Below are 57433 nucleotides of genomic sequence, written 5' to 3' on the forward strand. Positions count from 1 at the left end.
TCCACGAATAATAAGGTCAGCTTACCTTTGCATGGTTTGATCCATATTGATGTATGGTTTACCTGCTTGGCATCCCACAGCAGTAGAGAGCATGACCAAGCTGCAGAAAGTACAAAGAAACATGGAAAGGGTAATTAACCATCACTCCCTCTCCCACCCAATAAAGTTACCTTACACTGAGACAATAGCCAAACATAAAGAAAAATGTCATTTAAAGGAACTGCTGCATGTGTCTATGACTGTCTGTGAAAGAATGCATGAATGGCAGAGTGGTAGAGTGAAAATAAGTATGTGAGCACAGGAATGAGTGAATGAATGGGTGATAATATTCACTGGTAGAAAAAAAATATCCAAACACCAAGACGGGGTTGTGCTAGATTAACGAATGTTAGTAGGTGTGTTTATACATCTGAAAAATGATGTTGAATCAAAGTTCCTGCAAATCACATTAGTTTGGTGCTAGTAGCGGCCTGATGAGGTTGCACATCAGGTTTGCCATATGCCATTTCATTTTTTTTTACCGTAAACATACTTCTTTCTTAATCTGTTTACACTCCAGGGTTGGATTTTCCCTTGGACTCAGCGAGGGATCCCACCTCTACCACCTCAAGGGCAGTGTCCTGGAGCGTGAGACATTGGGTAGGGGGATACAACTGGGAAAAATGACCAGTCTGTAAACATACTACCGAAATATAATGTGGAGCTACCAATTTTTACGCCTTCTGGAAGCGCATTGAATTGTGCCGAATTTTACTGTGCGAGAGGGGTAGTTACCTGTGAGATTGGACAGAGTGACTGTGAGTGGGTCAAGAATGCCTTTACGACGACAAAGAGGCCAGTATCAACAGCTCACTGCGGTTGAACAAGGCCGTATAACAGGGTTATGTGAAGGTAGATTTTCCTTCCACGCTATTGCAGAACGACTTGGCAGGAATGTCTCCACTACGCATGCGTGCTGGCAGCAGTGATCATGAGAAGGTACGCTCGCAAAAAGCCCAGGTTCCGGATGTCCCCATGGCACCACCGAGAGGGAGGACTGCTGTATTCGGCGTATGGCTGTGCCGCAGTGGACTGCGACTGCAGCAACAACTCGAGCAGCAGTTGGTACAGTGACGCAACGAACTGTTCAAAATCAGTTACTTGAAGGACAGCTACGAGCCAGACGCCCTGAGGCGTGCATTCCACTGACCCCAAACCACCACTGTCTGCGACTTCAGTGGTGTCAAGCGAGAGCTCATCAGAGGATGGAGTGGAGGTCTGTTGTCTTTTCCAATGAAAGGCGGTTCCTCCTTGGTGACAGTGATGGCCGTGTGTTGGTTAGAAGGAGGCCAGGTGAGCGCCTGCATTCGACCTGTCTGCGGCGTTGACACACTGGAGCTACACCGCGAGTTCTGGTCTATAACAGCAGGAACACTTTCGTGGTTAACTTACACGTCCTGACTGCAGATGTGCACATCCATCTGGTGATTCGACCTGTTGTGCTGCCATTCATGAATGGCAATCCCGGAGGCGTTTTCCAACAGGATAATGCACGCCCCCATGCCGCTGTTGTAACCCAACGTGGTCTACAGAGTGTCAATATGTTGCCTTGGCCTGCTCGATCTTCCAATCTGTCCCCAATCGAGCACATACAAAGTGTGTTCAAAAAAAGACCGAACTTTGTAAATTGCGCGCAAACCGCAACATTGAGCGAGTTGTGACTGTGGCGGCGCTTAGCGGCAACTTCTGACAACAGACCGCTGCTTTCCACATTCCATTGCCTGCATTATCAGTTGAGTTAGAGCCTCTGAAGTGATTGCGTGTGTCACATGTTCGTCGAATTCTATAATGAAACAGGTTCTGCTTCAAAGTTGGGAAAACATTTGTGGAAACATTCGAAATGTTGAAGCTAGCATACGGGGAGGAATGCATGAGTCGTACACAATGCTACGAGTGGTTTAAACGTTTCAAAGACGGTAGAACATCTGTCACTGAAGACCCTAGGCCTGGGCGACTTTCCACATCAACAGACGACCGCCATGTCGAGAGAGTTCGTGAAGTGATTCGTGGAAATCGTCGTTTGACAGTCCGAGAGGTTGCTGATCAGGTGTGCATCAGCGTAGGATCATGTCATGCAATTTTAACCAAAAAACTTCAGATGCGGCGCGTCAGTGCTAAATTTGTCCCTCGTTTGCTGACTGACGATCAAAAAGAGAACCGAGTCAACATCAGTCAGGAAATGCTTGCTAACGCAGATGCTGATGACAACTTCCTGAAGAACATCATCACTGGAGATGAGACGTGGGTGTACGGTTACGATGTTGAAACCAAAAGGCAATCATCACAGTGGGTGGGGAAAGGTTCTCCTCGACCGAAAAAAGCACGAATGAGTCGTTCAAACATCAAGGTGATGCTGATTGTGTTTTTTGATTGGAAAGGCATTGTCCATCACGAGTTTGTACCCTGAGGCCATACTGTGAACAAAGAACTGTACCAGAATGTTTTAACGCATTTGAGAGATGCTGTGCACAGGAAGAGGCCTGAACTGTGGGAAAACAAATCCTGGATGTTGCACCATGACAATGCGCCAGCACATGCCTCTCTCTCGGTCCGCAGTTATCTGGCAAAACACCAAATTCCTGTTGTGCCCCATCCGCCCTATTCTCCCGACTTGGTTCCAGCAGACTTTTTCTTATTCCCCAAATTGAAAACCACCTTGAAAGGACATCGTTTCCAAGACATTGAAGAGATCAAGGAGAATGCGACGAGGCAACTTCGTGCCATCAAAGAAAGTGCATTCCAGGAAGCATTCCAAAAGTGGAAGAAACGTTGGCAACACGCTGTTGATAGTGCAGGGGACTATTTTGAAGGGGACAGTCTGTGAAATGATGTAAGCTATATAATAAAGTTTTTCTAGCCACAGTTCGGTCTTTTTTTGAACACACCTCGTATGAGACATCATTGAACAACTCCAGAGTCATCCACAACCGGCATTAACCGTCCCTGTATTGACCGACCAAGTGGAACAGGCATGGAACTCCACCCCACAAGCTGACATCTGGCACCTATCTGGCATCTATCTGTTCGCCAACATGGATTTCAGAGAGGACACTCGACGCTAGATGCAGTGTGGGAGGTGGTGAATACAGCAGAAAGGGCACAAATGGGCAACCATCATTCCTGTAAATTGACACTTCTTGTGACTCTGGATGTGAAGAATACCTTCAATTCGGCAAGATGGAGCGAGATGTTGGTAGCTCTTGAAGAAACTTTCAAACTACCACAATATCTTATGCGCATAATGAGAGATTACTTCAAAGATCGCACTCTGTTGTATTATACGGAAGATGGACAAAAGACAAAATGTCTGACGGTTGGTGCAGCGCAGGGATCGATCCTTGGTCCAGATCTTTGGAACATAATGTATGATGGCTTGTTACGTTTGGAGATGCCAGAGAACACGAAGCTTGTGGGCTACGCTGATGATGTGGCCGCCTTGATAGTAGCTCGTAATGTTGAAATGGCTCAAATCAAACTGAACCAGGTGATGCGGCGCATAAAAGAATGGATGATGAGCCACTGTCTAACATTAGCCGAACACAAAACGGAGATAGTTCTTCTGATGAGGAAAAGGATCGAAACTCTTGTACCAATGACTGTTGGAGAGTTAGTGATTGAAACATCTGCGAGCATAAAATATCTTTTGAGTTTTTGTCCTCTGCTGTTCGGATTTGTGATTGAGACCTTCAATTCTTGATTAAGATTTTCTAATTCTCGTCTTACAGCCTCCTCTACGTCGGAAATAGTGGTGGCACTGTTCATATCCCGAATTTCCAATGTAGTTCTAGGCGTCAAAACCTTCACTTCGCCATCATGTCCAAGAGCACCTTTAAGTGATTTATTAAAATTTTCTCTATTCTCCTTTTCCGTGGCCTTATTATATTCAAGAAGAACCGCTCCAGATATAGTTTTCCTGATCGATCTAATACCAGCGCCACTGTCTTCCGGGTTCACCTTGCTGCAGATAATAATAATAATAATAATAATAATAATAATAATAATAATAATAATAATAATAATAATAATAATAATAATATACCGGGCGAGTTGGCTGTGCGCGTAGAGGCGCGTGGCTGTGAGCTTGCATCCGGAAGATAGTAGGTTCGAATCCCACTATCGGCAGCCTGAACATGGTTTTCTGTGGTTTCCCATTTTCACACCAGGCGAATGCTGAGGCTGTACCTTAATTAAGGCCATGGCCGCTTCCTTCCAACTCCTAGGCCTTTCCTATCCCATCGTCGCCATAAGACCTATCTGTGTCGGTGCGACGTAAAGCCCCTAGCAAAAAAAATAAAATAAAAATAATAATACAGTGTACACACAGAATTATTCTATACAAGAATGTAGGCTTAAAGAGCGTAAGTAACAGAATCAATACTTTGAAAAGTGAGAAATTAAAGGCTGGAATAGTTTACAGAATAATGATCCTATTGAGAAGAAGTAATGAAAACTTAACTTTCCATTACAGTATTGCAAAAAATGAATAGAAAATATACCATGAATAAAGTATAATAGGCAGGATTCAAATATAATTTGCAGGGTCAATTTTAAAGGATTCATGTATGAGATGAAAAAGGACCTGAGAAAAAATGTATTTATACAGAATAGTGTGTTAAATGGGAGCATATTATTGAGGTTTCACTGTGATTAATATATTAGCCACATCTAAAAAAGAACAGCTAGATAAAGTTTTACAAAACATACATTTAATTTATTAACAAAATTCATATACACTTCTGGTAAATAGTAAATGCAATAAAATTACTTTATATGACAATAACAATTAACACTTTAAGTCAGTGGTGGAGACAAAGTCATAATTTGGTGGTTCCTTTGGAATTGGTGGTGCAGTATGTGGGATGTCAATTCCCTCCAAGTCAAGAAGTTGAAGACGAACTTCCATGTCCAAAAGAGTTTCCAGCTCATTTTCCATAGTTTTACTCTTCATCTTGTGTCCTGGAAAGAAATGACCTGTTTTATTTTGTTTAAAATGAATCCCTGGGTGATTCCTTAATGATAGAAACCACAAGGAGGGCAAATGAAACTCTTGGCTCTGAAGTGATCAAAGTCCATTTCAGTAACTTACAGAAATGAGAGGTTTTGCATTTGCTGTTATTAAAATGCATCATTGTATTTATTTATGGCTGTTAAATGTGATATCTGTTGGGCAATGACAAAAAGGGATCTTTTCTTGATATCAGAAATATGGTTCTCATTTGTAGAATCTTTATAGGAAATTTTAAAACTTGATTATAAAGAAGAGTCTCCACTTCAATCAACTATATATACACACTTTACTTTTTGTAAATGGGTAGTTTTTCACTTCCTTATACATGCCAGTTTATAATAATGGAAAGGACTTCTTTTGAGTTCCTTTCAGACACTCTCCCTCTATTGGTGCAGTAATATGCTAGTCTTGCGTTGGTAGATTTAATGCCAAAGGAAAGAAATCCTGTGGAACAAATTTTCTGGTGCTTCAACATCTCCAAAAAATCAAAAGAGTAGTTAGAGAGATGTAAAACCAATAACATTATATTTATCACGTTTCTTTTGGTGATGTCTTCATTCATTAAAGGGTAAATACTCCTCCTCTTAATGTTAAAAGGGCCTGACAATTCTGTTGTTATTTGGATTTTTGTAAATATAAACAAAATTTAATTATGGGAAGAGACAAGAGGAATGCGTCCAGCTGGGTAACCAGGACCGAGACGGGCCTGCAGCCGGAAGCGGTAGTGAAGCTACCCTGGCGGACAGCATTGTTCAGCAGGTAAGGGGAGCTGTACAGTAGAAAGACATTCTCTCGGCTATCATTATTTATTTTATTATTTAGCTTATGGCTAGTACATAACTCTACATACAAATATTCAAAAATATAACAAACAATATAACACCTTAAACAATCAACCAATCTCTAAAACAGTTCATAAACTTAAATCCAAGCTGTCCAACCATTGTACAACCCCGTCAGAAGCACACACAAACTCCTTCAGCTGACCGGAGTATGACCTCCTAGGACATTCGGTGACAATATGACGGATGGTCTGTTTCTTCTCACCACAGTCGCACTCAGGGGAGGAGCGCATACCCCACATATGCAACAATGACCCACATCGTCCATGATTGGTACGGACTCTGTTGAGAAGAACCCAAGTTCTTCTGGGGAGATTAAAACCAGGTGGTGGGTGTTGGCGAGTAAAGAGGGTCTGCCATTCATCTGGAGCTGAGTTGGTCCACTCCAATTGCCATTCATCAGAACCGTTAAAGTTCCTATTGATGAGTTCCCTTGCAGTCTGAATGGGCGGAGATCTTGACTTCAGACGTCCATACCTAACAACCATGTCTTCATGAATGGGAAGACTTGGGTTCATTGTTATCTTCCTGAACTCGCGAATTAGGTTATTTTGTCTGCGAATCCTTGGAGGTGTTATGTGACTCAAGACTGGCAACCAGAAAAGAGGAGTAGATCTGACTGCGTCGCTGACAATGCGCATCGTCTGATTCAGAACAACATCAATATTCTTAACATAAGGGCTATTCAGCCAAACAGAAGAACAATACTCGGCTGTAGAGTATACCAGTCCTAGTGCTGACGACCTAAGAGTGGATGCCGATGCTCCCCATGTAGAACCTGCAAGTTTCTGAATGATATTGTTCCTGGTCTTCAGTTTAGCAACGGTATTCATTAAATGTTTCCTGAAGGATAGTGTCTGATCAAGAGTTACTCCAAGGTACTTGGGGTTAGAATTGTGCGGTAGGGGAGAGTTGTCGAGGGAAACATTCAAAGTAATGTTTGCCTGCCTGTTATTAAGGTGAAAGAGACAGGTTTCCGTTTTGCTGGTGCTAGGTATCAAACACCACTTATCAAAGTACTTGCTCAAAATGACAAGGTCTCTGTTCAAAATTGCTTCTATTTCATTCACATTGGATTGCTGAGTAACTATTGCTAGGTCATCCGCGTAAGCGAATTGGCGTGATGTAGTACGGGGTATATCGGCAATGTACATATTAAACAGCAATGGAGAGAGCACAGATCCTTGAGGGAGACCACTGTTGAGCTTTTTAACTTTACTATGTTTGTTATCCATAACTACCTGGATCAATCTATCTGATAGCATGTTGTTTATGAGTTGTGACATTACTCTGCATCCGACAAGTTTAAAAAACTTATACACAACTCCCTCTCTCCAAACCGTATCATAAGCGGCTGTAAGGTCTATGAACACTGCACCACTCTTTAGTCGTTTTTCAAAACCTGCTTCAATGTGGGTTGTTAATGCAAGAACTTGGTCTTCACAACTACGGTTAGGTCGAAAACCGGCTTGTTCTGCTGGGAGAGATCGTAAAATTAAAGGGCTTATTCTATTGTAGATGAGCCGTTCCAGAAGTTTGTAATACACACTCATTACAGCAATTGGACGATAACTTTCAGGACAACCGGAAGGTTTACCTGGTTTCAGAATAGCCAGAATCTTGGTTCGTTTGAACTCTGGAGGAAGTTTGCCTGTAATCAGAATATTTGAGAAAAACCGTAACAACCATTTCCTTGTGTTCTTCCCACAATGCTTGAGGAATTCAGGGTGAATGCCATCAAAACCAGGTGCTTTGCGGTTTTTTGTTGTCTTCAGAGCAGACAAGAGCTCTTGTTCGGTGAAAGGGGCAGAAATATTTGATGAACCAATATTATGTCTTTTCATGAAAGTTAGTTCTTTTCTTATTAACCGATTGAGTTCTTTCTTGGGTTTCACTTTAGACAATCCAGCAATCCGTTTGACATCTTGATCAGGTGATACAGCAGATTTGGGCTGTGGAATGTGAGGTGATCTCCCCAACTTCTTTAAGAGGCTCCAAGCCTTTGTGCTAGAATGTTTGAAATCCATAGTCTCCACAGTTTCTGTCCACTTGTTCTGTCTGGCTTCATCTAAGTTGTTCATGAGTTCATCAGCAACATCTGTTTCTCCATTCTCTTGAAAATCACTGTAGAGTTTTTCACATGTTTCATTCCATCCAGGTATGTACTCCTTTCTGACCCCTCTAGGAATGTGTCTTTTTGCAGCGGCAAGTATTGCTTTAACAAATCTACAGTAGTTGTTGACAACAGGAGGAATCCATCTTATGCTGCTATCAAGATCAGCAGAGAAACTGTCCCAGTTAGCTTTGACAAAATTCCACCTTGGAAGAGGAGACGATCTAATAATGGGGATTTGAGCGCCTATTTCCAAAAGAACAGGACGGTGCTGACTGTGTGGGAAGTTTGTGAGCACTCTACGAATAGCAGGTAAACTGTATCCCTGGTGATCAGTAGACACAAAACATAAGTCAGGATTGGTTTCTGTATTCCACCTTGCTGATTTAGCCTTTTTCCTTTGGGTTGAAGATGTGCTGAATATTGGACAAGTCTGACCATTCAGTAAGTTTTTCTCCACAAAGGTCATTTGATCTGTATCCCCATTGGGTGTGATGGCTGTTAGAGTCACCCACATAGACAGCAGGATGTGCAAAGTTTGGAAGAACATTATCAGGCCATGGGATACCTGGAGTTTTATAAGGGTTCACAACTGTCAAGCTGTTAACCTGAGTCACAATGTTAGAAATGTTGTTCTCATGGTGTGTAGAGACTAGATGAGCATCCATGATGGAGTTGCAAACATAGGTCGCAGAACCGTATGATTGATGATAAGTAACTCCCAATAATCTGTAACCATGGATCTTTCCTCTTGAGTGCATTTGTGACTCATCAGAGATATGAGTTCCTTGAACACAGATTAAATCAATGTTATTTTCTAATGACAGTTTGGACAAATAGTCGGCCTTAGATTTACTCATGCCTTCTATGTTAATTTGAAGGACTCTTAATACAGGTTTTAGTTGATTGGCTCTGAAAAGAGCTTCTGTGAGCTGTCATTTGTTTGTGTACCATTATTTTTTTTAATTTCGTGTGGCTATTTCTAGCCGAGTGCAGCCCTTGTAAGGCAGACCCTCCGATGAGGGTGGGCGGCATCTGCCATGTGTAGGGAACTGCGTGTTATTGTGGTGGAGGATAGTGTTATATGTGGTGTGTGAGTTGCAGGGATGTTGGGGACAGCACAAACACCCAGCCCCCGAGCCACTGGAATTAACCAATGAAGGTTAAAATCCCCGACCCGGCCGGGAATCGAACCCGGGACCCTCTGAACCGAAGGCCAGTATGCTGACCATTCAGCCAACGAGTTGGACTGTGTACCATTGGTCAGGAGATCTCGAGAGACAGTCTGACCGCCAAGTGCTGATGTTCAGTTCAGTAATGGAAATTTAATTCCAACTACCTTAGCAGGGGCACCACGGGCAGGAATCAGCTGAAAGTGTCACAAAGGCTGTGGCTGAACAACTCAAGGCCACCCTGGACTTCAACACTGAGATTATCAATTAACTTAAAATTGATGTTAAAAATAGGGAAACTGAACTGAATGCAGTGCAGGATGTACTCTGGAGCAATATCAACGTAGAGGAAGTGTGCGTGTGTTCGGAATTCCCGAATCACCAAATGAGAATACGGACGAACTTTCAGTCAGGGTGTTTAAAGATAAACTTGGCCTTGACATTGCCGTGCAGGATATTGATAGGTCTCACCGTGTTGGCAGGCCGGGGCCGGGAGTGAAGCGGCCTGTAATAGTGAAAATTGTAAGCTATAGGAAAAGGGAGGAAGTCTTTCGTAACAAGCGCAGGTTAACAGGCACTGGAATTACTATCAGGGAGGACCTGATTGTGGCTCGCACACTAATATTAAAGGTGGCTGTAGATAAATTTTGAGTGAGATATATCTGGACCACACAGGGACGCATTGTTGTAAAAAGAGGGGAAACCAGACACAACATAACAACAATGGATGAATTGAACTCTCTCAAATAAATGAACAATACCATAGTGTAGTATCTCACCCCGTGTCTGTAGATTCTACTGTGAAATAGCTTTCTAGTTCCGTAACTGTTTCTTCCAATGTGATTTCTTCATTTGTAACAAATTCATAAAATAGTTGTTTAGCATTCTAATTATTCCTGAAATGCTTGCCGGCAGGTGCATTTAAAGCCTGGAAGTGCAGCACCTTAGCAAAACCCTACTCCAGACTAACTCTTCAACTGTATATTAGTGTAATTTTATTATTATTATTATTATTATTATTATTATTATTATTATTATTATTATTATTATTATTATTATTATTATTATTATTATTTCACATTTTTCATTTGTTAATTTATGCACTTAGTTATATATTACATCATTTCTGTGTTTTTGTATTTTTTTTTTTTTTTTTTTCTATATTGCACATATCTCTCTCAATTTCTACATTGTGTTTTATCTTGACTTTTTATATTTATTCTATTTTGTAAATTATTCATTGTTTTTCATAACATTATTCTTACTCAATTTGTGCGCAGTGTAACTTCTACCATTAGCTAAAGAAAGAGAGTGGATGCAAATAGGACCCAAAGTGCACACATTGAAAAGACAGACAGAGGCAAATGACCTGCAGGAAGACCTCCTGATATTAGAAAGAAACAAATTTTTCAAGACACTGAAAAGTGATGTGTGAATTGTCATGATTTAATGGAGCAAAAACTGTCGATGAACAGAGCAAACTGAAAGAGGCTTGTAAATGGCCGCACCTGGCTTGCTAGAGTGAAGGACCGATGATGTTGATTGACATATGCTTTAGCAACATGGACCTTGACTGAGAGAAACAACAGCAGGGTTGTTCTTCTTCTTCTTCTTATTCTTCACTCCTCCCTTCTACATCGTGTTGTTGGGCCTTCCAACCAACTTTGGTACTTTGTTCTGTCCCCTGCCAGTTACCTTACTTCATTTGGTTCTTAACCTTGGTTGTTCGCAATTTTCTCCCCTGTGGGGGCAGTAGAATAACATCCACGGTATCCTGTGCCTGTTGTAAGAGACAACTAAACGGGGCCCCACGGGCTCTCAACTTGGGAATGTGGGTTGGCGACCACAGGGCCCTAAGCTGAGTCCTGGTATTGCTGCTACTTGTGGCAGGCTCTTCACTTTCATCTATGCTATTCGACCTCCCTTGGTCAACTCTTGCTCTTTTCTGACCCTGACTGTATTAGGTTTCCTTGGCCTAGGGAGAGTTATATTTTCACGCCCTTTGTGGCCCTTGTCTTTCTTTGGCCAATACCTTCATTTTTCCAAGTGTTGGACCCCTTCCATTTGTTTACTCTGATTAGTATTAATAGAGGCTGACTGCCTAGTTGTATTTCCTCTTAAAACAATAATCACCACCACCACCACCACTCTGCAATTTCACTGACCATTTGATTCCAATCAATGTGTTTCTCTGATCAATCAATCAATCAATCAATCAATCAATCAATCAATCAATCAATCAATCAATCAATCAATCAATCAATCAATCAATCAATCAATCAATCTGCAGTTAAGGCTATCTCCCAGGGGTATGGATTTTGTATCAATTGTTTACCTAGCTTTTTGTTACACGTTTTTAAAAAACTTGGATAGTTATCAAACATTTCCCTTAATAATGTCTTCCAATCCCTTACTCCTCATCATAATAAATTAATATGTGCTCCAATATGTCCTCGTCAGGAAGTCGTAAAATTTAAAAAATTTAAGAAACGAGATTTCCACTTCCGGAGGCCCTGGGGGCGAAGGCGGCCGGGCGTAGAGATAACCACTCTACCCCATCATGCGCCGAGGTTAACAATGGTGGAAGCCTTTACCTTCCACTCCTCCAAGGGCCTTCATGTCCTGTACGGAGGTGACTTTGCTTTTTTTTGCCAATATGTCCTCTTGAATGCCAACTTTATCTTCATAGTATGATCTTTTCTACCTTTAAAAGCTCTGCTCAAGCTTATTCATCTACTAATGTCATTCCACACCATCTCTCCACTGACAGCTCGAAACTAGTCCTGAATAAAAGATAATTCTTTTACGTGTATTTTGTGTTGATTAGGAGAAGCAATTTTTTTGATTTTCACATATCACATAGTTGAGAAAGTATTTCTGTTTTATTCTTACAAGCTAACAGAAATTAAAACTGCTCTTAAATGCTGGATGATCAAAGGTGCAAGAATAAATTACACCAGAACTATGAATAAGTTATCGGAATAAGGGAATCAGCTGATTTTTATTTTTGTCATTTCCCTTCACATTTAGCCTCAAACATTTGCTTAGATTTCCTCTCAGCATCCAAAATTCATTTGGGTCTTTTCCTTGGTGACTTAACCATTTGACTGACTTCTTCCTAATGTCATCAACTACTGTTGTCACCCCAAGCCCTTACAGCTTTGTTCCATATTCTCAGCAGGATCCAAGCAGTAGAAATGAGGTTCCTAATGAGCATAGAGGAAAGGACCAAACATGACAGAATACAAAATTAGGAATAGATGTACATAAACTTGAAGGCAGACTTGACAGAGCAATACTACAGTAATTTAGAGATATGATGTTGATGAAAAATGAGAGGATTCAGATGAATGCCTTTGAGAAAATAATCAGAGCTAGAGGACTACCTCAAATGAGATAGAGGGACTCTGTAATGGAAAGCGTTGAAGCAAAGTGTGTAAACAGCAGCACAGTGATTGAAGAAGATTGGTGGAAAGACGGAATTAAGTGGAGGGCTTTGGTACATTCCAGTATATGTCTGGAAATGGGAATGGATAAAGAAGTATAAAAAAAACTCCTCTTGTCAATAGTAAGGTCAGATAATTTTTTTAAACACATTAGCAGATCATAAATTTTAATAAATAATAATTACTGTTATTTGTTAATGTTATTTGCTTTACATCCCACTAACTACTTTTAAGCTTTTCAGAGATGCTGAGGTGCCAGAATTTTGTCCTGCAGGAGTTCTTTTATGTGCCAGTAAATCTACCAACATGGGGCTGACATATTTGAAAACCTTCAAATACCACTGGACTGAGCCATGATCGGACCTGCCAAGTTGGGGTCAGAAGGCTAGCGCCTCATCCGTCTGAGCCACTCAGCCCGGCGATCATAAATTTTGTCTGCCTGTGTGTATGTATGTACTGCAACCAAAATGGGTCTTAGTTGTTGTTTTTGTTTCATGTATATCTTCTGCAATATTATTTGAGTAATTGTTGAATATTTTTACTTGGGTAGTAAAATAACTAACAATGGCAGAAGTAAGGAGGACATAAAATGCAGACTAGCACATGCATGGAAGAGCTTTCTTAAGAAAAGAAATTTGCTCACTTCAAACATTGATATAGGAATTAGAAAGATATTTCTGAAGACTTTCATCTGGAGCGTGGCATTGTATGGAAGTGAAACATGGGCGATAACTAGCTCGGAATGAAAGAGAATAGAAGCTTTTGAAATGTGGTGTTACAGAAGAATGCGGAAGGTGAGATGGATAGATCGAAACACGAATGAAGAGATACTGAATCGAATTGGTGAGAGGAGATCGATTTGGCTAAATTTTATGAGACGAAGAGATAGGACACATCTTAAGACACCCGGGATTTGTTCAGTTGGTTTTTGAAGGAAGTGTGGGCGGTAAGAATGGCAGGGATAGACCAAGATATGAATATGACAAGCAGATTAGAGCAGATGTAGGATGCAACAGTTATGTAGAAATGAAAAGGTTAGCACAGGATAGGGTGGAGTGGAGGGTTGCATCAAACCAGTCTATGGACTGATGACTCAAACAACAAATTGTTGAGCCCGCCTGGTGGCCATGATTGTTAAGGCGTTGAAGTCTATATGGTCTGACACCACTGGTCTCAAAGAATTTCACCATCAGAATGTTGGCTGGCAGGGTAGGGGAGGTGGTGGTATACAATTTCTAATCAATAGATTGTGTGCCAAAAGCCTGGATTAAATTCCAAACCTTTCTGCAGAGCTCATATGGAGTGAGGGCATATGATGCTGTTGATGGTGATTCGTTCATCGGATTGGGACATTAAACGAGCAGACCCTTTAGTGCTATTCGACAGGAGTAGGCTATGTGCTGGCATTGGGTTTCACCCTCTCCTTTCCTACTATCATATATCACGTTCATCATTTCATCTCATTAACCCCTCTGATGAGGTTGACATCAGGAAGGGCATCCGGTCATAAAACCCCGACATGATAGATTTGTCTCACCTCAAACCCAAGCCCATATAGAAATGGGAAAGGGGATGGATAAACAAACAAACAAACAAACAAACAAACAAACAAACAAACAAACAAACAAACAAACAAACAAACAAACAAATTTGAGTAATTGTTGATAATTGTTCTACACATTAATTATTTATTATAATATCTTATTGTAAAGTGTAAAAACCACAAAGTGAAAATCATTGTGATGGTGCAGACTTCAGATGTAATAGAAAAATTCTTTGAGAACATTTATTTTAACTTACCAAGAAGGACATTTAGACCATCTGTCCAGGTATCAAAAACTTCTTGATTTGGTGCAATAAAATCCAGTGAGCTTGGCTCCAGATGCAGGTCCAGCAATAAAGAAAAGGCAAAATCTGGTTTATGCCTGTATGAATACAGAAGAAGAAGAAAAATAAAATAAAAAATTCATGGCAGTAAAAGTAAATATCAGAGCATGTAAAAAATCTAAAAAAAATGATAAAACATTTTATTCTCTAATGCATTATAGAGTTTAATATTAATCAATGGCTTTACTTAAGGAACATTTTCATCCCCAAGGAAATAATATTCGAATTACGATATCTATATTAATTATTATTAATGAACAATCAATTGTTTTAGTAAACAGCTGTTGTTATGATACCCAAATTCGTGAGAATATTGATAATACTACAGATTTCCCTTCATTTTAATTGAAAATTGAAATAAATACAATATAAAATGCATATGAGAATAAAGTATTATAGATATTAAAAGATCAAATTGAGGTTTATCCTTGGGAGAGATCAACACACTCAGTACTCAACATTTCTCCCTCAAAGATATAAATTTATTTTGATCTCTTGATATATAACTACACTGCTGTGCAAAACTTAAGGGCGAGATAGATAAAGCAATATAACACATCAACTACTTGGTGGAAAGGAATGAAAGTGCGGTAACATGTTGTCAGAGGTCTCACACATATGCGTGGGTCAATCAGTGAGCTATTACAGTGCACTGTGGTGGTATTATTCATTATAACATGGCCCGGAGACAACATTCGGATGACTTCACATGGGGAAGAATCATCGGGAAACTGGAAGAATGACGATGTGTGACGAGTTGTAGTCCAGGAGTTTGGTATTGCTCGCAGCATTGTTTCACGTGCATGGAGAGCATTCCAAACAGGCACTGCTCCCTGAAGGTGAGGAGGGGTAAAACTTAACCATCGTGGTTTGATTTTATAAAGGTTCATACTGACTACAGTTTTTACTCCACTCTTTACTTATTATTAAACACCAAACACCAACATTCTAAACATCTGATAGTGGGAAAAAAAACACTGAGGAAGAGGACAGTAAAGTCCTCAAAACATGTATAGTGTATGAGGTGATAACAAATAATTAATTAAATAGCACTGAGTATTGACAAGTCTGACTTTAAATATAAAATGTGTATTTATTGGAGTAAAGGAGAGGAGGGGACCATGGTCAACTACAGGAGATGACTGCTACATTGTGTAACAGCAAGAAGAGACTCACGTCAAACAGTGGGTGAAATTGCAACCAAATTTAACAGGATTGCAAGGCACCCAATCTCACGCTCCACAGTGGCATGGCTACTGCACAGGGATGATCTGTTTGCCCGATGATCATTACATCGTGTTCCATTAACTCCCGCACATCAGCAGCACTGTTTGCGATAGTGCCAAGAGCATCAGATCTGGACCGACGAGGAGTGGGGTTGTGTGTTCTTCTCAGATGATAGCGGATTCAGTCTGAGTATTGATTCGAGACATACTCTCATCTGGTGAGACACAGGAACACATAATGCATCCAGGAATATTGTCGAACATGATCATTTTGGTGGTACAAGTGTTATGGTGTGGGGAGGAATAATATTGCATGGGCGTAAGGACCTCCAAATCTTTGAACAGGATACACTCACCAGTCAGTGTTATTGTGACAGTGAACTCTTTCCCCATGTGCATCTTTTCAGGGGTGAATTTGGCCCTGACTTCATTTTCTGGATGACAATGCATGTGTTATATATGTTGATTCCCATAGGGAATCTGGAATATTTGTCCCAAATGAGTAAATTTATAATACCAATATAAATGGTCCATTATTGGACATTATAAATTTTCCAGCCTACTCATTCCTGGTTGCCAGCGTTTCCCCCTCGTGTGCTAGGTTGGGCTCATCAGTTGGTACCTAGCACACCTACCAAGACGCTGGCTAGTGCACACCATGGAGGCTGCTGCTGCTGCAACGTGTTTCATTCCCCGCCCTTCGGGCGAGGCGGGCCCCTAGACAGTGTCGCCGTCTCCCGGGCCGGAGATGTTGAAAGAGTTGGGGAAGGACCAATATTGTAAGGAGGAGGGTAAGGGGAATTAATGGTTGAGGAGGTGTGCACGGATGTTATTTAAGTACCAGGGATGTGTGTGACGGGTGAAAATTCAGAGAGGAGTACTAGAACTGCCATGAAAGGTTAGTAGGTGTAAGGTTGCGGAGATATTGTACAAGGAGGTGAGGAGAAGTCTGAGAAGGTCGGCTGGTAAGGGTGGTGAGAAGGAGAATTGAGTTGGTGGACGAACGTGCGAGGGAGTTCGATATGAGGGGGCTGGCCGGGGTCGAAGACGTGGGCTGTTGGAAGTTCTAGGAGGGGAGCGTGAAGGTTCCACTTGATGTTGACGACCGTAGATACGTGCCCCGCTGGTAAGAAGACGTTGGACTGCTTCTTCCGTAGGCAGGTGGAGACGGACGAGATAGGTTGGTCCGGAGTTGTTCCAAATTCGGAAGGCACGACGCACAGGAATGCCTTCGAGATGAAGTTCTTGGATAACCTCTCGATCTGAGATGTCAGGATCCACGCCGCGTAAGACACAACTAGGCATAGTGGTGCGATCTGGCAGTGGTGGTGTTGAATGGCACATGGTGTCTGCTGGAGGTGAAGGCTGTATGACTGGTGTCGTAGCAGAGGTTTCTTCAGTGATGGTCGAACGGTTGAAGTAGCGGGGAGGGATGTACAGGTAACTGGGCGGATCAGGGTATGGCGGCAGAGGAAGGGTCGTAGTCAGAATAGGGGAAGAATGGGAGTACGTAACCGTAGTGACAGGAAGGTATGGAATGTGAAGTGCGCAGGTCGTGGTGGTTGTTGTTGTGGTAGGAGTGGTAGTGGTTGTCATGGTGAGGAGAAAAGAGGAGGTATAGGGGTGGCTAACTTCCAACAAGGCGTCAGCCAATTTGCTTTTTTTGAAGTCGGCGAAGTAGCTGGAGTAGAGATGCTGAGCCACCCGGCCGACAAAAAAATTAAGGAGTAAGGGGAGTTCTGAGACGTACGAAGAGTTCAAGAGCTGATCCAGCGATCCCATGGAGGCCACTGCATAGGCTACTTGGAGCCACCGGCAGTGCCAATGCACTATGAGAGACTTAGTCTCTTTACCAAAAAATTGATGCCTACTTTGCCACCAGATGATATAGATGTTGATTCCCATAGGGAACCTGAAATATTTGTCCCGAATGAGTAAATTTATAATTCCAATATATAAATTGTCCGCTATTGGAATCAACGTCTATAGCATCTGATGGCCAAGCAGGCATCAATTTTTGATAAAGAGACGAAGTCTCTCATAGTGCGTTGGCACTGTCGGTGGCTTCAAGTAGCCTACACAGTGGCCTCCACGGTATGCACTAGCCAGCGTCTTGGTAGGTGTGCTAGGTACCAACTGATGAGCCCAACCTAGCACACGAGGGCGAAACGCTGGCAACCAGGAATGAGTTTGCTGGAAAATTTATAATGTCCAATAATGGACCATTTATATTGGTATTATAAATATACTCATTCAGGACAAATATTTTGGATTCCCTATGGGAATCAATATCTACAACATCTGATAGCCAAGCAGGCATCAATTTTTGATGAAAAGACAAAGTCTCTCATCGTGCATTGGCACTGCTGGTGGGTCTAAGTAGCCTACGCGGTGGCCTCCGCGGTATGCACTAGCCAGCATCTTGGTAGGTGTGCTAGGTACCAACTGATGAGCCCAACCTAGCACACGAGGGTGAAACGCTGGCAACCAGGAATGAGTTAGCTGGAAAATTTATAATGTCCAATAATGGACCATTTATATTGGTATGACAATGCATGACCACATCGAACAGTGCAGATGAAGGAGCTCTTGGAATAAGAGGATATTTAGCGAATGGACTGGCTTGGCTGTTCCCCCAACTTAAATCCCATCAAAAATGTGTGGGACATGTTGGGCAGACATATTGCAGTATGTTCACATGCACGAATGACTATCCAGCAATTGTCAACCCTGCTGGTGGAGGAATGGAACACACTACCACAAGAATTCCTTACCAATCTTGTGGCCAGCATGGGAACACATTTTAGACCATGCATCACTGTCCGTGGTGATCACACACCCATTTAAGAAACCTTCTTTTGTGATGTCCAGGGGACCATGATTAGTCACAGTGACTTATATGTAATTTATTGCCTCTGTATAAAAGTGTCATTTCTGTTTGTCTCATCGCATATTCCTTTCAGTTGCCTACCGTACCATACTGTAGCAGTTCTTCCTATGTATGGTTTAAGTTTCATTGAGCTATGTTACTTGGTAATGAAACAATATGCGAAAGTTACTTTCATCCTTAAGTTTTGCACAGCAGTGTATTTTTTATCATCACCATATGGTGAGTTCCACGAGGGTGTGAGGCCAATGGAAGATCACATCTTTGTTTCAAAGATGTATACAGACTGACATTGATCCTGTCTGGTGGGAGAGTATTGCTGATGACTGAGATGCCTGACAGAAAGCTATGCACAGTGGGATTCAGAAGGCAGAGAAGAGAAGGACCAGTGAACTGATTACTACGAGGGCCAGGCAAAAGGAAAGAGCCAAAGAACCCTCATGATTTATTTGCCCAAATTTTAAGAAGGTACTGCCAATCTTGGAGTGGGACTTGCCAACCACCAAGATTTGCTGAAACTGAACTGGAGTGCTGCACCATCATCCTGCGAAGATGGCTAGATGCCATTTGTTAATGAACATGACCCAGTATTCAGTCCTTGCCAACAAGAGACTTGACTCTGAATGGCATTATACAAGATTTGCTATTGTTCTGGAGGTACAGTAGTATGTGACATGGAGATTGTCATTGTATTTTAGTGCTTGTTCTTTCCTCTCCTCTCTGTTGCTCCCTCAGTCCATACTAGTTTCATACTGTACATTGTGTTTATGTTACAAAGAGAAAAATTCTCTGAGTTTGTTTGTATGAGGATGGTGATCGTGGGAAACACTGAGCAAATTTCAGTCATTCTTTCAACGTTGAATGCTGAGTCCTCAGCCTGAAGTAGTTTCTTGTTGCTTTCCACACCAAGCCAGAATGTGCTGTTACATACTGGTTCTTTCTAAAGCTGTGGGATGCACTGCCAGCAATATGCCTCCAGCTTCTGTGGCAATTTACCGGCATCTTACTGAGTCTCTACCTGTCTAGCTACTTTCTGTCCTGCACAAAGTGGTTATTAGCTGGTGGTCATACAGTAATAATGTGATTCCATGCCTGAGTCCATTATTCTCCTAGGTAACAGGTAGTGAAGAGGAAGCATTTGGATGTGTTAGGAATTAATTTTTTTTTTTCAATTTGCTTTACGTCGCACCAACACAGATAGGTATCATGGGGACGATGGAATAGAAAAGGCCTAGAAGTGGGAAGGAAGCGGCCGTGGCCTTAATTAAGGTACAGCCTCAGCATTTGCCTGGTGTGAAAATGGAAAAACATGGAAAGCCATCTTCAGGGCTGCCGACAGTGGGGTTCAAACTCATTATCTCCTGGATGCAAACTCACAGCTGCGCACCCCTAACCACATGGTCAACTCACCTGGTAGGAATTAATGATGTTCCGGTAAGGTGAGATAATGAGAAGATTATAAGGTGTTCTTAACAGGTGTTAAAAAGGAGGAGGGCGGAGTGTGGTGTAGGTCTGTTCATTAGGAATAGCATAGCATGAAACACAGTTTCTTTTAGGCACGTAAATGAGCTAAGGATATGGATAGATGTAGTGGTTGGAGGAATGAAGAAAAGAATTGTCTCAGTGTATTAACCGTATGAGGGAGCAGGTGTGGATGAAGTAGACAAGTTTTATAAAGCAACGAGTGACATTGTATTCAGGTTCAAGAACAATGATAGGACAGTGCTGATGAGTTAATACACTGTTATAATTGGAAACAGAACTGAAGAATATGAGAAAATAGTGGATAAATGTGGGGAAAGATATCAAGACAGGAATGGGGAACATTTACTGGACTTCTGTGCTAGTATGCAGTTAGCAGTTGCAAATTCATTAATCAAGCATAAGGCTATGAACCATAACACATAGTAGGATAGTGACACCAAATCCACTTTAAAATAAATCAAAGCACACTGCTTCCATGTTTTACCATCTGACTTACTTACTTACTTACTTACATGAAAAGCATAAAAGAGTATACCATATATGTTAAATACTAACTTGGCCTCTTTCACGTGAGGACACTTCTTGCCAGTCACCAGATCTCTGATGTTAGATACAGATACTTTGGATGAGCATTCTGGTGGATCGGTTTCATTTTCAGTGCAGTCGCCATAATGAAAAACCATGTGGTTTGATGATAGACATATGTACCAGTATTTGTTCTTTAATTTCTACAAGAGAGAAGAACGCATTATGGAGTGGAGCAATTCCAACAACAATATAGAATTCACAAGTGAAATGATTGAACCTACTAGAAATCACAAACATAATGAAATTAAACAGAAATGGTAGCAAATAATTTATTATTATTATTATTATTATTATTATTATTATTATTATTATTATTATTATTATTATTATTATTATTATTATTATTATAATATTGTAATTTTTTTTTTTTTGCTAGTGGCTTTACGTTGCACCGACACAGGCAGGTCTTATGGCGACGATGGGATAGGAAAGGGCTAGGAGTGGAAAGGAAGCGGCCATAGCCTTAACGCTGACAGTAACATGTCTATAAATATAACTTTAGTTACACCACACGTCTCGAAGACGTGCCACTCAAAGCCTATTATTTAAAGTTACATTAAAGTTACCAGATGGAATGAACAAGGAATAGAGGTGGTGGAGGGGATAACTCTACCCTCCTTATGAGGACTAGATGGCATTCATTCGCACAACACGTCAGAAAATCGTATGGTGTAATTGTCAGGGTTAATTAAGGTACAGCCCCTGCATTTGCCTGGTGTGAAAATGGAAAACCATGGTATTGTAATTTTAAGTGGTTATGGAGGCACTTTTGTGTATGTGCGGCTATGCCCTATCTCCATTCATCATCCCTAAATTGTACCTACAATTAGTGGAAAATAAATAAATAAATAAATAAATAAATAAATAAATAAATAAATAAATAAATAAATAAATAAATAAATAAATAAATAAATAAATATTATTATTATTATTATTATTATTATTATTATTATTATTATTATTATTATTATTATTATTATTATTATTATTATTGTTATACTGAACTTGTCAGTTGTTAGCATATAGTTTTGAAAATCAAATGTTTAAATAAATACAGTATATGAATTAATTTGAAATAGAATGGAATATATTTATTTACCTGTCCTCGAATATTTGCTTTAGGGAATCTGGCACCCTGACAGAGGAGATATAGTCTTTGTTCATGAATCAGCTCTTCCATACTTATCCTCAAGCGTTGTCTGAGGTCAATGATAGTAGGTAAGTGGTTCAACTCAATCAAGTTCCTTTCTTGTTCAAACTGCCATTCTTTACATACTTTCTCATATGTCCATTCCTGCAAGTAGGATTCTAAATCTTTCAAGGTCTCTGGCTGCCTCTTCAGAGCCTCCATAATTTGATGACTTAGCACTTTAAATACCTATGGAAAAAAGATAAATCACCATAACTAATCACCACAAAGGAAATTTAACTATACAAACATAGAAGTAATAGACTGGTTAATTACTCTTGTACCTACTTTTGAACAACATATATTTTTTTTATTGGCCTGTATTAAAGTTTCAATACAAGTAACAGAACAGAACAAGCAAGAGATAAATCAAGTTATACATACAAGGATCATCATAATCATAATCATCATCATCATCATCACGAATTGTCCGGCTCCATGGCTAAATGGTTAGCATGCTGGCCTTTGGTTCAGGGGGTACCGGGTTCAATTCCCAGTTGGGACGGGGATTTTAACTTTCATTAGTTAATTCCTATGGCTCGGGGTTTGGGTGTTTGTGACACTTTTAGTATTAAATTTCATCTTAGACAGACAGGGCCTCATCCTCACAGACGCGCAGGTCGCTTATACGGCGTCTAATCAAGAGATCTGCACCAGGCCTCTCCTGAGGCCACACACCATTATTATTATTATTATTATTATTATTACTATTATTCTTTCTTTCTTTCTTTCTTCGTTTCGGCCTGCTGTGGACCACGTTATTTCAACCGTTTGCATCCTTGAGCTTTAATTCTTCCCCAGTACTCACGCATTCTCGTTCTGTGAGCCTCCTTTCTTTCATCAGTCCATTTCTTGCCTGTTTTCAACTTTGGCCTTTCTTGGAACCTCTTGTATTCCTGGAGCTTTTTGTGGAGAGGAGCACGTTTCTGGATGTCTTCGAGTGTGATTCCTATTTCTTGAAGGTCTTTTTCAACTTCGATAAACCAGGGTCCCTTGGTTTTCTTGTTAAGAAAGTAGGAAAAGATCCTATTGGTCTATCTCTGTGTGCTCATGCGTGCTATATGGCCATAAAAATTAATCCTCCTTTTCCGAATCGTGTCCGTTATCCTCTCCATATGCTGGTACAGATCGCTGTTGTGTCGTCCTCACCATTTTCTTTGATTGGTCCAAGAATCTTTCTCAGGATTTTTCTTTCTTTAGCTTTTAGCTTCTCCATCAGACCTATTCTGTTCATTGCAAGGCATTCTGCTGCGTACAGTGCTTCCGGGCGTACAACCGAACAATAATGCCTAAGCTTGGTGTTGATGGACACTGATCTTTTGTTGTAGACATTCCTAGTCAGCTGATATGTCACCTCCATCTTGTTGATTCTGCACATGATTGCTTCTTTCTCAGAGTTGTTAGGTACTATCCACTTGCCTAAGTACTTAAACTTTTCCACCTGCTTGATTTTTCCCTGTTCCATAATGAGCTCTCTGCGAGCTGGCTTGATGTTGGTTATAAAATCTGTTTTTTGGAAAGAGATTTGGAGGCCAGCTTTTGCTGCTTGGATTCTCAGTTGGTTAATTTGTTTTTCAGCAGTATCTAGGGAATCAGAAAAGATCGCTAGGTCATCTGCAAAAGCTAGGCAGCCTATGATAAGATCATTTTTCTTATATCCTATTCTAAGGCCATTCTCAAACTCTTCCTTGCACATCTCCTTGTGCCATTCCCGAATGATTTTCTCCAGAGCGCAGTTGAAGAGAAGCGGTGATAGTCCATCCCCTTGCCTAACACCAGTCTTGATTTCAAAGATGTTCGAAATTTCTCCCCTGAATTTCACCCTGGACATAGTGCTGGTTAAGGTCTGTTGAATGATAGCTCTCGTTTTGTTGTCTAAGCCCATTTCCTTCAGAATGCGGAGGAGTGTGTGTCGATCTATGGAGTCGTAGGCTTTTTGGAAGTCAACAAAAGTAACTACAAAATTCTTATTCCTGGATTTTAGGTATGACAGGACAGACTTAAGGTTCATGATCTGCTCTGCACAAGATCGTCCTTTTCTAAAGCCTCCTTGGTATTCACCCAACTGTGATTCAAGTTGCTCTTCTGCCCGAGTTAGAAGGGCTTTGGAGAGAATTTTGTGTATTATTATTATTATTATTATTATTATTATTATTATTATTATTATTATTATTATTATTATTATTATTATCATTATCATGAATTGAATTTAAAGACTGTTCTGCTGTCGTGAGTTGACACTGAAAGGTATGGCTTCCTTCTTAACGAAGTAATTCCATGATCACTTGTGACCATCTTCATTGCTATACAGCTGCTTACACTGATGCCTGACCTGTCCGAGGAATGATATCAATCACTATCATTCACTACTGATCTGCATTTAGGGCAGTCGCCCAGGTGGCAGATTCCCTATCTGTTGTTTTCTTGAATGATTTCAATGAAATTGGAAATTTATTGAACATCTCCCTTGGTAAGTTATTCCAATCCCTAACTGCCCTTCCTATAAACGAATATTTGCCCCAATTTGTCCTCTTGAATTCCAACTTTATCTTCATATTGTGATCTTTCCTACTTTTAAAGACACAACCCAAACTTATTTGTCTACTGATGTCCTTCCACGCCATATCTCCACTGACAGCTCGGAACATACCACTTATGATATAGATGTTGATTCCCATAGGGAATCTGAAATATTTGTCCTGAATGAGTAAATTTATAATACCAATATAAATGGTCCATTATTGGACATTATAAATTTTCCAGCTAACTCATTCTTGGTTGCCAGCGTTTCGCCCTCGCGTGCTAGGGTGGGCTCATCAGTTGGTACCTAGCACACCTACCAATACGCTGGCTAGTGCATACCGTGGAGGCCACTGTGTAGGCTAACTGGAGCCATCGGCAGTGCCAATGCACTAAGAGACTTTGTCTCATTATCAAAAATTGATGCCTGCTTGGCCGTCAGATGATATAAATGTTGATTCTCATAGGGAATCTGAAATATTTGTCCTGAATGAGTAAATTTATAATACCAATATAAATGGTCCTTTATTGGACATTATAAATTTTCCAGCTAACTCATTCTTGGTTGCCAGCGTTTCGCCCTCGTGTGCTAGGGTGGGCTCATCAGTTGGTACCTAGCACACCTACCAATACGCTAGCTAGTGCATACCGTGGAGGCCACTGCGTAGGCTAACTGGAGCCATCGGCAGTGCCAATGCACTAAGAGACTTTGTCTCATTATCAAAAATTGATGCCTGCTTGGCCATCAGATGATATAGATGTTGATTCCCATAGGGAATCTGAAATATTTGTCCTGAATGAGTAAATTTATAATACCAATATAAATGGTCCGTTATTGGACATTATAAATTTTCCAGCTAACTCATTCTTCGTTGCCAGCGTTTCGCCCTTGTGTGCTAGGGTGGGCTCATCAGTTGGTACCTAGCACACCTAGCTCCAAAGGGCTTATCCAGAAAGTTAAAATGCTTTACGAAGACTGCTGCAGTTGTGTACAGATAGGAAATGGTAATTCTGATTGGTTCCAAACCACTAAAGGAGTGCAACAAGGCAGTACCCTTTCACCCTTACTTTTTATCACTGTCATGAAAGAAATTCAGCAGAAGAACAATATGGACTTCAATGCATTTGCATTTGCAGATGATGTAGAAATTTGGGGAAATACAGAGAAGGAAGTCCAAGAGAGGCTGAACACCTGGAATGAACATTTTAAAGCACATGGATTAACAATAAATAAATCGAAAACTGTTACTATGTCTGTCAACAGGCAGAAGAAGAAAGGAAAAATAATGCTGGAAGGTATACAGCTGGAAACAGTAGACCAATATAAATATCTTGGGTGCATCATTTCAAGTGATAACAGAATACAGCATGAGATTAACAACCGCATTCAAAAATCAGCTCAGTTTTACCATCAAGTTTGGAACCTCCTCTGGAATGAACAAGTTTCCTTAAGATCAAAGCAGATTCTATTCCAATCATACTTCACCCCCATAATAACATATGGCCTAGAAACCTTCACAACAACCCAACAAGTGGATAGCAAACTACAAGCCGCAGAAATGAAGTTCCTACGAACTATGGTACAGAAGACAAAAAGGGACAGGGTAAGGAATGAAAGAATAAGGGAGGAAGCTGGTGTGTACCCATCCCTGAATGAAAAAGTGACAAGGGCCCGTCTGAAATGGTTTGGCCATGTCAAATGAATGGACGATAGGAGGACAGCAAAACAATGGCTACACACAGTTGTGGCCGGAAAACGACCGGTAGGAAGACCTAGGAAGAGATGGCTGGACCAAGTGAAAGAGGACATACGAACAAGAGGAGTCAGCTGGGATGTTGTCTTGAGAGAAGAGTAGTACATGGACAGACAGAAGTGGAGAGTGCTCGTAAACCACACCCGGGCAACTGGAGTGGAAAACTGATGATGATGATGACCCCAATGAAGATCTTTCCTTATATTAATACCTAGGTATTTACAGTGATCCCCAAAGGGAACTTTCACCCCATCAATGCAGTAATTAAAACTGAAAGGACTTTTCCTATTTGTGAAACTCACAACCTGACTTTTATCCCCGTTTATCATCATACCATTGCCTACTGTCCATCTCACAACATTATTGAGGTCATTTTGCAGTAACTCACAATCTTGTTACTTATTTATTACTCTGTACAGAATAACATCATCTGGGAAAAGCCTTATCTCTGATTCCACTTCTCTACACATATCATTGATATATATGAAAACATAAAGGTCCAATAACACTGCATTGAGGAATTCCCCTCTTAATTATTACAGGGACAGATAAAGCTTCACCTACTCTAATTCTCTGAGTTCTATTTTCTAGAAACAGAGCCATCCATTCAGTCACTCTTTTGTCAAGTCCAATTGCACTCATTTTTGCCAGTAGTCTCCCATGATCTACGGTACCCTACCAAATGCCTTAGACAGGTCAATCGCAGTAGAGTCCAACTGACCTCCTGAATCCAGGATATCTGCTATATCTTGCTGGAATCCTACAAGTTGGTCTTCAGTGGAATAACCTTTCCTAAACCCAAACTGCCTTTTATCAAACCAGTTTTTCAAACATGTCTAATATAATCAGAAAGAATGCTTTCCCAAAGCTTACATACAATGTATGTCAAACTGACTGGCCTGTAATTTTCACCTTTATGTCTATCACCCTTTCTTTTATATACAGGGGCTACTGTAGCAACTCTCCATACATTTGGTAAAGTTCCTTCATGCAAACAATAATCAAACAAGTACTTCAGATATGGTACTATACCCCAACCCATTGTCTTTAGTATATCCCCCAAAACCTTATCAATTTCAGCTGCTTTTCTACTTTTCAACTTTTGTATTAGCCATCTCCTCTATCTGGACATTATCCTTGTAATCAACAACCTTTACATACTGCGGAATTAATACTTCTGCCTTTTCAAGATCCTTTGCATACACACTCCCCTTGTTCATTAATGATTCCTGGAATGTCCTTCTTGGAACCTGTTTCTGCCATAAAGTACCTAAACATACTCTTCCATTTTTCACTAAAATTTGTATGGCCACCAATTATGCTTGCCATCATGTTATCCTTAGCTGACTTCTTTGCTAGATTCAATTTCCTAGTAAGTTCCTTCAATTTCTCCTTACTTCCACAGGCATTTCTAACTCTTTTTCCAACTTGTACCTCCTTCTTAGTCTCTTTACTTCCCTGTTATAATATAGTGGATCTTTACCATTCCTTACCACCTTTAAAGGTACAAACCTGTTTTCACATTCCTCAACAATTGCTTTAAACCCATCCCAGAGTCTGTTTACATTTTTATTTACCGTTTTCCACCGATCATAGTTACTTATTAAAAACTCCCTCATGTCTGTTTTATCAGCCATATGGTACTGCCCAATAGTCCTAATTTTAATCTCTTCCTTTCTTTCACATTTATTTTTAATTACCACAAAAACAGCTTTGTGATCATTAATACCATCTATTACTTCGGTTTCTGTATAGAGCTCATCTGGTTTTACCAGCACCACATCCAGAATATTCTTCCCTCTAGTTGGTTCCATCACTTTCTGAATCAGGTGCCCTTCCCATAGTAACTTATTTGCCATCTGTTGGTCATACTTCCTGTCGGTCGCATTACCTTCCCAATTGACATTTGGTAAATTGAGATCACCCGCTACAATCACATTCCTTTCCTTATCGTTTTCCACATAGCTGATCATCTTATTCTTATCTTATTCTTGGTCTTCTGACAGCCTGTTCACTGTAAATGTAATACCCAGCACTATCCATCCATGTTAATTACTGGCCAGTAACTATATTTCAAAAGCCTCAAGGCAATCGATGTCAGTCTTGTTCGTTGTCCATGATTAACAGGCATGCAGTAAAACTGTTCAGACAAATGCACGGAGAACTCTCATTTGGAGGAAGGGACTAAATTTGTTGGTGGTCAGAAATGTGTTAAAAACAATATTAGCTGTGCAATTCTGCCTTAATTTCAACCAACCAATCATCTGCATTTAGGGCTAATGCTCAGGTGGCAGATTCCCTATCAGTTGTTTACCCAGCATTTTCTTATATGTTTTCAAAATATTTGGAAATTTATCAAACATTTTCCTTGATAAATTATTCCAACCCCTTATTACTTATCCTATAAATTAATATTTGCCCCAGTTTGTCCTCTTCAATTCCAACTTTATCTTTGTGTTATGATCTTTCCTACTTTTAAAAGATCAACTCAAGATTATTCATCCACTAATGTTATTCCATGCCATCTCTCCACTGACAGCTTGGAACATACCACTTAGTTGAGCAGCTCTTCTCCTTACACAAAAGTCTTCCCAGCCCAATGATTGCAGTACTACTCTTTTGTAAAAAATCATTTACCTGCCCCCTCCTTTACATCCTTGCTACAAATCCTAAATACCCTCATAACCATGTGAAGAGATTTGCAACCTTTCTCTGCACCTTCGTATGATTATTCCAATGAAGATCGTTCTTTACAGTAATGCCTAGGTACTTAGAGTGATCCTCATGACGGACTATCACCACAACACAGTAATTAAAACTGAGAAGACTTTTCCTCTGGAGAACCTGACTTTTCATCTTGTTCACCATCATACCATTGCCTGCTATCCAACTCACAATATTGTGTTGGTCTTTTTTGTAGTCGCTCACAACCCTGTAACTTATTTACTACTCTATAGAGTTATTTTATGGCCTAAATTAGTGAAATTTCTCACCTGTTCTATTGCGACATAATTTATCTTCAAACACAAAATCTCTGTTGTATGCGATATGACAAAGCACTTTGTCTTTGAGGTATTTATCATGCTATACTTTCTTCACTGTGTTTTTATAATTCTGTTAATCATTTAATGCAGGGAAGATGGACTTTGTGCAAATATTGCCTGATCATTGGTGAACTTTATTATCCTGAATAAGCTTACTTTCACTCCCATATTTGTTCCTTCCAGTGCTTCTTCTTCCATCATCAGATCTCCGAAAGTGTTGAAGAGGACTAGTGAGAGAGGAAACCCTATCCAACCCTTTTCCTGCCTAGAGTGATATAATGACTTCTTAACTGTTATATCCGAGATGATTGTGATGAGTTGCTGTTCTACTCCATGTAGTGGAGGAAAGAGTTTATTCCAGGATATTGTGTCAAAAGCCTTCTTATAATCTATGAAGTATACACAGAGACTTCAAGCACTGAGTGAGGATTCTCTGACAGCCTGTCTCATCCCAATTGTTCACATCTCAATGAAACAATAACATTTGCTTTATGTCGCACTGACACAGACAGGTCCTATGGCAATAATGGGATAGGAGAGGGCTAGGCATGGAAAGAAAGCGAGCATGGCCTTAATTAAGGTGAGAGGGTGTGGCTGGTGTGAAAATGGGAAACCATGGAAAACCATCTCCCAAACACCCCAATGAAAACCAAACTGTGTATTTGTGATATGGTCATCAAATTTTCTTTCTAGACTTCTTTTTATAATATGCAATATGATCTTGGATGCATGAGGAATCAAACTAATTGATTGGTACATCTCACACTTACACTGGCAGAAAAAATATCCAAACACCATGAAATGAATGAAGATTACGGAAATTTTGGCAATATATTTGTCGAGGTAACATATTTAATTGATTAAAGGTACAAGACTACAGGTTAACATCCGCACGAGAAAACCATCGCAAATGTGTCATGCTGGTCCATTAATAACTGGTGTAATCGCCTGACTGTTGAATCTAGGCATGCAAATGTGCATGCATTGTGTCGTACAGGTGCTGGATGTCAGCTTGTGGGATGGAGTTCCATGCCTGTTGCACTTGGTTGGTCAATGCCGGTTGTGGATGACGATGGAGTTGTAGTCCAATGATATCTCATACGTGCTCAATTGGGAACAGATCGGGGGATCGAGCAGGCCAAGACAACATGTTAACACTTTGTAGAGCATGTTGGGTTACACTATCCTGTTGGAAAACACTCCCAGGAATGTTGTTCGTGAATGACAGCACAACAGGTCGAATCACCAGATAGACAAACACATCTGCAGTCAGGGTGCATGGGATAACTATGAGAGTGCTCCTGCTGTCATAGGAAATTGCTCCCCAGACCAGAACTCTCTGTGTAGGACCACTGTGTCGATGCCACAGATAGGTAGAATGCAGGCGCTCACCTGGCCTCCTTCTAACCAACATACGACCATCACTGGCACCAAGGCAGAACCGGCTTTCATTGAAAAAGACAACACACCTCCACTCCATCCTCCAATGAGCTCTGGCTTGACACCACTGAAGTCGCAGATGGCAGTGGTTGGAGGTAAGTGGAATGCACGCCACAGGGTGTCTAGCTCAGAGCTGTCCTTCAAGTAACCGATTTTGAACAGTTCGTTGCGTCACTGTGGTGCCAATTGCTGCTCGAATTTCTGCTGCAGACGCAGTCCACTGTACTACAGCCATACGCCGAATACGGCGGTTCTCCCTCTTGGTGGTGCCATGGGGACGTACAGAGCCCGGTCTTCTTGCAGGCATGCCTTCTTGTGACCAATGCTGCCAGCACGCATGCATAGTGGAGATATTCCTGCCAAGTCATTCTGCACTACTGCGGAAGGAAAATCCACCATCACATAGCCCTACTATATGGCCTCGTTCAACTGCAGTGAACTGTTGATACTGACCTCTTCATCGTCGTAAGGGCATTCTTGATCCACTCATGGTCACTCCGTCAAATCTCATACGCAGTGTATAGCCTGCATTTAAAGAAAATCTGATGTGCAACATCATAGGGGCCGCTACTAGTGCTTCGCTGGGGCGATTTGCAGGAAATGTGAATCAACATCATCTTTCAGATACATGAAGATGCCTACCAATGTTTGTTAATCTAGCACAACCACTTCTTGGTGTTTGGATTTTTTTTTTTTTTTTTTTTTTTTGCCAATGTACTTGTATTAATAAATTCAGTTAGCCAGACATCTTCATGACAATGATAAAGGAAAACAGTGAGGTGGTTTCCCATTGCCTATTGATAGAATGGAACACATAATAAGATGAACACAATGGCAGGTCATTATAAATATTAGAAAGGAATAAACACATATCAAATCCAGTTATATTAAGATAGAAACATGAACACATGATAGGACAAACATGACAGGTTAGTAAAGGAAGAAGGAGCAATAGAAAAGATAAGGACAAAGATGAAAATATAGAAAGACAATTTCCACATCTTTAAAGAGATAGGCTCTCTCCTTACCAATCCCTGTTCTTTCACATCCATCTCTTTTCAGCCCCTGTTTCTGCTTCCCAGCTTCATAAACATTCATTGTAGGGCCATCATGACAGATCTTTTGTTTAGCCTTTTATCGCCTTTTTGTCTCTTCACATTTCCTGAGGGGGGATCTCTGCAAACACCTTGAGATTTGGCAAAAAATGGGGTGATATGCGATTATAAGAACTCAACAAGAGAGTTCTCTTAGCCTCTGTCAACTCAATTCTCCAACTTCCTACCTACACATGGTGCTCCTGTTAAGCTGAGCAACTCAGTGGAAGGTTGGGTAACCAAACCCAGTGGGAAACTGAGTCGATGAGCAGACAGGTTTTGGAGGTCAGTGGAAGGCAACGGGAAACCATCACTGAAATCATCCCAAGAAGTTCATGGCAATGGACCTCTGTATAAATGACTCCGGAGGTAAAACTTCCCCTCAATCGGATCTCTGGGAGGGGAATACATCAAGGTTTTTTTAACAGAGATGAAGGAAGGATGAGTAAAAGCCCTAGAAAAAGTAAACTCATTTTGAGGATAGGTACTTGTAATGTACTAACTTTATTACAGCAAGAAAATTGGAAAATACTAAAAAATAAATGGCTAAAAACAAACTTGACATACTAGGCATGAGTGAAGTGAGATGGGGAGGTAGTGGAGAACTGGATAGTGGAGGATATACACTATATTACTCAGGTGCTGAGCATAGTGGACAACATGGAGTAGGAATACTAATTAAGAAAGTATAAAGCCTAAAGTGTTGAAGATAGAATATGTAAATGAGAGAGTAATTATGCTAAGATTGAAAGGCGATCAGAAAGATTTAGTAATAATTCAATTTTATATTTAGTAATAATTCAAGTTTATATGCCAACCAGTCAACACTCAGAAGAGGAGGTAGAGGAATGTTACGACCAAATAGAAAAGATTAGTGGAAGAGAAATTAAGAATGCATGTGTGGTGATAATGGGAGATTGGAATGCCATTGTTGGAGAAGGACGTGAAGACAAAATAGTTGGGAAATATGGGCTCGGAGTTAGAAATGACAGAAGCCAGATGTTAGTTGACTTCTGTAAAAGAAACAATGTTATTGGCAATACATTGTTTGAACACAGTAAAAGGCGGAGGTATACTTGGTCACCTAGTATTAATAATGAAAGGTACCAAATAGACTATATTATGATACAGCAAAGATATAGGAATGGCTTAAAAAATGCAAAATGTTATGTTCTGATCACAAACTAGTTGTTGCAGAATTCTGCATTAAATTAAAAAGAGTTGGGATAAGTAAGAGCAATGAAGTGATATGCCTGGAAAATTTGAAAGAAAACAAAAATGTAGTAGAGTTGGAAGAGAGGCTTGTTGAAAGATTACAAACTGAAAAATGGGAGAGATTTAGAAACAATCTTAAAGAGACAGCAAAAGAAGTTCTGGGAACAAAACGGAGGAGAAAAATAAGAAAGGAATGGGTAACTGAAGAATGTTGGACAAAATGGAAGAAAGGAGAAAATGGAAAAACGTAAACACTCGGGAAGGAAGAAAGATGTATAGGAAATTAAATAATGAATTAAGAAGGGAGACTGAACATGCTAAAGAAAAGTGGATCAGAGAAACCTGCAGCAAAATAGAATGGTTGGAAACTGAAGGTAAATATGACATGATGTATAAAGAAGCTATGGAATTAACACTCAAGGATAAAAGGAATGGAAGTGGAATGACAGAGATTAAAACATTGGATGGACAGTTGTAAGTGAGCCTGAAAGAGTTAAGGAATGATGGAAAGAGTACATAGAATGGTTATATGATTGGAACAGCACACCAGATGAGAGTAGTATAAATTTGGAGAAGGAAAATGAAATAAATGAAGATCAGATTGGCTTCAGTATATTAGAAGAGGAAATACATACATACATACATTTATTGAACATAACAGGCGACTTCGCCCCTATACATGTTCACATGCAGAGTAAAATGAATAATAAAGAATAATAATAATAATAATAATAATAATAATAATAATAATAATAATAATAATAATAATAATAATAATCAGAATAATTAGCAGTCATTAGCTGTAGCAGTCACTCACTCAATGTTCATCCAGTGTCCTTATTATGCTCTGTACTTGCGTCACATTATTGTTCCTGACCTACACCTAATCAATAAATTAAACAACAACACTCAGCATTTCAGCACTTGCATTCCAGCTAACTTTAAATCAAACAGACCATGCAATCCTGTCTTATTACCCAACTCCACATAACTAAGTACTCGGTCCCTATATTCCCTAATCCATTAGAATTTTATCATAATATCCCCTTCCCTTATACACATAACTATTCCACCCCCCTATTCCCCTGCCCACCCTCTAACTCACTCTCCTTCATTTTACTCTCGCAGGCCTTTTTTGTCGCACAAAAATACCTGTTCAATTCACCCCCTTTTTCCCATTGTTTAATAATCCATCTCAGGATTGCGTTCTCATCCCCTCTCCCCAATATTTCCCGATGCTCGGCACTCAATAATCCATGTCTTAACCCCCTCGTTACCTCACAGTCTCTTAGCAAGTGGAAATCATCATTCACATCTCCACAAAGTACACACCTTGTCTTATCTCTCCCCTGTATCCACCCTGTATTCCTTTGCAAACCTAAAAGCCACCACATCATCCCATATCGTTTTGACCTATCGACGTATCTAATATTCAACCCTGCTATCTCCTCTATTTTCGTCAAAACAGTCAGCGAATTTCTTAGTCTGCTTTCCCCCAATAGTTTCTGCCTATGGATATCTCTAATTCTCCTTTCCAGTATATTCATCCCTCTCACTTCTGTCTTCGACCAAACCTACCCCCACAGGTGTCCTAATCCTATCCTCTCCAAATATCCCTTTATTTCTTCTAACCATCCACCCTTATACATGCTCTTACATTGCTGTGCATACGCTACCCGTAATACCCTCCCCCCTTCCTGTCTTTTTAAATTCATCCAGTATCTAACTATTCTTTTCACACCCTCTGATTCCAAATCCTCCCCACACATTAATTCCGCCCCTACATTTGCTGTACACCTCGGTAAGCCCATTACTAACTTAGCAAAGCTACTAACAATCCTTCTTAGTTCCTCTCTTTTCTCATCCAGCCCCCAAACTTCTGAGCCATATAATACCCTCCCAACGATTACCGACCTGAACACTAGCCTCAGTGTTTTATAACTGATCCCCGGGTATTTGACTAGTAAATTTCTGACTGAGGCTAAGGCTGCCAATCCTCTATATTTCACCCTTTTGATCTGGTCACTCCAAGTTCCTTTATCATTAAAAATAACTCCTAGATATTCCAACTTCCTTACCTGTTCCAATCTTTCTCCCTGAATTACCCAATTACCTTCAATCTTCCTTCTTTTGTCCACCTGGTCTACTAATATTTTAGACTTATTTCCATTAATTCTCAATCCCCATTTCCTCGCAAATAGCGTCACTGACTTTAAGGCCCTATTCATCGCCCCTGAAGTTAGCGTCATCAATAACACATCATCCGCAAATATCAGTCCTGGTACTTCTAAACCATTAATTACTGGCACAGCCCAATTTTCTGTCCCAAACCCCTCTAAAATATCGTTGATAAATAAAATAAACAGTATTGGCGATAACTTGCATCCTTGTTTTAAACCCACCTTGGACTCTAATGGTCCACTCAGTCTCCCTTCTCCCAATTTTACACAAAACCTGACAATCCTATATATTCCTTCCACTGCCCTCAACATCTTTTCCGAAATCCCTAGCCTGCCTAATTTCTCTAATAGGGTCTCTCTATTCACCTTGTCAAAAGCTTTCTCAAAATCTATTGCTGCTACATAAACTGTACTTCTAGCCATATTCTTATACTTTTCTAGAATAGTCTTTACTATCATTATATTATCTACTGTTCTTTTCTTTTTCCTAAATCCCCCTTGGTAATCTGTCAAAATTTCATTTTCTTCTGCCCACCCGCTTATTCTGTTCGCTAAAACCCCAGTATATATTTTACTCAAAGAATCCAACAGAGATATACCTCTATAACTGTTCACATTGTTCCTACTACCCTTCCCCTTGTATATAGGGCATATAATTCCTGTTTCCCATTCCTTAGGGTAATTACCTCCCTCAAATATCCTATTGAATAGTTTAACCATTCCCTCTATCATTATCTCATTTTTGCTAATTTCCTTCCAAAACTTGTTATTTATACCATTACACCCCCCAGCTGACTTCGCTCTGGCTCTGCTTATCACTCTCAGGATTTCCTCCCTTGTGATTTCTTTATCCAGGTCATAAATTGCCACTCTCCTATTCCTCCAAATTACTTCTTCTCCCGAACCTCTCCATCTTTCATCCCCCTTATTCCCTAGTAATTCGTCAAAGTGTCTGACCCATTGCACTTCCTCAATACTCGTTTTCTCTGTATTCCTTCCACCCTTAATAATTTTATTAATCTTATCCCAAACTCTCTCAAAATTATTTGTCTTGCAGTCATTATTTATGGCTTCCATTTGTTCCTCTAACCACGTCTTTTTTGTCTCATAAATTTTCTTTTTATACTCCTTCCTCAATCTACAGAAAAACTCCCTTTCTTGGCTCCCACCTTTCCTTCTATATTCTCCTAACGCGTCCATCACCTTCCTCCGCATTCCTTCACACTCCCTATTAAACCATTCTTCTCCCTCTTTCTTATTTCCCTTTCTAGCTTTCACCTTCTGCGCTATTATCTTTATTGGATGTAGCAACAATTCCAAGGCTTTATCAGTATTATTCTAACGCCCCTTCCCACCCATATTTCAGGAGTTGTAACTCCTCTTTTACTACCCTATTCCAATCCCGGCCCACCTTCTCTGTCCATTTATACTTATTATAACCACTCCCTCGTTTATCATTTGTCTCATCTTCCTTCATTGTACACTTCTCTTCCCCCCTTTTCAGCATAACCCTCACCGGGAAATGGTGTGATTCAATCCAGTCTCTTATTTCCATTCTTACAACTTCCTCAATCATCCCTTCCGAACTTAAAACCATATCTATCACACTACCACCCTTCTCAGTAACATATGTCAATTTCCCCGTCCTGTCACCCTCTATCCACCCATTCAGAATATACAAATTTCCCACAGCACACATCTCTAGGAGCTTCTCTCCATAACTATTTGTAATTTTGTCCTCACTCCTTCTACTTTCCAACAAACACATTCCATCCTCCCTACTATAAACTGGGCTCTGTTCCCCTATTCTCGCGTTCCAATCCCCAAATAACAACATATCCTCCTCACCTGGAAACATTCCCCTTATCCTACCAATATCTACCAATAACTCTTCAAAAAAATATTTATTTGCATATGCTGAATTACTAGGGTGGCAGTAAACAAAAGCCAAATTTATTTTCTTCCTCCTTCCCTCACCCCCTCCCATATTCAATCTCAACCATATGGTTTCCATCATATCGGTCTCTATATCCTCTACTCTTTCACTAATTTCTTCCCTAATTAGAACTATCATCCCTCCTGGTGCTCGTCCCTTATTCCTCTCTTTTCTTCTATATTTATATTTTATCACAAACCCCTTCCATGAAATCTCCCTCCCTGTTCCCAGCCACATCTCCAAGAGTGCCACAACATCAAAACTTTCAATTACTTCCCGAACTTTCTTGTTTCCTAATTTGTTCCTTAGTCCCTCAATATTCACACATCCTATTTTCCAATATAGTTATAACTTTCCCTCTCTCCCTTCTTGGTCTCCCCCTCTATTCTTACTTCTAGTAGTTATCGACCTCTCATCCCTCGTCTCCATTCCTCCTTCTTTAACCAACCTATACCGTTCCATGTCCTCTGTATCCTCCATCCCTTTACGTACTTTTCCCCATATATCTTTTAAGCTCCTACTTCTGACTTTACTCATAATTTTTTTACCTTCCTGTCGATCTGTCTCCTCTTGTCTTTTCTTGTTCACTACACCACTGCACTCTGCTCTCACCGATTTTTGCTGCTCACCCCCACTCACCCCCTCACTATTTTGGGCTTCTGAATCCACCTTCCCTTGTCCTTTCTTGCTCACTGCAACACTACACTCTACTCTCCCAGTTTCTTGCTGCTCACTCTCACCGTCCACTTCACTCTCTTGATCTTCTGCCTCCCGGCTGCACTGCCCATTCTCTTCTGAGATGCTCTCCTCTCCTGCCACGTCTCTCCTCTTCTTTTCTTCTTTCTTCTTCCCATCTTGCCTTGTCATCTCACCACCCTCAACCCTCTCGTTTTCGTCCATCTACTTTAGCTTCGTCACTGAATGTACTCTAACCCATCGCCCGTTTGTCACCTCCAACCTCAGACCTCTTATTCGGGCCTTTAGCCCCTGGTTCCTCGCTCTCCATAGGTGCCTATTCAAGATCCTCATATTTTCACTTCCTTCTCTTCCCATGTCTCTTTTCACCCTTATTTTCTGTCCCTGTAAATTCTTACTGTTACCTACCACAATTTCTGCCATTAGGGTAGATAAAATTTTTACCCTAATTGGCCTCCGTCCTTTAGTTTTACCAATTCTCTCTACATCGTCTATGTCACCACTACTGAAATCTATCTTCATTGTATCACGTATAACTTCGATCACCTTGCCTATCAGTTCCAACTTGCCCTCCCTCACATCTTCCTCAACTCCATATATAAATATGCCTTTCTTCCATCTCTCCTGCTTGTACTCCTCCCCTTCTTTCTTCATCCTCATCATCTCCTCTTTCAAATATTTCACTTCCCCTCTCAATAACTCGATTTCTTTCTCATTATTGTCAACTCTTCTGCTTGATTCCTCCGTCCTCGTTTCCAGCCATTTCTTCATGTTGCCTATCTCCTTCCTCTGCTCCTCCATCATGTCCTTTATTTCCTGCAGTTTCTCCCACTGGCATTTCTCCTGCATGACTTCACTCACAACCACCCTGAGTGCGGCCAAATCCTCTGTGTTATATTTTCCACTGGTATTCGGGCCTGGGTTTAATTCCACCCTGCCAATAACCAGTAGCACCGCTACCACTGCCACTACCAGCACCATTTCACTCATTTTTAATCCGTCCTTACTTATCACCAATCCATTCTTGTTCTCCTTCTTCCGTTTCGCCTGCCATTTGCCAATAGCGGCCCGGTATTGCTCGATGCCAACCATATTCACCGCACGCACTACTCTACACGACCTCTCTCCTCGACCGCTCGAGCTAGACTGAGAAGAGGAAATAGAGGCAACTATTAGGGAAATAAAGAATGGCAAGGCAGTTGGTGTAGATGAAATACAAGTTGAACTACTCACAGTACTGCAGGAGAAAGGAAAGGATGTATTTGTAAAACTTTGTCAAGAAATATACTTAAAAAGGGAAATGGTCAAAAGATTTTCTGGAAAATATAATAATACCAATAGAAAAAAGGAAAAAAAGTAAGAAATATGAAGAACACAGGACACTAAGTTTAATTTCTCATGCAGCTAAAATACTATTAAGAGCAATAAACAGAAGGATTTACAGACGAATGGAGAATTATATTGGTGAAGAACAATATGGATTTAGGCATGGAGTAGGCACAAGGGATGCCATTGGTTTACTGAAAGTCATAGGAGAAAAGTACATAGAGAAGAATACAAAAGTATACACAGTCTTTGTAGACTTAGAGAAGGCATTTGACAAAGTGAGGTGGGATAAGCTCTTGGAGATACTTAAAAAACATGGAGTGGAATGGAGAGAGAGAAGACTGATCAAGGAATTATATTACAACCAAACAGCAAGAGTGAGAATAAGAGGAGAATTAACAGAAGAAATCAGACTGGGGAGAGGTGTTAGACAGGGTTCTGCTTATTACGAACTTTGTTTAATATTTACTTGGAGGAAATTATTTGTGAATGCTTGGATGGTAAAGGAGGTGTCAATGTTGGAGGTAAAAGAATTGAATGTATAAGATTTGCTGATGATATGGCAGTGATAGATGAAAATGTGAAGGACCTCTGCAAAACGCTGAGAGAATTAAACAAAAAATGTGAAGAGTATGGAATGAGCATAAACAAAAAGAAAACCAAATTCATGATACTTGGAGGTAAAGCTGAAAAAGCGACAATCAAGAAAGGGGGAGAAATTATTGAACAGGTGAATAAGTTTAAGTATCTTGGAAGTATTGTGACTGAAGACCTTCACTCTATAACAGACATAAAAGCTCGAATTGCCTTAGCCAAGGAAAGCTTCAACAAGAAGAAAACACTGTTTTGTGGCCTGCTAGAGAAAGATCTGAGGAAGAGGCTTGCAAGGTGTTACATATGGAGTATAGCTCTATACGGCGCTGAAACATGGACATTAAGGAAGGAAGAACAGAGAAGAATAGAGGCATTGGAAATGTGGATTTGGAGAAGAATTGAAGGTGTAAAATGGGAAGATAAAATATCAAATGAGGAAGTTCTGAAGAGAGTGGGAGAAGTGAGGAGCATGCTGACCGTAATCCAAAATAGGAAGAAAAACTGGATAGGGCATAATCTAAGACACAACACCTTACTACGAGTAGCAATTGAAGGGCTGATAAAAGGAAAACGAGGAAGAAGAAGGAGACGATATCAGTTATTAGACAGCATTAGAAGAAGAAAGGAAGATTATGCAGAAGTGAAGAAAAGGGCACAAGATCGAGAGATGGAGGTCACAGCTATGATTGGACCTGCCGAATGGCAGAACAACCTATGATGATGACATTTCCTGACTTTATATGACTTTTTTCTTATCCTACACCTTCCAAATGAAGACTGAAAATCTCAAAAAGAAATTTGAATGGCCCCATTATCATAGTTAAAACTACGAAGGGTATTTATTATAGGGGCAGACTTTATCCATCATTTTAATCTTCTCATTGATTTAAAAAACAAAAGACTAATACAGTAAAATCCTGATTATCTGGGTGCAGATTATCCAGTTTGTGGGTTATCCATGCACCCCCGAGGTCACAGCAATTTGAATACATGTGAACTATATGCTTGAAATTCGAGCTCGCTCTCGAGTTCAAGAGTGCTTGTGGCATGCTTTGTTCAAAAACTAAACACTAAGTAGTATACTGTATAGCAGTTTTTGTCAGTGTTCTGTGACAGCAGTCATGGCTACAAACCGAAAGAAAGTGCTTTTAACTTTGAAAGTAAAGCTTGATTTAATTGACAATTTCAAGAAAGGAGAGTCAGTAAAGAAATTAGCAAATGATTATAGGATTGGTGTCAGAAAGAAACATTTAAAAAAAGAAAACAGAATCACTTAGAATTAGACGTAATTTTTAAATTGGTTTACTTTATTAACAAAAGTGGTTACTGAATGTATTAATTGTTTGTTATTATTGCATTTTCAAACAGTATAGTATGTTCTGTATTATTAAAAGTTTCGTTGTGCATTAAAACTGATAACATTTTATTATTCGTGCAAATTTGTCCAGTGATTATGCCGGATAATCAAGATTTTGATGTAGATGGAAAAACCAATTTGAATGTTTCCACTGATATTACCCTAATCTCTGAAACTGACGCTGTAAGCACAGTGTTCACCATCTGTCATTTTTTAAACTCCTAAACAAGTTCCTTGACATAAAAAAAAATCTCAATTCTGCATATAGATATTCAACATAAAAATAAGCATAATATTACCACTACTAATGGACAACCTCTTTTCCCTAAATCTTGTAAAATGGATCCTGGTAGTTTAACGATAGTCAAATTGGAGTTTCAGTTTATGATCATAGAACATCAATCAATCAACATAAATCCATCAACATTGATCTGCGTTTAGGGCAACAGCCCAGGTAGCAGATTCCCTATTTGTTTTCCTAGCCTTTTCCCTACCTATAAATGAATATTTGCCCCAATTTGTTCTCTTGAATTCCAACTTTATCTTCATATTGTGCTAAAGTTCTCCACAAAAGTGACCAATCTCCGTACCTTGAGTTATATGCATTTCTTTCTGATACTGGATTGCAGATCTAAAATCTTCACCTAGCATCGATTTTACCCTACCAGAACACCTCTCTTACCTCCTTCTGTTCCATGGCCTCCTCACATCAATCATGGTATCATATGTCTTTTGAAATCCCAATGGGTTAGTCAACTATACTCTGCCATGGAAAAGAATTGTTCCAAGAGAATGTGTGGAGTCTATGGATGACTAAAAGATAGGACAACACCTAACCAATTCCAAGAATTGAGGAAGTCAATCAGATTTTGTAAAACAAGAGTATCTTCGACAAGCTAGATCATCTGTAAGCACTACTTAAGTCGTGGCCACCAAATTAAGCGGGTCAGAGAGATTATGCTGTTACCAAGGTTATATAGCAACTGGCAAAGAAATGTCTAATTGAACACACGATTTCGGAGCAAGAGGAAGTTCGTTCTTTCCCAAGATCCTGATGTTACCTCCTATAATGTTGCAAAACAAATTATACTACAAGCTTCAGGAGAGACTGGTGATTTCAGAGGTACACCTATTTTCCACATAATGATTAAGAATAAAAACCTGAACAAGTAAATTTAAATCCGTAAAATCATAAATTGAAATTTTGCAGTAAGCGACCACGTTTTTGTTTCTTCAGCCAATAAAATGTTGTCTGTGGGGAAAAATGTAGAAAATTGCCTACCTTAATTTTTTTATCTGAAACGTGTTTTCATGGGTCTTTTAGATTTCCTGTAAAATTGCCCGGAAAGTGGCCGTATAAATGTCGCTAGCTGAGGTTGTTCAGGAAACAGTAGATATGGTAAGTACTTTCAGATTACGCAATAATTTGTATCAGTTTTATTAAAATATTTTTATTGGTTTATGGTTTACATTATAACTTTGAATACTTAAAATACTATAAATGGATTGCATAATAGAGAAAAAACTACTCTGGCGCGAACTGGCTTTGACCAGACAGCACTGCATGGCAATCTGTTGCTTGCTTTTCCCATACCTCACAACAGCGCAGTTTTCCTCATCCACCTAATTCAGTGACCAGTGGCCGCAGGTTTATGAGATTCCATTAGCAGAGGAACACAAGGAGAAATCTGCCATCACAACAATATTTTAGGTTATACGAGTTCAATCATTTGCCTTTTGATCTTTGGACAGTAAACTTACGAGGGGAGATCAAATATAAAGGGGATTTTCTTTTTTATTTAAATTCATTTATAGAAAAGCACAAGGCAATTACAATTTATTTTTCCACATAGTCTCCTGCTTTGGAAATGCATTTGTCCCAGCATATGGGCAGCTTTTTGATGCCCTCATCATAAAAAGAACAGGGTCATGTCACCAGCCAGTTGCACATGAAGTCTTACACACTCTCGTCATCTTCAAATCTTTGCTCTCCTAGAGCTTCTTTAAGCAGTCCAAACAAATGGAAATCGCAGGGCAATAAGTCTGGGCTGTAAGGAGGATGATCAAACCTTGCTGTAAGCCTTTGACAGACCCCCAAACGTCTCAACTTCAGATTTTCGGCCAAAAGGCGAGGGACCCATCTGGAACACACTTTATGGAACTGTAGGTCATTTATGATGATCGCTTGATAGCTCCCTTAACTGATTCTGACTTGTTCTGCAATTTCTGATACTGTCGCCCAGCGGTTGTCGTCCATAATGTCTTTAACCGCACAAATGTTCTCGTCTGTAATGCTGGTCCGAGGATGAAGATCGTGTTGCTGATTTTCCACACGTTCTTGTCTTTCCTTGAACTTTTTATGCCAGGCAAACACACGCGTCCTTGAAAATGTTTGATCACTGAACTGTGCAGTCAATCTCTGGCAAATTTCTGCCGCTGTCACTCCTTCACGAGCAAGAAATTTTATAATTATGCATTGCGCAGTGGAAGGGTGCACCTGTTGTTCCGACATCGTGAGCGTTACTGATGTAACGATGGGAAATATTTAACAGCATGCTCTCCCCACTCCTAACAGTCCCGCCTAATCATACCAGAAGCGCGGGGCCAGTCCTACCAACTGTTGATGTTCAGGAACAAAAATGCTGTTTATATTTGATCGACCTATGTATTATATAGTAAAGTGATTGGGAAACATTTGGAAAAGAATGTCATCTCATGGGAAACGTCATGCATCGCCTGCCAGGAAAGTAAAATACAGAGACAGACAAATTCACCGATAGAAGTATTTAATGAACCAGACAAACAAGTGAATATTTCAACTGACAGACTGAAACCAGCATATGTATTGACTAGTCAGCAGAAAGAAAATTTTAGTTTTAATACCTCAGCATCAGACAAGTCTCCACAACCACCACCATTTCCTTCACCAATGCTGACTGTGGCTGGAGAACCAACAATATAAAAGTAACTCATGCTGGTTGTCAAGTGAGATTTTCCTCTCATTTTTCAGATACTGTATTGTCTTGTAACATAGTTACTGGGAAGGGAGTGATGTAGGAGTAGATAATTATTATTTGATGGTAAGCTAAAATTGTACACTATTGAGTGAAACCCATTCTGAACATCAGTCTATGATTAAAAATCCTTGGTCGAGATAAGAATCAAACCCAGAGCCTCTGAAAGAAAAAGACTGGACCCCTGTACTGTAAGTACTGTTTCCTCTCACCATTCTCACAAATCATTCCCTATCCAATTTATCTTTCAAATAAAATCAAAATCACTTTATTTGCAAATGAAGTGTCTATCTCAGTGGCAAATGATATACAAAAATACATTATTATCAAGCACTAAATTTTAAATTAAAAAGAAGACATTTTCCTAAAATACAATATTATACAATTTACACTAACAATTTATCTATTAAACACATAGTTCATCCTTAATAAATTTATATTATTTACAAAATTCTACTCATAATATCTTCTCTACTTACACACATAATCAACTCATATACAGTATGTGGAATCACTTCAAATAATATTATACAATTGCTATTTTAAATTTACATTGCTTTTAAAAAAATCCATTTTTGTACCTAACATCACCCCATTGAAACCCAGCTCTTCTCTTGGTCAGAAAGTGAGTATTATCCACTAAGTAGCCAACCTTACCTTTCAGATGGGATATGAAAGAAAAAATAGATAGATTCTTTTTTTTTTGATACCGTAATGGTTCAAAATAGCACCAATACATAGGTTTTTTAATGTACATTGTGGTTTGATTTTATAATGGTCTGTATTGACTAAGATCTCTACTCCAACAATTACACCTTTGATAATTAAAATTAAGCCTTGTCAATACTTAGAGTTATTTAATTATTTGTTATGACCTCACACACCATACATATTTCTAGGACCTTACTGTCACCATACATATTTCTACGACCTTACTGTCCTCTTTCTCAGTGGTTTTTACACTCTATCAATTATCTCTTGGACCTCTTTACTTATTATTACACATCAAACACCAAAGTTCTACATGTCTCTCAATACAAATCTAATATGTGTCATATTAAAAAAAAAAATCATAAATGTCATAAAAGAACACTAAAATTACACTATTCTATTTACAATCTTCTTAAAATGTCATCCTTGTCTATTTTTAAAATCTTCCATTTCAGAGATCACGTCAGTTAAATGTTGCTGGTAATTTCTGTCCTCAAATATCCCTACAGTTGTAGTTCACCCCAACCTAAGTTAATGTTCTGCTATCCATACATAAACATAACTTGACCTTAGCATCAGGTAATATGCTTGTCAGTAGAACACCGATAGCAGGATCATTATCTTTCTCCTCTATTTGGAAAATGGAGAATGCTTATTTTGACACCCAAACCTGAAACTATGTCAACTGACAACTGTCAACTTTGGTGTCTGATGTGTAATAATAAGTACAGAGTTGATAGTGTGTAAAAACTGCTGAGGAAGAGGACAGTAAGTACTTCGAAACATGTACGGTGTGTGAGGTCATAACAAATAATTTATTAAATAACTCTAAGTATTGACAAGGCTGTTTTTTAATTATCAAAGGTAGTAGACATAGGTTTATGGCAACAGTGAGATGGGAAAGGGCTACGACAAGGAAAGAAGTGGCTGTGGCCATAATTAAGGTACAGTCTGACTGGTTTGAAAATGAGGAAATGTTCTAAAGGGCTAAGTAAACCCCTCCAACTGTGTTAAATATTTCATTCTATGGAAAACTTTGGTAAATCTTGAATTAAGTAAGCTCTCTGTGTCAATCAGTGGTAGAGTTTTGGCCTTCAGATCCCAAAATTGCAGGTTCAAACCTGGCAGGAGTATACAGGTGAGAAATAAGTCCGTTCAATACTCCAAGTCTTTTTATATCAGCATGTAAAAGATTTCTGGTAACACATTTGGTGTTTTCCCGATATAATTAATTAAAACTTAGCCGCAGATCACCCAATAGAGATCTGTTCTCTGCCATCTGGTACAGCAAAACAGAATGTTGAAACTGGCATGCAGGCAGCATAAATAGCATCAAATAAAAATACTTGCACGCTGTAGCCAAAGCCATATGATTATTTAAAAAATTATTATTAGGAATAAATGTTTTGATTTGCAGCAATTGGCTATGCCAAATGAATGAAGATCCCGAATTAGAGGAATTAAATGCAGCTAAAAATCTCTGCACCAGCCAGGAATTGAACAAGAGACCCTCTGAACCAAAGGCCACTATACTGACCATTCAGCCAAGGAGCTGGACATGAATTATAACAAATAATAAATATAAATTATTAACAGAAAATTTTACCTTTTCATGGTCTTGAACAGTTCGGGCTTTCATCTCTCTTCTTGTGTTGCTCATCTTGACAGCAGCTAGACAGAACAGTTCCTTAAAGAAAGGAGACTCGTCACGAGAATTAAATAACAGAGGTTGATAGAGAACACAATCCTTTGAACATTTCTGACCCACATGGAGCACATCACATAACAGCTTCACTAGCCTATCACACACAGTATAAAATGGTTGTTTCAATGCATTCTGCTCCATTAACATTATACGTGTGTAATACTTGAGGTACTTACGAGCAAAATACAGCATACAATCTAACGTCAAACAACAAAAGTCAGGGGAAGGAGAAAAACCAGCGTAAGTATGAATATCTGTAAGGACATCGCCTTCTTCTCCAGATTCAACAGCAGATTTAGATTTTAGCTCATAGGCACATTTCCTAGATTTCTTATCTAAAAGAGGAGTTCCTATTTCAAATTCATGCAAAGATGTTGATCTAACACACAAATTTGACTTTGTGTTTTCCACACATCCTTCATCAATAAGAGATACAATGCTATCTCTCTTTGCTTGTTGTTTGTAACTTTGAGAAACATTACTTAATTCTTGTAAACAATGCCCATCTTCACCATCTGGATCGACATAAGTATGCAACTTGGACACTAACTGTTCAAGAAGGATGCTCTGGTACACATATAACTCATGAGCCATGCCACGAGACATGGGCACAGTACTGCTGGTGTTGTTTAAAATATTTTTACGTAAATTATCTCGAACTTGTTCTGAAGCCATTAGAGGAATTATTTCAGAAGAATGATGTCCTGAGGCTAAGACATTAATATATGCTAAAGCATATTCTTGCACTTTTGGACTGTCTCTATTCCAAATATGTGGAAGAATTTCTTGGACAGAAACTTTTGTTCTTATGAATTCCTTGACAGAATCAGGTGTTTTCTTGGATTTTAAGAGAAATTTAAGAATGGCTAAGGAAACTTCTTCAGTTTTGGGAAGAATAGCTTCAGGAGAAATGACAAATTCCACAATAGATTCAATTGGAATGTCACCAATGTTTGGAATTAAACCATGTGACAAAAAGACCAAAACTACCTCCATACACAAAGTAGTCACGTTGAAAGGCGGCTTCCTTTCTTTGATTAAAGACATTACGACTTCAAGATCATATTTTGTGACAAACTCTAATGCAAAAGTACGGTCCTTACTAAGAGTCGCCAGTTTTTCCAGAACCCACAGAAGTTCTTCCTCTTCAATACCACTGCCTGGTTGTATCTTTTTATGAATGATATTACACATCTCCATTGGCGAATACACTAGTCGTAGAATGGAACCATTTTTAATATGAACACGATTCTCTTCAGTTACATACTTATTAAAAGGCTCATTTGAATGTCCTAATTCTGTAAGTTGCAAGGAATACTGTCCAGGTCGATGTGGAATTTTATTTTCGTTACATAATTTTTCAATAATTTCTGGTAATGATTCCATCTGGTTTAATTTGTACAGAATTTTTTCATTACGTACTTCTACTGCAACTGACACAATATCTTTACTGTTGTGCTTGTCTTCTTGCATTTTGGTATTGGTATTAATAATAATATATTAATGGTGAAGAACTAGACACTGCTACAAGTGATCAGAAACACCAACATTTAACTGAAAAGAGACATTTGGCAGCACTTGTAAAAACCATACAAACTACTGTTTACATTTGTTTTAAACAAAAGTCTTAAACATATCACTTTAATAATGACACATTTATTATCTGGGAAAAGGTTAACAGTCCTGGTATGTCAGATATGATATCCCTATTTAAACTTCCTAATCTCATGTTATCTTTCTCTCAGAGTATATGATGATAAGAGAAGAGTTCTGCTGCATCATACTAATTAGGTCACCTCACATTCTGTATTTTCTCTTCTCAGACTGTGTCCACATGTATCAACCTTCTAGGCAATGCTAAGGTGTAAAGACCAAACAAGTGTGAATGAAGTAATTAGCACTCATGTCACTAATTTGTTCTGGGAGGTGTTAACTATCATCACAAGTCTCAGTATGCTCCAACAAATTCAGTATCAGTACATGCTGGAGCATTTTTACATAGCATTAAAATGGTTTAAAAGACATTCATTGCAACTTCAGCAAGAAGAAGAACACATTACAGTAAACCCATGATCTTAGTGTTAATGCCAATCAGATGAAACACTACAGGTACTTAATAAAATGACTGCAGGCAATTTCTTCACAGATTCTTCACAGAAATATAGGAATTTATTTTCTCTAAACTACTGTAAATTTAAGATAATCAATGCAAGCACTTAGCAAGACTGAATTCATGTACAACTCAACTATAACCACAGCAATAAAGTTATCACTTTTGTTGCTTAATCAACTGTCATTTCCTGTAAGGAAGTAATTATCATATTTAAACTTATCAGGAGCAGGAGTGCTGAGTAGTGTGGTTTTAGCAATGTATTTCTGAAAGTGCCTTGTGGTATTTTAATAAAAAGAAATTAATGGTAATAACTGTTCTTATTTCAAGTAAGGGAATTGAGTCTCCTTGGTTAATAGCTCCATATACTTAGTTGAAGTTGTAGCTGATAACCTGTGTTGATATGGTCCTTGTAAAAATGAGAAAGTATTAACCCTGAAAACATCCACTTTCTTTGAGATGTAATATTTATTATAAACACAGGGCAGGCATGGAAAATTATTCACAAAAAGTGTTAAAAGAACCCATATTAGAAGCATATATATTCACTACTGTAAAAAAAAAAAAAAGTAAATTCTGAAAAATGTTTTTAGCAGTGACTATTTGTGAACAATTCGTCTTCTTCTTCCTATTCTTAAGACGCCATCCCCGAATGGAGGTCAGCGGCCAGCTCTGATCTTGACAATGCAGCATGAAAAGCTTCTTCTGATGTACATCTGTGCCATATTCAAATGTTTTTTAGCCATGATTTCCTCCATCACCCAATGGACATTTTCCCTTGTATCTTTCTTTCAATAATTTGCTGTCATGTGAACAATTACCATTAAAAATTTTCACTGGCTGAGCTAAAAAAATACAATAAAAAACAAGGCATATTACAGTGAAAAGCAAAATATATTTTCAGTTATAATTATGCATAAATCTTTCAAATGTTTGTTGCCGTAGGATATGCATTGAAGCGAGGACAATATGTTGAGGTATGTTATCATCTTCATGCATAATATCAATTCCCTTCCTGTCTTCTTCCCCTTTGCTCTGTAGCAGGAATTGGTTGCAGAATTTGAAAAGTAAAAGTGAAATTATACTAATTATACACCATCTTACGGGTTCTTAAGTAACTAGGAGCACAAAACGTTTATATTCACAGTTTTATGATTATTACTACATACTGTTAGGCTGCTAAATATTCTCAGGATTGAAATATTTTTTAGGAAACATAACAGTATGATGCACATGAAAATTAGAAAAAGTACCAGAGAATAACAGACATACAATGAGACTCAGGAAAAGGTATTTCCCATTTGTGACAAAGTAGGACCCCTCATGTCTCTGTAGCTTTTCTCATAATGTATCTGTATTTGTCAAGATATTGAGGATTTATCTTTGTTTTATGGATAAATATTCACCCCAAGGAGCAGGAGTATTTATTCTTTTGTTACACTAGGAGCATATTTCAACTGTAGGAAAATTGGTAATGAATGAATGAATGAATGAATGACCATTATCTGGGGTGAAAGCATTCATTTACTGTAATCGTAATTAACACATTTATTAGGTTTTTAAAATACACAATATTAAAGATAATCCAACAAAGATAAATTTTACAAAATTATTTAAGTGTACTTACTAATATACAGTATTTCCCATGAATAGTACCTGGACATTTTTCATCATCCAGGTTTCACTTTTCCCCGGACTCAGCGAGGGATTCTAACTCTATCACCTCAAGGGCAGTGTCCTGGAGTGTGAGATTTTGGGTTGTGGATACAACTGGGAATGAGGATCAGTAATTCACCCACAAGGCCTCGCCTGCTATGCTGAACAGGAGCCCGGTAGGGGGATGAGAAAATTGGAAGGAATAGACAAGGAAGAGGGAAGGAAGCGGCCGTGGCCTTAAGTTAGGTACCATACCAACATTTACCTGGAGGAGAATTGGGAAACCACAAAAAGACACTTTGAGAATGGATGAGGAGGGACTTGGTTGACCTCCCGAGGTTGAGTGGACCCCGTTACAGCCCTCATACCACTTTACAAATTTCGTGGCAGAGCTGGAAATCGAATCTGGGCCTCTGGGGGTGGCAGCTAATCACGCTAACCACTACACCACAGAGGCGGCCACCTGCTATTGCTGCTAATAATCGTCCCAAGGTATTCCATTTTCTTAAGTATTTCTAGTTTTGTCTTACTGATCTACACACCATAACTCTAGTTTTCTGCGGATTAATTTTTAGATTCCACTCTATAGAATAATATACTATCTCATTAATACTATTTTGCATTTTCACAGATGTTCATAGAGAAGAAGGATATTGTCTGTGAAGATCAGACCTGGAATATCTTAGTTCTTGTGACATGGAGAGGGTTCATTTCTCAAAGCCCTCTGACTGGAAAATATCATTAATAAATAATAATAATATTGGTGACAATTTGCAACGCAGTTTGAGACCCAGTTTTGAAAATAACTCTCACTACTACCCCTCCTTTCACTTTGATATAACATTCAAAATTTCGTATATGTATTTCCAATTGCTCTTATCATCTTCCTTGATATTCCGATCTGACTCAATATACGACAGCCCATCTAGCTTTCTCTAAATCAATTGCCGTGATGTACAGTTTGCCTTTTCTTCTTCATGTCCATTACTGTTTTATCAATCACTGTTATCACTTGTCCTCATTCCCTTTCTAAATCCTGATTAAAGTATCAACAGGATCGAGCACCCCTCTGTCCAGTTCATCCCTGTATATATCCTACTTAGTGAATGTAGTAACATTATCCTTCTATAGTTACTTGGATTTGATCTCTTATCCCATTTCTTATGTGTACATAGCTCAAATGACTCCCTCTTGCCATGATTTTGGTAATCTCACTCCTTGAAATATGAAATACTGAATATCTTCACTATGCTTTTGAGGATAAGGCTATTCTTACCTACTTCCAAAATTCATTATTTATATCTGAATACTGTAGAAATGGTGCAAGCAATGTACAACAACTGTGACAGCAGCGTACAGACTCTGGATGGAGAGGTTTAGAAATAAAACTGGACTATGACAAGGAAGTGTGCTGTCACTTCTTTTGTTTCTAATGGTTATGGACAAAATTGCAAAGGAGACAAAGGAAGGATATGGAAACAGGGAGATGAAGCTATTACTATGTGCAGACAATATTGTGGTCTGGCCACTGATCTCTATACCTGGATGGCTGGTAGCTTGGGTAGCAGTAAGCCGAATAGAAGATGACTGGCGTCGTAAGATGGCAGCGAGCGCATGGTGCAATAGACCACGAGGAGCGCGCTTGCTTTGTTTATGCTTAGTTCAGTGACGCCAGGCCTCTTGATTATAGTTTCACGAGTGTTCTGTGCTGTGTTATTGCAAAGTAAATAGTAGTGTATTTTACGAATTTAGGTTCGTTGCCTTGTAGTATGCTTGTAAATTACAAGATTAAATTTAAATATGAATGTGTTTATCTGAAATATGAATGAAGAAACATTCTACGGGGTATTAACGTACCGCAGTATTCAGCTTATGGATGTACAAACAGAAACGATCAGCAGAAGGAGAAATCATTTCATCGGGGAGTTTTAATAATAATGTTATTTGCTTTACGTCCCACTAACTACTTTTTTAAGGTCTTCGGGGACGCCGAGGTGCCGGAATTTAGTCCCGCAGGAGTTCTTTTACGTGCCAGTAAATCTACCGACACGGGGCTGTCGTATTTGAGCACCTTCAAATACCACCGGACTGAGCCAGGATCGAACCTGCCAAGTTGGGGTTAGAAGGCCAGCGCCTTAACCGTCTGAGCCACTCAGCCCGGCCCGGGGAGTTTTATACTGTACATAAGAATCTTCATAGGGTAGTGTTTTGAGTTTTAGGTTTATTGTATCTTATTTCGCATATTCCGGGAGCAAAATGGCAATTAATTTTTGTAAGTTTCCTTTCTCGAGACCCGAACATCTAAGATCATCGATTAGGAGTATCAGGCGGGAGAATTGGGAGCCTTCTAAAACAGCTGTTCTCTGCTCGGATCACTTAGAGGTGTTTTGATAGAAATGGACAAACTGTACACCTTAGAAGTGATGTACAGCCAACTGTTTTCAATTTTGCTGAACATTAACTGCAAGTAAAGATTTACTTTTTTTCTTTTTTTTTTTCTCATAATTAAACTGACGGTTTCGATGAAATAATTGACGTGAACTTATAACAATCTTAGAAAATGAAGTCTGGAGGAATTCTAGACCTTATTTACATCAGTAATAATTATGGGTTTCAGACACTGGAGTGGTGGGAGAAGGGAAAGTGTGGTGGGTGTTTGGGGCTATTCCATTATACTATTCGTGGTATTTGGGACTCTTTTAACTGGTGTTATATATTTCTGATGATGACTATCAATATCGCTTTGCTAGCTGAATTTAATTAAAGAGGTCTGTAATAGTACATTAAGCTGGAGGTAATGTGATATATTGACTAGTTTTGAATATTTGCTGGTTTTATAAATGTGTACATTTGCTTCAATGATATTTTAATTTGATAATATGCGCGTTATTTCTTGGAAACAGGAAACAGAAATTCATTATCAAGCACCGATTACGATATGTCGAATCTAGGCCTGTATATTGAGCTACGTTTATAGGTACATCATTTTAAGAATGCATAATTTCGTGGCATACATGTATACAATTTACAGCAATGTTTCCAGAAACTGGTTTTCACTCGTATTGTGTTACCGATCGCTAATTGCATGTATTCAGCACCTAAGTTAATATTTGCCGGCCGTTATTATACACTCATTTTTATTGCTATCCCGGAGATTTACTGACCTCGGAATGACGTGTCAGTGATCCCAATGTCCTTATGCTTTGAGTGAACATGTCTCTATATTTTTAATTATTCCAATGCGCCATTAATTGCGACCTAAAATTGACTATATTATCATTGCTTCCCCATAAGGAGAGCTCGAGGTAGGGTACGCCAACATGGCGAACCGCGCGTTCAACTTGGCGTACTTTCTCCTGCAGCGGAGACCTGCCATCAGCGATCCATGTATAGAGATCAGTGGGTCTGGCAAACGAACATCAAAGAAGTACAAGAACAACTTCATGCACTGAACGAGAAAGCTAAAAAATATATGAAAATCAGTGCAGAGGAAAGCAAGACCATGATGATATCAAGAGGAGAAAGACAGGGGAAAGGTACTGTGAAAATTGGTGGTCAAAGCCTTGAAATTCCTGACAGTTTCAGATACCGTACCTAGGGAATGAATTAATGCACAATACGAGGCTGGATAATGAGATTAGCAACAGGGTTCAACAGGGCAATTCATTCCACCAGAGTGTAAAAACCATTATCTGAAATAAGGAAGTACCAAGGAAGTGTAATGAGATAATGTAGAAAATGTATTATGCACCCATATTGACTTATGTGGCTGAAACCTGGACAATGACAAGTAGGAAGGAGAGTAGAGTACAAGCCAGCGAAATAAAATTCCTAAGAAGTATGCTAAGAAAGACAAGGACAGACAGAGTGGGAAACGAAGATGTTAGAAAGGAAGTCAGAATAGAAAACCTAAATAAGAGAATTAATGGGAATAAACTAAGATAGTTTGGACAAGTAAAGAGGATGGAGGAGAAAAGAAGAATACCAAAACAGATGCTGAAGATGAATTTTGAGGGAAAGAGAGTGAGAGGGAGGCCTAGAACAAGGTAGATTGATTCAATAAAGAGGAGTGCAAGGAAAGGAAACCTGAACTGGGACAAAAAGTTGGAAGAGGAATGGTGGAAGGAGAGAGGAAGGTGGAGAAGTGCTATAATGCCCAGACCCAGCAGGAGCTAGGTAAGGGAAAAGGAGGATTATGGATGTGAATTTTCCCTTTCCCTATGAAATCTTTTACTTCACCAACTGAAATTTCTTTGTCGATAGTAGGCAGGGTACATTCCTAGGATGACCAGATGATCACTACTCAAATGGAGGCATTTTCTTCTTTTCTTACAAGTTGCTTTATGTCGCACTGACACAGAGAGGTCTTTTGGCGATGATGAGTTACGAAAAGGCTAGGAGTAGGAAGAACGCGGCCGTGGCCTTAATTAAGGTATAGCCCAAGCATTTTCCTGGTGTGAAAATGGGAAACCACGGGAAACCATATCCAAGGCTGTCGACAGTGAGGTTCAAACCTACAATCTCAAAATTTTGAGTTTATATTGAAATTCCAAATTTTAATTTTGAATACCCATTTATGTACTTTTTTTTAAGAAACCTTCAAATCAAATTTTCTAACAATTGAAATTTAATATCACCAACAGTGTTTAAACAAATAAGCCCAAGAATTTTTTTCTTGGTATAATATCAACACTTTGAAAACATTTTAAAATTTTGCATTAAAAAAGTAGTGAAAAATGTTTAACAAATGCTATATAAAAATGTTATTTTTATCAAATATATCATTTATGTTGCAGTAAAATATGTGTTCTTATTACTTTAGGAAGTGTAAAAAAATTCCATTCAACTACCTTTCACAGTGTCGGAAAAGAAAGGAACATTAGTTAAAAAAAAGTGGATTTACTGGAAATCGTCAATGAAAGTTTGTCACTCACAAAACTCTATTTATTGAACAAAAATCCTCCAGATCTGTAGTCTTTGTCGTCCTCATCTTCTGCTCTTCTCTTTTCACCCCTGTTCTGTTACCTTCTGTGCTTCATTCCAGCCAGAACTTCAGTTTTGGCTGCAGCAACACAGTTTTGGTCGATAGTTCTGAGTCATAGGAAATAAATTTCATATTAATCCGTATTGAAGAGCAATACAGTGTAAAACAAAAGTTAAAGGTTTCCACCTATTCAATACTGTTTGTTGTAACCTTAAAAAAGTTACATATATTTGTTGAAACAAGTTAAATAAATAAATAAATAAATAAATAAATAAATAAATAAATAAATAAATAAATAAATAAATAAATAAATAACATATATATATATATATTGAAACGGGAATGCCCTGCGAGCATTCACGTTCATGTATTTCTTGAGAAGAACGCACTAACACCCAACTGTATGGATTCAAAACGAGCGCTGAACGTGCAGGCGTCATGGGGGGACAGCATGCAAGCAAGCGCTGCTACTGAGTGCCAGCCAAGGCCAAGTGACGTCACACCGAAAGTTCTATTCGATTCTATGGCATTTCATCACGAACGGAAGGTTAAATCATAATTTTGAGAACGTCACCTTGTAGGCCTGGACAACAAATGCTACTACCCAAAATTTCATTAAAATCGGCGGAAGGATGGCTGAGAAATGATTTTTTTAGAAGCCCATATTTTCAGTCTCGCCGTCCGACCTTGAGCCATATAAGGGAGTCGCCAGCCTCGAGGAAACCAAAGGACGAGCTGACTGTTATAGCGGAAGGACGAATGTGCCTCTCGCTCTGCTTTCTCTCTCCTTGTCAGGCGCTCAGTTCTTTTTAAGTCTTAGCCAGACAGTTGTACTTATTAGTACATCTTCGAAAGAGCATTGTCAGGGCTGAGCACTTTTCAGTGCTCGCCATTTCTCTTTCAGGAGCTTTATTTTCAGGAGGACCAGGATGGAGAAGCTAACCATTACAAAGATGCCGGACAACTACGACTACAAGGGAGCTCTGGAGGGAGCAGTAGCTGCGCTCAGATCAGTAGCTGCCCCCAACCTTGGACTTCCGGCGCTGGTGGTGTTCAACCGGTGGGGGAAGCACACCCACCTAGAGACGCTCTGGATACACGAACTCCTCGAGAACATTGCGGACTCCATTGGAGAGACGGCCTACGAGATCATCAGCGAAGTGATCCCTTTCTGGTCGGTCATCATCCGCCCTAAGGATACAAACCGCCTCAAGGTCTGTGAGGAGTAGACGTCCCAACATTTCCAGATTGCCCGGCTATCAGGACTCAGGGAGCACCTGGACGTCTCAGGCAGCTGTTGGACAGCTGTTCTTTACGAAGTCCACGCAGACCAATAAGGCCGCCAACCAGGAACGTCGACCACCTGCCAGGACGAAGTGGACGCAGACCCAGGCCCACCAGGAGGGGCCTGTAACACGGGCGCAAACCAGGAAAGTGCCCGCGACGGCGGATGGCAGCACGGCAGTGGAGAAGGACGCCCCCTGGCGTTCTGAGGTGGCTGTCCAGGCCCAGCCTGCCTGCATGTCCGTCGAGCTGCAGACCTTGACGTGCGCCCCACAGGACAGGGAATGAAGTCGAGAGTTAGCATCAACTGATGCCGCCGCCACCAGCCAGGAGAAGGAAGAAGACGGCGACACAGCGGAACCATCAGCTACCAGGACGAGGCCTCTTCCCCTGCCGAGAAGCGACCCCTGGGAAGAAGACTCCACCCCTGGACCAGGAAGAAGAAGACACCAGGCCACCAGGAGAGGGCCACCCAGCCGCAACCCAGGATTGCTCCCAGGACAGCAGTCTACCGAGGAGCCAATCAGGAGAGGACCTCAGCGGGTGGTGGCAGTCAGGCCCATCAAGAGAGGGCTGCCCAGCCGCAACCCAGGACTGCTCCCAGGTCAGCAGTCTATTGAGGAGCCATTCAGGAGAGGACCTCAGCGGGTAGCGGCAGTCAGGTGAGATCAAAACGTCCCCCTCAACAGCTCTTGCAGTGTTTCCGCTGTTTGAGGTGGGGGCTCCAAGTGAAGTGCAACCGTTGTGGTGGTGATCACCACTACACGGCCTGTGCAGCACTTAAGGAGGCGCCGGTGTGCGCCAACCGGGCCATGGCGCGGGCAGAGAGGAAGGAGGCCCGGCATCATGACCCACCCCCTTCCAGGAGGCCCTCGCCTCGGCCTCATTCTCCGAGATCAGACATTGGGTACGAGGCTCCCCAAGGAGGTGG

General features: G+C 39.7%; 1 protein-coding gene across 2 annotated transcripts; it reads right to left on the reverse strand.

Moving 5' to 3' along the window:
* Positions 1-4728: 4728 nt before the first annotated feature.
* Positions 4729-48892, reverse strand: LOC136880936 (engulfment and cell motility protein 1). 2 transcript variants are annotated; one of them, XM_067153467.2, is made up of 5 exons: positions 46370-48885; positions 21793-22071; positions 20661-20833; positions 14421-14545; positions 4729-4995 (listed from the first exon to the last, which is right to left on the reverse strand). In XM_067153467.2, exons 1-5 carry the CDS (start codon positions 47939-47941, stop codon positions 4823-4825), a joined length of 2322 nt encoding a protein of 773 aa, XP_067009568.1. In that variant the 5' UTR covers positions 47942-48885; the 3' UTR covers positions 4729-4822. The 2 variants fall into 2 exon arrangements, with proteins under 2 accessions (XP_067009568.1, XP_067009569.1); XM_067153468.2 differs by lacking the exon at positions 4729-4995 and adding an exon at positions 12180-12380 and having other exon boundaries at positions 46370-48892.
* Between the last annotated feature and the right edge of the window lie 8541 nt (positions 48893-57433).

The sequence above is a fragment of the Anabrus simplex genome, chromosome 9, assembly GCF_040414725.1.
Source record: "Anabrus simplex isolate iqAnaSimp1 chromosome 9, ASM4041472v1, whole genome shotgun sequence".
Lineage (NCBI taxonomy): Eukaryota > Metazoa > Arthropoda > Insecta > Orthoptera > Tettigoniidae > Anabrus > Anabrus simplex.

Excerpts from the sequence above, each read along its gene's own strand:
- LOC136880936 (XM_067153467.2), bottom strand. The coding sequence starts at position 47,941 with ATGCAAGAAGACAAGCACAACAGTAAAGATATTGTGTCAGTTGCAGTA. Across the intron at positions 22,072-46,369 it reads CTGTTCAAGACCATGAAAAG|GTATTTAAAGTGCTAAGTCA; the intron begins GTAAAATTTTCT and ends TTTTTTCCATAG. Across the intron at positions 4,996-14,420 it reads TGGTCTAAATGTCCTTCTTG|GACACAAGATGAAGAGTAAA; the intron begins GTAAGTTAAAAT and ends ATTTCTTTCCAG.